Genomic DNA, 72,089 nt, shown 5'->3' with positions numbered 1-72,089 from the left:
ATATAATTTCTCCTGGAATCCCTGATTAAGCATTTACCAAAGGAAAGCACAAAAAATTGCAAAATTCTAAAAAAGAAAAACAAAAAATTACAAAGGGCAAGGGAAAGAGGAAGTACTCTGTTATGGTCAATGACGTCGACGATGACGACGAGCTCAGCGTAGTCCTCACAGTACCTCTTGAAAGGCTATGTAAACAAAAACAAAGATCAAAGAAGAACTAAGGAGTGTTACAGAGAGAAAAGGTAAATCTTGGCATTCGGAGAAGACGAAAGGAAAGCTCACCATCTGTGAGAGATCGAAGGCGGAACATATTAGAGAACGAAAGAAAGTGAAAGCTGAGATTTAGGGTTTTCTTACGGACTTAGCCACAGTGCTAGTAGGAAAGAGCCCAAGATACAAAAGCCGTAGAAATTACCCATTCTTGGGGAGGGAATTTGTAGTACTTAGAATGACCAAAGAATTCTAGTTACTTTGTTTCTGGTTTGCAGGTGGGGAAGAGATTAGAGGGATTTGGTCGACGGTCAAGGGGACTGAGAGTCCGAGAGAGAGATTTGGTTTCGTCGAAGTGAAAGAATTGATTACAGTGTTGACAGATTGATTTTTTTTTGACATAATCTTTTCAGCACCTAACGCCCAGTCCCCGTACCTAGACTGCCAAATGGATATCCAACAAAACCTTATTAGCAAAATCCCCAAATCGATATCTAACAAAACCCAAAACAAACCAAAGTCAAAACCCTAAGATTGACGAAGAAAGAGGTTTACCAATGAACAATAATGAATCGGACTCGCTCCTTCTTCAAATTGAAGAACTTGACCACTAGTGACCAGGGGCTCAAAATCGGAGAGAGGTTGAGAAGACTCTTCTCTATACCAAAACCGGGGAGTGCGTTTGTAGCTTCTATCTCTTTTGGGGGGGAGAAGAACCTCTTCTGGTTTTGAGACATGAATCAATCTAAGTTTCTGTGGAAGTTCACTCTAGGTCGAGAGAGGGGCTGAGTTTCTGTGGAAAGAGAGCTAAGTTTTTGAGTCTTGTGGAAAAAACACAGGGTCTAAGGGCAAAACAGATGGATAAGTAAGTTCTGTCAAAAAATATTTTTGGTCAGATTAAGAGAAATTATTTTCCGGTTTACTCAGACAACATTTGAATGTTGTCCTAATTTTCCACTTTTTCATGAGAATTTATCAGTTCTTTCAAATGACAGATATCTATTGTCCTAATTTTCTAACTTACGAAAAAGATGAAAAAACTGAAATAGTATGGATTCTCATGCTATTCAGACAACAGAATTAATTTATATGTCGTCTAAAGAAGTTTAAAAGATTCAGACAACAGAAAAAAAAAATTCTGTCGTCTGAAGTGTGTTGTCTGAAGGCATTATTGGCATAGTGTTAGCATGACTCTCTCTCTCTCTCTCTCTCTCTCTCTCTCTCTCTCCCCGATCTATTTCCTGCGAAACTCTTGCACTCTATGACGATGTACGGCACGATGCCGACCTCATCATCGCCACAGAGGTCCTCCTCTTCCTCTGTTGAGCAAATCTCTCGCTGCAAGGACCACATCAAGGCCAGCCTCGGCACCCGCTGATCGTAGATGGAGTTGGCTGCTGATGAATTTATGTTGTCAACCTAAAAATCAAAGAGGAAAACTTTATTCCAGTGGGCGAAACGCTAATTCTGGCTTCGTCATCGTGAATTGGGGAAAACCAAGAGAAGGGGGGATTTGGAGGAGAATGTCGGGAAATTGCTTTTATTTTTTTATTTTGTTTTGCCGGTAAAAGGTAGGGAAATTATTTTTAATAAATTTTTTTTATTGACTCAAGTTTTATTTTCTTTTATTGGTGCTTTGGGTTTAGGGTTCAGGCCTCATTTCCTCTTTTGTTTTTTTTGTTTTTTTTAATTATAAAATGGGGCAGAAGAAAAGAAAAAAGTTTTGCTGTCTCCTAATAAAACATTTATTGGAGGGCAATAAACGTTTATTTCCCCCCAATAAATGTTTTGAATTGATGTAATCTCCTGTTTTTTTTTTCCTTAATCAAAGTTTTATTTGTCTAATTTTAAGAAGATTAGTTCACATTCCCGCAACATAAAGGTTTATTGGGAGTAATAAAGGTTTATTTGGGGGCAATAAAGGTTAATTATGGGAGCATTCTGACGACCTCTTTGGGGACCTCTGGCGAGGTTTCATAAATTTTTATTGCCCCCAATAAATGTTTATTGGGAGCAATAAAGGTTTATTTGGGGGCAATAAAGGTTAATTATGGGGGCAATCCGACGACCTCTTTGGGTACCTCCGGCGAGGTTTCATAAACTTTTATTGCCCCCAATAAATGTTTATTGGGAGGCAATAAAGGTTTGTTGGGGGGATAAACCTCTCCGGCGACATATGAAATCTCCGACAACCTCTTTAGGGACCTTCGGCTAGGTTTTCATAGAAGTTTGGCGATCGGCCATCGGTTGACGGGACTCCAGCGAAGTCTCCTATGGCTTCTCTCTCTTCCACTCTCTCTCTCTCTCTCTCTCTATGTAACAAAAGGGTGAGGGTAAAATAGTCTAAAAAAAAACTTAATTAGGTATTAGAGTCTTTATGGGTAAGTGGGAAAAAAAAAATTAGTGGTTGGTATAAGGGGGAAAAAAGTCCCTAGAATTAGGATAAATAGTCAAAACCCCTTATTATTTTAATGATTTGGCAAACATGTCTTCAAGTTAAATGGTTTTAGTTAGAGGAAGATGTGGAGGGACGAAAGTGTAATACGAAGTTAAAGTTAAGTGACTAAAGTCATATTTTTCAAAGATGAATGACGAAAGTCCTGATCGGATAAAAGTTTTTTTATTTTTTGAGAAGGAAAATACATTAAAGATTAAAACCTCTTACATACAACACCATTACCACAAATAACAAGAGTAAAAGAAGGGGAAACCGCAATAGGGAGCTCGTTTCTCCAAATACAAATCTCTGGTGAAAGGCCTTGAGCAGTAAGAGCATTGGCTAGAAAGTTGACCTCGCACAGGATATGAGTGAAGGAAATTGACTTAAAGAAGCAGCAAGGCGCTGAATGTCTTTGACCAGCATCCTAATTCTCCAAAGAGGGTCGCAGATTTTGTTGATACAGTTAATGACTAGCTTGGAATCACCTTCCACCAACAACCAGTTACAAATGCATTGTAGTGCATGGATTAACCCATATTTTAGAGCACTACATTCTGCAACTATAATGGTAGTCTTCCCTAGTCTTTTAACGCCAGCAATAATAGGGTCTCCCAGATGATTTCTAATAACAAAGCCAGCAGCAGCCATGCTAGAATTATTGACGGATCCTTCTAAATTAAGCTTCAACCAATTCTCTAGAGGCGCAATCCACCTAATCAAACCATACTCCATTTTCGAAGAATGGTAGATAAGAGAGTTGTGGTTTTTATAGTTTCTCCAAGCTGCAATAGCAGAATAAAGTACAGAGCATTAAAAAGAAACAGTGTTTCTAAGGACTGTTATTTCTGACATCCCAAAGCTTCCAACAAATCAAAATAGTGATTTCCACCCACATAGTGTCTTTTTTTTTTTTTGGTCAAATAGCTAATTCATTAAAGGGAAACAAATTACAAATGTTGATGTGCATAAAGAAGCAAAAGTCCTAAGCTTGGAGGCCCAATAGACAAAAGCTTAATTAACCTACACCAAACAGAAAAGAGAAACAAACCGAGGCCCAAAAGCCCAACAACAACCAAAACAACCCTAGATCTAAGCCACACAAAAACTGCCACAGAGAGACCAGCCGCCATGGCTGACCACCAAGCTACAGAGAGAGAGGCATCGACCAAAGCTTCACTTTCGGAGGCCAGAGGTATGTTCACCATCATTCTCCATACCCGAGCAGTCTACATAAGAAGGACAGAGGTACCAAAGGACATGGAAACGGCAGTCGTCGTGGTGGAGATCAGCGAGCAACACAACGTCACTGGTCCGGTGACGTCCACACACATCGGTGGAGTACCGGTTCGGCAGCTATCCCAGGTGTAGAGTTAGGTGTCTATACCTTGGTGGAGAACGAGTGTGAGGGGACTGTGGAAAAAAAGGGAAAAAGATGGGATAGAACATGAGAGATGGAGCTGTATGAGGGTGAGAGAAGTGGAAGTAAAATTGGGCAATTGAAGAGGAAGTGGGCTGGGGTAAAGAAAAAGATAATGAAACTGAGACATAAAGCCTCAGATCTGAGACAAAACTCAGAGAAAAACACACCACAGAGGGTGGAGAAGCTGTTGACTGACTCTCAAAACTGCAGAGAGAGTTTTCTCGGTGAAAACTCCCACATAGTGTCTATAGCAGCATTAAATAAAAATTCCAACCAGTCTGTCACCCTAGAGAAAGAACTAGGGCAAAGACTCTGATCTATTCTACTAGTATTCCAAACTCCCACAGTGAAGGAGCAAGAACAAAATAAATGGTCTAAACTCTCTACATCCATTTGGCACAAACTACAGGTTCAATCAAAAGGGGCATTATAACGAGCTAGTCTTTCTTTACATCTTAATCTTTGTCTAGTCAGCAGGCAAGTAAAATTTTTTGCTTCAGGAGGGATGGTTAATTTCCAGATAGCATTCAAGATCTTAGTAAAATTATGAGGAATTGTTTCCTCCCGTTGCACCCAAGTAGCTGATCGGATAGAAAATTGTCCATTTGAGGTTAATCCCCAGACAAATTCATCATTGTCCAAAGATAAAGATATAGGTATGCTAATTATGGCCTCAACAATATCCTGAGATAAAACAGTAGAAAGCTTAGCAACATCCCATTGAACATTTAAAATGTAATCCGAAACTTTCTCATTTAGATTCAGTCTATTTCTAGCATGCATATCAATAATGTCAATAAGAGGGTCGTCAAAGACCCAGTTAAAAGTCCAAAATAAAATCTCATAACCATCTGTTTAGAATGTGTATAAATATAACTCCCACATTGGAAAAATATAACTTTGCTTATGGGTTTATAAGGGTTTGGGCCACTCCATCCATTACCAATTGGTTTTGGATGTAAACCCCAGATTACTTCATCATGGTATCAGAGCGGGTTACCCACGTGTTCTGTTTCAGCGATGGCCACACGTGCTCACCATCACCCAATATAACTTGTCCACATGTATGGCTTGAGAAATCGCTACACGTGAGGGGGCGTGTTGAGAATGTGTATAAATATAACTCCCACATTGGAAAAATATAACTTTGCTTATAGGTTTATAAGGGTTTGGGCCACTCCATCCATTGCCAATTGGTTTTGGATGTGAACCTCAGATTACTTTATCACCATCTCCTACAATCCATCTCATGCCCTTGATGATTAAATCTCTAGCTTCCAAAATTCCTCTCCAAGCTAAGGAGTGGTTGGCCCCGAATGAGTGCTTTCTCAAGTATTTCTGAGTAACAAGCCTAACCCACTAGTTGTTCTGTTTAGCATCCTAGTTTGGCTAACGCAGCTTGTTAATCTACATGATGCAATAACAGAACACATCAACCACAAGATCAAATCATCCAACACACATCAAGAACAAATAAACCAGCTGCACAATATCTACATAATCTGCGAAATAGCTTTCCTAGTAGCATTAGGACTCCACCTGGATCAATGACGCTCTAGATCCCTGCAGAAACAACTTGACCTAGGTTAGACATCTTTGAGCAACTGGAATGAGGATGAATAGCAGCAGAACTGGAGCAAGAAGCCTTCTGTATGTCAACACCAAAAAGCTTCAGAATGGGGCTAAACGATATGCAAAAACTGGTGATGAATACAGGGACTTTGCTACCTATTTATATTGGCCAAAACCATGAGTTGGACTCATCCCATAAGGAGTCCAACACTGCTTCATGTTTATCTAGATAGGAGACTTAGAATTTATCACAAATACTTGATGTAATATAGGTTGATTACTAATGAGTTTCCTACTTCTATTGAGAGATATACACCTCAATAGATAACCAGAATTAGAGTTGTATTCATGTTCTTCTTGTTATTTCCATAGGATTAAATCGATTGGCTTTATCTTAATGTAATGTCAGATGATGTTAAGTCCACATATTCTAACATTCTCCCACTTGGACTAACATTGTCTGCATACAACACAACCGGAACAATAACCCTATAAAGACAACAAACTGAAGTGTGCATTGAAGTACATAAAAACTCATAGCTCATTCAGCTTGGTCGATTTTCAGAAAATAATGCAGAACCTCAAATCAACTTTGATTAAATAACCAGGTTGATTACAGATCACTAATATTATGCACTGCAATCACATAAGCTTAAAGTGATAATAAGACTATAAGAGCACGATTTAGATAAGTATATCTACCTGTAATATATATTGCTCATAGTCCTACATAATGACTTAGATAACACAAAATCTTACAGCAAAAACTGAAACACTAGTGAACTGGTATTTGCTTTTCTGAAAACAGAAACTGCAATCATTCTACAATGCACGACAGCTCACTTGACAACACACACAAATATTTTAAAGTTCAAAACTATAATTAGCAAGACTGCAGAAATCAAAATAATGCTAAAACTAAAAGGAACACATATATGAAATACCTCATTTTATTCATAAACTGTAGTATCAAAAATTACAAGAAAAAATGAAAATGACAATGATTGAAACAAAAATCCTATTACAAAATAAAATTCTAAACAGTAAAATTGGCTCCCACTGAACTCAAGCCTCCAAATCAGATAGAATTCCCATGTTCTTGGTATGCTTCTGAAAACTTGTAATTGACAATGCTTTAGTAAAGGGATCTGCAAGTTGTGATTCAGTGTCAATATTCAAAACACTTATCTCACCATGCTTCACTCTTTCTCTAACACTATAGAATTTTAAGTCTATGTGTTTAGAGTTGTTGGACCTTTTACTGTTTTTACCAAAAAATACTGCAGCTTCATTATCACAAAATATTTTCAATGCATCTGAAACAATTGAATTTAACACTTTAGTATGCATTAAGAAATTTTTGATCCACAAGCCTTCACAGACTCCTTCATAAATGGCTATGAACTCAGCCTGCATAGTGGAGGTTGAAATCAATGACTGTTTCATGGTTTTCCATGCAACAGCCCCTCTTGCAAGCATGAAGACATAACAAGATGTGGACTTTTTAGAATCTGGATAATGACCTGCAAAATCTGAATCAGTATAGCCAACTAGTTCAAGCCTTTTAACTTGTCTGTAAACCAACATGTGAGATTTAGTTTTCTACAAATATCTAAGTACTTTCTTTCCTGCAACCTAGTGTTCATGACTAGGATTAGACTAAAACCTAGATAAAATCCCAACTGCAAATGATAAATCAGGTCTGGTGCAGACATGTGCATACATTAGGCTACCAATCAACCTAGCATAGGGCCATATCAGACATCTTCCCCCCATTTTTAGAATTTTTGTTTTTAGACAGTTTGTCACCTTTAGTCATAAGAGCATCACCTGATGCACAAGACTCCATTCCAAATGTCTTTAATACTTTTGTGATGTAATTTTGTTGAAATAAGCCTAATAAGCCTTGTGCTCTGTCTCTCTTAATCTCAATTCCTAAAACATAGGATGCCTCACCCAAATCTTTCATGTCGAAATTTTTAGACAGAAAATCTTTAGCATCTTTAAGCAATTTAATGTCAGTGCTAGCTAAAAGAATATCATCCACATACAGTATAAGAAAAATAAAATTATTCCCAACTGTCTTAATGTATACACATTCATCTACAATATTTTCTGAAAAGCCAAAAGATGATATCACTGAATCAAGCTTCTTATACCATTGTCTAGAAGCCTGCGTAAGTCCATAAATTGATCTTTTCAGTTTGCATACATGATCTTCTTTTCCTATTTCCACAAAACCTTCAGGTTGTTTCATATATATGACCTTATCTAATTCTCCATTCAAAATAGCTGTTTCACATCCATTTGATGCAGCTCCATGTTATAATGAGCTACTATAGTCATTATAATTCTAAATGAGTCTTTAGTTGAAACTGGAGAGAATGTTTCTGTATAGTCTATGCCTTCCTTTTGTGTGAAACCCTTAGCTACTAGCCTGGCTTTATGCCTTTCTATATTGCCATTTGCATCTCTCTTTGTCTTAAACACCCACTTGCAGCCTATTGGTTTTTGGTTTGCGTTTGGTCTAACTAGTTCCCATACTGAATTTTGCTTCATTGACTCGATCGCAGCCTTCATGGCCTTCTGCCATTCTTCAACTTCATGGCTCTCAACAGCTTGCTTGAAGCTTGAAAGATCATTATCTTCACCTAGGATATCAGTTTCTTGCAGGTATACTACAAAATCACTATCTTCTCCATACACTGGTCTTCTCTCTCTTTGAGATCTCCTAGGCTGAGGTGGAATTTGTTCTTCTGCAGGGTTATTTTCTAAATGGACATCATTCATAGGTTCATCTACATGAGGTTCTAAGGCTACTGGTTCTTCTAAAAATTGATTTTGGCTTTGAGTTCCTGTATCTGCATTATCTATATTATTTGACTGAATTAAAGGCAAGAAATTCTGTAAATTTTCGTTTTCAGTAATTTCTTCTAACTCTAAAGACAAGTCTTCAAAATTAGTATTACTGTAACCTTCATCCAAAAATTTTGCTTGATGAGTTTCAAAAGTTCTGGTAAAATTTTGAGCTGCATAGAACCTGTAGCCTTTAGATTTCTCACAGTAGCCAATAAAATGGCAACTGACTGTTTTGGATTCAAGCTTCTGTGTCAGTGCGCTTGGCAACTTTGCCTCAGCCTTGCATCCTCACATATGGCAGTGATGCAAGCTAGGTTGTCGTCCACACCACAACTCAAATGGTGTCTTGTCTATTGATTTACTAGGTGATCTATTGCAAATATAATTTGTAGTCTGTTAATGCTCAAGTCAGGCGGTAGCCGATTCCTTGCTTAACGCGGGTCCGGTGGGCGGACCGCTACTCTTAGGATTAGGTGATTCCTGTTTGCTGCAACACGATAGACAGGGCATCAGAGGGAGACCGCGTTGGGCGGTCTTCACTTCTCCGATGCCTAAGTCAGTCACTGTATATGCGCAGCATAACAATAAATGAGTAGTAATTGAGTAATTAATGAGGAGAGAGGAGATAACCTTTTATAGTTGAGGAAGAGGTTGATCTTCTTCTTGTTTCCGATGTGGGACTGATGTGCTTCGATTCCCAGCGTCTGGAGCTTCTGATGCTATCTTGACGCGGCGCGTGGCGGCGCGTCAGCGGTGATCTGGGGGCGGTCCAGGGCTTAAGCGGTAGCCTGCCTGGCCGTGCCTTTGCAGGTCATCCCTTTGGTGGGAGTCGGTACCTCTGGCGGTACAATGAGCGTGGCTCATTAAAGCTAATTATGCTCATTCTGGCACATGTAGGTACAAGTCCCCCAAGTCCCCAGTCAAGGAGGGCAATCTTGGTTTGGGAGTTGATCGGCGGTGTGAAGCGTTACTTCTGCTAGACTTGCAACAGCATAATTAGCGTCAGTGCGTTGTCAACCATGGATTTACTGAGCAAACGCTTTATACCCTTTCGGGTGGGCCCCTTCCAGGCCCGCCAGGGAGTCCCCCACTCCCTAGCCAAGACGGACCTCTGGATGGTCGGCAAATTGTTTGTTGAGGGGAAGCTGCGCGGAGCAGAGGGTGTTGGGTAGCGAGCCCAATCTTATACCCAGGTGACGGGAGTCAACGTACCTGATCAGGGTCGTCGTAGACTGTTGACAAGTCCCCGTGTCCCGTAGGGACGATCTGACAGTAACGCAGCGTGGCGGTCGTTGTCAGAGTGAGGCGTAGCCTCGGGATTCGCCGCTGGTGGATACCCCCCGCTGGATGTAGTAGGAAACAGCGTCGCATAGACGTGTTTGGCGGTAGTTAGTGAGCGGAGTTGCGCTCAGCAACGCACATGTTTTGCAAGATGGAAGGGGTGCTGCCGGCGGTGCCACGTATAGCTGAGGCTGCCCCTTGCGAATTGACAAGTGGAAGTTTTCTAGCGAGGATTCGCTCATAGGAGAATTCGACAGGTGTCAAGTGAGAAGTTCGACTGGCGGGGTTTCGCTCCGCGGGCTTCAACACGGAAGATGACAAGTGAGAAGTTCCGCTGGCGGGGTTTCGCTCAACGGGCTTCAACACGGAAGATGACGAGTGAGAAGTTCCGCTGGGGGGTTTCGCTCAGCGGGCTTCAACACGGAAGATGACCAGTGAGAAGTTCCGCTGGCGGGGTTTCACTCAGCGGCATCCGCATATCGGTGCCTTTCTCCCAAAAGTCGTGACTTCTACCAGACGCTTCGTCTGGTGGTGGTTGACACGTGGCAAACCCCTAAAGGGTTAGCGTACGGAGGCATGTCGCCTCCGCCTAGCCGCCTCCTCACCATTAATGTTAGTAATGATGGATTTTGTAACTGAGGCGACGCCTCGGTTAATCCGGAGAGTAACTGTAGTTGCGGGACACGTGTACGGCTGGCGTCTGATGTCGTTTTTCACTGGACGGCGTAGGGCCATTTGACTTTGACATAAAAGGGGGGGAAGTGAGCACTTTTGACATTGCTCCAAACTTTGAACTGTGCTTCGTCGTCTTCAAGCTTTCTGCGTCTGAGATAGGGGGAAGAAGGTTGAGGCGATACTGCCGAGTTTTCGTACGTGGAAAAGTCCGACGTCCTCCGGCTCCAAAGACAAGTGATCACACTGCCGTCAGAGACTCCATCGTTAAGGTTGGTACTCTGACATATCCCTGTTTTATTGGAATTCTGCCATGGTGATTTTCCGGGATTTGGGTGTTGCTGTGATATGTTGTTCGTTGACGTCCTGTGAGGGTGTGAGTGGGTTTTGGGAATGGGTTGCCGTGTTTGACAGATTTAGGGTTTTAGGGATTTTCTAGATGGTCGAATCTGGGTTTGGGTGCGATTGTTCTTGTTTTGGCATTTTCTGGGTTGAGTGTTGTTGATGTTCTTGGGCACTGACTGATATAGGGATAGGTTAGATCTTGTGTAAGCTAACTGATTTGGGTTTTAGGGTTTTGGGATGGCTGACGTCATAGAGATTTCAGGCAGTGAGGATTCCGGATCTGAAGTGTCGTTCAGTGCGGCGGATAGAAATTTTATTGACTCGTTGCGTCCGTCTGCCTGTGCAGGAACCTCACTGCCAGAACCGTTAGAGGTCGAGCCGCTACAGACCATTCCGTGGGACGTAGATATGGGTCGTGCATCGCGTCCGGAGAGTTATAGGGCGGGGGAGGCTCCCGCGGCACACACTTTGCACTAAGAGCAGCTAGAAAGCAATAGTGCCGCCAGCGGTTCCGCTGGCGGGGGAGGTGTAGCTGGATAGGATATCGAGTCGGCGTGGGTGTTCGAGGACGGCACCGCTGTTGACGAGGCAGGAGGTAGGATGACAGCTGTTGACGTCAACCGGCTGAAGCGGGTGTTCCGGTTGCCCGGCGTGGTGAAGCTGCGCCCGCCGACGGTAGAGGAGAAGGCTTCGATCCTGCCAGTGGGCCACGCCGCGGTGCACGGGGCTATATTCCTCGAGGGAGTGACCTTCCCGCTGGTGCCCAACCTACAGATCCTGGTGTGCGAGTTCGGCATCGCTTTTCGGCAAGTGTGCCCCAACATGTGGCGGTTACTGCTGGCGCTGAACTCGTTGTGGCGGTTGTCTGGTTGCAAAGGTCCGACCGTGGCGGAGGTATTACACTTCTACGAACTGGTGTACGTGAAGCGCCAGGGTTGTAGAGGGCAAGTAAATCTCAGTCGTCGCCAAGGAGCGCCCAAGCTGATCGAGAACTTGAGGGACTGAATGTCGTACTGGCGGGGTTCCTTCTGCATTGCCACGGCGGGGTGGGAGTACCAAGCGGGGTCTAACGAGGGGGAGCCGACGTTTAGGATTAAGTCGGAGTTTCAGCCCATCCGAGGTTGTTTGCCGTTTCCGCCGAACAATATTGGCGGGGGGTTTTTTTTTTTGTACCTGTACTGATAATGACCTTTCTTGCGCAGCGGGGTTGCGGTACAGCCTAACTCGTGAGGAAGAGTGCCGCGTAGCACGCATCAGGGGTTGCTGGCGGAATCGCAACTTACTGGACTTTCGTCTCCTGACCGGGTGGGAGTTGTTGGTAGCTCAACAACTGACGCGTGCCGTTGGTAAGTAATCTCCGCTGGATCGCACCCTTTGTGAGGTTGCCTCATGCTAACTGGCCTGCCACTATCTTTGCAGAGACTCCGCCGGGAAACAAGGCTAGCCGTAACGCTATTGCAAAAGCCATGGACCGCGCTGAAATCAATAACTTCCTGGAAGCCATGTATGCTTCAGGGATGGCGGCGCAGAAGGCGGTGGTGGACCCAGAGACGCTGGCGCTGAGCCATTCAGAGGTTCCGGTGGTGCTGCCAATGCCGCACCACTCTCATCTTGGTGGTGACGAGCTTCTTGCAGTTCAGGCGGGGATTGGCACGGTGAGTGAGGCGGCTCCGCGGAAAGAGAGAGCGCCGGCCCTGCGGCGCTGGGTGCTGAAGAAAGCAGTGCGTCCCATCGAGGGTGTTACTATAGTGGGGTTGGAGCCGCCGACGGGGAGTTCGAGGCCTGCCGTTGCTGGAAGCACGCGGGTGCTTCAACGAAAACTCCGTCAGCCGGACTCGGGCGGGGAAGAGGAGGAGGTGGAGGTAACCGGGGCCAGCGAGCAGCCGAAGAAGTCGAGGCAGGCTCCTCCCGAGGCTCTCGCTGACGTTGCGAAAACGGTGGGTACAAGTGGCTTGGACTCATTTGCCGCCTATGCCGAGTTCCTCAACGACGGTGAGCGGGACTTCCTGTATCACCTCTGCGAGCGGCTGGGGTTCGGCTGCTTGGAAGGGATTGTTCGGTCGACCGCCGTCAGCAAGTCGCCCTTCAGCACAGCCTTTGGGCACGTCACCGTTGGGCTCCATGAAATGTTCCAGGCTGCATCAAAACAGCCCCTGGTTGAGCCGGAGCTCAGGGAGGAGGTGGCGGGCCTATAGAGGGAATTGGGGAAGGCTTAGGAAAAGTTGGCTGACGTCGAGCAACGCTTGACAAAGGCCGACTGCGATGCGGCAGACGCCCGTGGCAAGCTGAACGTTGCCATTGAGCGGCACTTGGAGCGGAACGAACAGTTTGCCAAGTTGGAGCAAGACATGTCGCTGCTGCGGGATCGGGTGGCCGCTAAGGATAAGAAGGTTGAGATCCTTCAGTGGGAGTCCGCCGCCAAACAGACCGAGGTTAAGCGGCTAGAGGGTGAAGTCGCACACCTGGAAGCTGAGGGAAGCCGTGCTGTAGCCGCTGCTGTTGAGTCGTACAAGCAGTCAGCGGAGTACAAGAAGGCGCTGACCGAAGCAGCGAAGGCCAGTACACTGGCCAATGTGGAGATGCTGCAGCAGAAGGGCGCCATCGACTGGGCGAAAGCGTCAATGCCGGTTGTACCTACATACGCTAGAACGAGCATAATTAGCTATAATGAGCCACGCTCATTGTACCGCCGGAGGTACCGAATCTCACCAAGGGAATGACCTGCGAAGTCACGGCCAGGCGGGCTACCGGTCGAGCCCCGAACCGCCCCCAGATCACCGCTGGGAATCGAAGCACAGCAGTCCCACATCGGAAACAAGAAGAAGATCAACCTCTTCCTCAACTATAAAAGGTTATCTCCTCTCTCCTCATTAATTACGCAATTACTACTCATTTATTGTTATGCTGCGCATATACAGTGACTGACTTAGGCATCGGAGAAGTGAAGACCGCCCAACGCGGTCTCCCTCTGACGTCCTGTCTATCGTGTTGCAGTAACCGGAATCACCTGATCCTAGGAGTAGCGGTCCGCCCACCGGACCCGCGTTAAGCAAGGAATCGGCTACCGCCGGACTTGAGTATTAACATTGGCGCCGTCTGTGGGAACCCTTGAACAAAAGGTCATCCCGCCACAATCACCATGACTAACGACAGCGGGGGAAACGCTGAAGAGCAGGCAGATCAATCCGCCATTCCCCAACCCACCAACCCAGCGGTAGGCGTAAACCGCGGGTTATTCACCACCCCGGTCAACCCCGACGGTGAAACAAACCCAAGTAGCAGCCGCCCGCCAGGCCAAGACCTCGCCTCCCTGTACGAGCTGGCATTGGCAGATCTTCACAAGGCAAACAGAGAACGTGAACAAGAACGCAAGGAAAAGGCCGAAGCCCAGAGACAGGTGGCCACGCTTGTGTCCCGCTTCGACGAGCTAAAGAAAGCGCTGGAAGCAACTCCCAACCCGGCACGAAGTGAACAGTCACGAAGCACCAGGCATAGCCGACCCGGCACGGGAGCACTGATGCCAGCACCGGTCGTACATATGCATGTCCCGCTGCACCCAGCAGAGCTAGCGGCAATGGGACCACCCCCTGCACCCCAGCCAATGTTGGAACAAGAGGCGGAGTCATCACTACGCACCCACTGCTCGAGACCTAGGGCGAGAACAGAGGGAGACCTGCCCGCTCTAGGGCGAGGATCAGCTCAGCGGAGTGGTCGCCTGGACCCCGCCGGCGACGCAACCGGTCAAATATTGGAGAGGATGCAGCAGTTGGAACAAAGGTTAATTCGGGCGGAGTCGGGCACCCCGGCACCAGCTTCAAACCCGCTTTTCGCCGCCAGGCCAGGACCATTTACGGTTGCAATTTTGCTGGCCGTCAGACCGGCGTATGCAAAGACCCCTAAAATGTCACATTACAGCGGTAAGACTGATCCCTTCGTCCATATGGACACCTTCAAGAAGGTCACCGACAACAAGGGATTCGATGACGCCACCCTGTGCCACTTGTTCAGTGAAACGCTGGACAATGAGGCAATGAATTGGTTCTTCGAGTGCTCGCCGGGATCCATTGACTCATTTCAGGCATTATCGCATGCTTTCCTTTCTCGGTTCATCCTACTGTCCGCCGGGCACCACAACACAAGCCAACTGTTCAACGTCAAACAGGGTACGGAGGAGACACTGAAGGCATTCGTCACAAGATGGCGAGCGGCAGCATCTCAGTGCCGTGACCTCGATAAAACAATGGCTTCGGCGGCTTTTAAGCAGGGACTCCTCAAAGGGCCATTTCTCTATCACCTCAACTACAATCATCCAAATGCGGTATATGACCACCTCATGACTGAGGCGGTCATTCATGCCCAAGCAGAATTCATCACATATGGGGAGGCCCCACCGCCACCAGCGGCATTGACAAAGTCGACACAACCCTCCTTCAGCCAGCAGGGGACCGCTAATAAAACCTCCACACAGCCAGCTGACAAGAAGAGGGAATGGCAGTAGGGTCAGTACCAAAACAAGCGGCAAAAGGATCAGCACTACAAGGGAAACCGCCCATTTCATGGGGACAACCGCAACAAACATGCGGAGTCTTCCCAACGGTATGCAGTATTTACAGTCCTCACGGCTTCACATGAAGAAATATACAATCAATGCAAGGATCAGATCCCACCGCCGCCCCGGGAAAATACCCAAAAACAGGAAAACCAAGGAACACCGGCAGATGGTGCAAATACCACTAGGACAGCGGTCACAATACCAACAGCTGCAACGCCCTCAAAAAGGCCATTGAGACCTTTTACCGGGACGGCAAGCTCGAGCAGTTCAAGGTACGCCAACCGCCACCCGTGATCTCCGATATTGAGCCCATGGGCCGCATCAACACAATCGACGGAGGTTCTCCAATCACCAGCATGTCTCACAGAGCTAGAAAGCGTTATGCGCGAGCTAATCACCCAAAGGAAGTCTGCAACATCCGCTACGAAAGATCCGCCAAAATCCCAAGATCTGGTTGGGAACCCATTACCTTCTTGGAGGAGGAGGAACACGGAGTACATCTGCCCCACGACGATCCTTTCTTGATTGACGCTATTCTGGGCAAAATGTCAGTAGGAAGAGTCCTGGTTGATAGCGGCTCCGCTGTCAACGTTATATTCGGTGGTTGTTATAACAACCTTAAGAGGAACATAAAATTGCTCCAAGACCATGAACCACTGCTCAGCTTCTCCGGCGACGTTACACAACCGCTGGGTTCTGATTATATGCTGCTCGTTATGGGCAGTAGTCCATGTATGGCTGAGATACATACGGAGTTCATAGTTGTCGATTGTTCGAGTTCATACAACGCCATCATTGGTCGGCCAGCGCTCAACAAACTCAAGTGCATCATCGCCGGGTACATGTTGCTCATGAAATTCCCCACACCCAACGGCACAGGATGTGTCAAGGGAAGTCAGCAATTGGCACGCGAGTGTTACTCTACTACAATGGCACAATCGGCCCGCCGCCACGAGATCCTAGCAGTAGGCAGCCGGGCACCGCCACCAAACATCTTTGAGGACCCCAGGGAGGATGAAAAGAAGTACGTAAGGAAGGAGCCGGTCAACCCAGAAACATCACTGAGGGTTGTCAGCATCTCGGACGAGCACCCTGAGCGGACGGTCCGCATAGGGGCTCAATTGGACCCAGAGTTGGCGGCGGAGCTCACCCAGTTCCTACGTGACAACGCTACGGTCTTTGCCTGGTCATATGCAGACATGCTAGGTATCTCCCCTGAAATCATCTCACACAAGTTGAGCATCAAGCCATCCTTCTACCCTATCAAACAGAAACACAGAGCCTTCGACGAAGAAAAGTACCGCGCTATCAGAGAAGAGGTTGCCAAGCTCTAGGGCATTGGGTTCATCCGCCAAGTCATCTATCCATAGTGGATTTCCAACCTGGTTATGGTCAAAAAGGCTAGCGGTAAGTGGAGGATGTGCGTCGACTTCAAAAACCTTAACAAGGCATGCCGGAAAGATAGCTTCCCATTACCTCGCATCAATCAACTCGTCGACGCAACCGCTGGACACGAGCTTCTCAGCATGATGGATGCTTTTTCCGGTTATAACCAGATCAGGATGCATCCCGCCGACCAGGAATGCACCACCTTCACCACCGACAAAGGCCTGTATTGTTACAATGTGATGCCTTTCGGTTTGAAGAACGCTGGGGCAACTTATCAGCGGCTGATGAACGCCATGTTCGCGGAACATCTGGGCAAGATAATCGAAGTCTACGTAGACGACATGTTGGTCAAAAGTAGAAAGGCCAGCGGACATGTGGCAAATCTGAAAATCATAATAACCATTCTCTTGGCCTACGGCATGCGCCTCAACCCAGAGAAATGTTTCTTTGGCGTCACCGCCAGCAAATTTCTGGGATATATTGTCAGTGAACGGGGCATCGAGGCCAACACTGACAAGGTACAGGCTATCCTCAACCTGAAGGACCTAGAGTGGAAGGTGCACGTCCAATGCCTCCAAGGCCAGCTAACCGCCCTGTCTCGATTCATCTCCAGATTGACCGACAGGTGTGCCCCATTTTTCAAAGTCCTCAAAACAACCCACAAGAAGGTCATCGACTGGAACCCAGAGTGCCAGGCGGCGTTCCAAGGCCTGAAGGAGTACCTGGCGGCAGTTCCGCTCCTCTCCATTCCTGTCCAAGGAGAAACATTGTACATTTACCTAGCGGTATCTCAGTCAGCGGTGAGCTGCGCCATCCTCCGGCGGGAAGGCCAGGACGAGCTCCCAGTTTTCTATGCCGGTAGGGGCATGAACGGAGCGGAGACGCGGTATCCTCCATTGGAGCAGCTTACTCTCGCACTCATCATTGCCGCCAGACGCCTCCGCCAGTACTTCCAAGCCCATACAATCCATGTGTTAACCAATCAACCGCTGAGACAAGTAATGCAAAACCCTGAACATTCGGGCCGCCTCAGCAAGTGGGCCATTGAGCTCAGCGAGTTTGACATTGATTACAAACCACGAACCGCCATGAAAGGCCAGGCGGTGGCGGACTTCATCGCTAAGCTCACCGAGCGTTAGCCAGAAACCAAGATCGGTATACCGCTCGGAACAGAAATTGCTACGGCTGTAGAACCGACACCCCAACAGTCGAGGTGGAACCTACACGTGGATGGGTCCGCCTCCGCCAAGGCCAGCGGTGCCGGAATCATCTTGACAGGACCGCGGGGGCTTAACTTCGAGTACGCGTTGAAATTCAACTTCAAAGCTTCTAACAACATGGCGGAATATGAGGCACTCATTGCCGGCCTACTCCTAGCCATTGATTCAGGGGCCGACAGTGTCAACATCTTCAGCTACTCTCAGCTGATCGTTAACCAGGTCAACGACAGTTTTCAGGCCAAGGATCAGCAGTTAGCAGCATACTTAGGGTACACCAAGACGTTACTCAAGAAATTCAAGTTCCACACCATCACACAAATCCCCAGGGAAAAGAACGCCAAGGCTGATTCGCTGGCAAGACTGGCAACCGCCCAACCACACCAGAGCCCAGCAGACACAAGGGTGGAGTCCCTGGACAGGCCAAGTATCACCAAAACCTTGGCAGAGATCTTTAGCATCGAGGTCAATCCTAGTTGGATGGATGAGATTATCCAATACAAACGCAACGAGACATTGCCGGAAGACAAAATCAAGGCGTGACAGCTCCAGCGGAGAGCAACCCAGTACAACATGCAGAGTGGCAAACTTTACCGCCAGGGATTCACTCACCCCAACCTTCGTTGTCTAACCCCAGAAGAGGGACAGGTCGTGCTGGCAACAATACATGGCGGGGAATGCGGAAATCACTCAGGCGCCAGATCCTTGGCTAATCGCACAATGCGACAAGGCTACTTTTGGCCTACGCTTGGTGATGACGCCCGGCGGATATCAAGATCCTGTCACAAATGCCAACAATTTGCTGATCTTCCACACGCTCCGGCGAAACCTCTGTCGGTTATCATCAGCCCCTGGATTCACTCAACGTGGGGCCTGGATTTGATGGGAAAATTCCAAACCACCAAAGGTCAATTCAAATATATCATTGTCGCCATTGACTACAGCAGCAAATGGATATAGGCGGAGCCACTGACGGCGATAACTACCGCCAAGGTAATCCACTTCCTCTGGAAGAACATCTACTACCGCTATGGTGTCCCGCACGCAATCATCACAGACAACGGCACACAGTTCAACAATAAGGAACTCATCTCTTTCACCGCCAATCTGGGCACCAAGATGCGTTTTGCATCGGTCGCCCATCCCCAAACCAACGGCCAGGTCGAGACGGCAAACAAGATAATCAAGAAACTATTGCAGAAGCGGCTCGATGAGGCAAAGGGTTTGTGGGCAGAGAAGCTCCCGGAGGTTCTATGGGCCATCAGAACAACCCCAACCTCCGCCACAGGTGAAACCCCCTTTTGCATGATGTTTGGGACCGAGGCTGTCCTGCCTGTCGAGGTAACCCAACCAACTGCTAGGGTCGAAGGTTACTGCCCCGAGACCAACTGCGACGGTGTTAGCCTCGACAAGGATTTACTAGAGGAAAAACGAGACGCAGCCCATTTGCGCAATCTCCAGAATAAGCGGTGAGTATCACGTTTCTACAACGCCAGGGTTAAGGCCCGCAACCTCCAACTGGGGGACTGGGTGATGAAAGAAGCTATACCCCCACCGACGAAACTCCGCCCAACTTGGGAAGGTCCATACAAAATTGTAGACGTCGTTTGCCCGGGAACCTTCTACTTAATGGACAATTATGGCGTCACAACGACCCACCCTTGGAATACCGAACACTTTCGGTATTACTACAAATAGTCATACCGCTACCCAAGAGTATCTTGACTTAGCTAAATTTTTGTTCAATATTTAGCTAAGGGAAGCTACCCAACGGGTACAACCCCGCTTTTGTAAACGCTGTTCAGACAGCTATCAATGAAACGAGGAATTATTCAAACCATTGTTACCAAGTCTAGCACTGAGGGCAACTGGCAACGCCAGTCAGCGGACTACGTCTGCTACATTGTGCACTTGGACCAATTTTAATTCCTTTAATATTTCATTCATGACCAAAAGCAGGAATCAAGACTTCTAGCGGCACACACATTATCACAAACAGAAACAAACACTTGGAATTTGGGTGCCAACAAATTTCATTCATCTCAAAACATAATTACATCATTATGCCTCAGCGGCCATACAAAAAATTTTTTCCTACTATTTAGGGGTTGACAGGATTGGCGGGATCAGCAGGGTTGGTTGGGTCGACCCCGCTACCTTCTGCAGTTCCACCGGCGGCCTGCGGAGGATGGGAGCTGCTCGTCTGATCATACCCTTGGGCCGTGGGGCTGGGAGTCTCTATCGTGCCATCCGCCCGGGTGTGGGCCGCCAAGAACCCGGCGCGGGACGCCTCGGACTGCGTAGGTGTCCGCTCGGGGGCACCTTCTTCTGGAGGCTCGCCACTCTCCCTGCTACCCGAGAGGACTCCGGGACCAGATGCGGCAGGGGGAGCGGTACTTGTTGTCGGCGGCGCTTCTTTCCTTGGCTGCACGACTGGCATTGCCGCTTTCGCCCAGTCAATGGCTCCCTTCTGCCGCAACATCTCCACACTGGCCAGGGCACCGGCCTTGGCTGCGTCCTTCAGCGCCTTCTTGTGGACTGCCGACTGCTTATACGATTCAATAGCGGCAGCCGCAGCACGGCTTCCCTCAGCCTCCAGGCGAGCGACCTCACCCTCCAGCCGCTTGATCTCAGCTTGTTTAGCGGCGGACTCCCGCTGAAGGATCTCAATTTTCTTCTCCTTCGCGGTCACCCGGTCCCGTACCAGAGACATATCCTGCTCCAGCTTGGCGTACCGCTCATACTGGTCCAGGTGCCGCTCAATGGCAACGTTCAGCTTGCCCCTGGCATCCGCAGCATCGCAGTCGGCCTTTGCCAGACGTTGCTCGACGTCAACCAACTTCTCCTGCGTCTTCCCCAAGTCCCTCTGGAGGCCCGCCACTTCCTCCCTCAGCTCCCGCTCAACCAGAGGCTGCTTGGACGCCGCCTGGAACATCTCGTGAAGCCCAACGGCGACGTTCCCAAAGGCTGTGCTGAAGGGCGACTCGCTGACAGCAATCGACCGAACAATCCCCTCCAGACCGCCGAACCCTAGCCGCTCGCAGAGGTGATACAGGAAGTCCCACTCACCATCATTAAGGAACTCGGCGTAGGCAACGAATGAGTCCAGGCCGCTCGCACCCACCTCTTCCGCCACATCCGCAACAGCCCCGGGCGGAGCCTGCCTCGACTTCTTGGGTTGCTCTCGGCCCCTGTTACCTCCACTTCCTCCTCATCGCCAGAGTCCGGCTGGCGGCGTTTTCGCTGGAGCACCCGCGTGCTCCCAGCAACGGTTGGCCTCGAACCCCCCGCCAGCGGCGCCAACCCCGCTATGGTAACACCCTCGGTGGGGCGCACCGCTTTCTTCACCACGCCGCGCTGAAGGGCCGGCGCCCTCTCTTTCCTCGTCGCTGCTTCACTCGCCCCGCCGGTCTCCGCCTGGATGGCGGGCAGCCCATCACCACCAAGATGGGAGTGGTGTGGCATTGGCAGCACCACGGGAACCTCTGACTAGCTCAGCGCCAGTGTCTCCGGATCCACCACCGTCTTTTGTGCCTCCATCCCGGAAGCATACATGGCATCCAGGAAGTTATCAATTTCAGCGCGGTCCATGGCTTTAGAAAAGGCGTCGCGGCTAGCCTTGTTTCCCGGCGGAGTCTCTGCAAAAGTTAGTAGCAGGTCAGTTAGCATGGGACAATCCCACCAAAGGTATGATACAGCTAAGATTACTTACCAACGGCGCATGTCAACTGTTGGGCTACCAGCAACTCCCACCCGCTAAGTAGACGGAAGTCCAGCAAGTTGCGGTTCTGCCAGCAACCTCTGATGCGCGCTACCCGGCACTCTTCTTCACGAGTAAGGTTGTACCGCAACCCCGCTGCACAAACAAGTCATCATCATCAGTAAGCACAAAAAAAAAAACACACACACAAACCACGCCAGTCGTATTCAGTGGAAACAACAAACAACCTCGGATGGGCTGGAACACTGACTTTATTCTAAACGACGGCTCCCCCTCGTTAGCCCCCGCCTGGTACTCCCATCCCGCTGTGGCAACGCAAAACGAGCCCCGCCAGTACGACATGGAGTCTCGCAGGTTTTCAATCAGCTTAGGCGCTCCTTGCCGACGGCTGAGGTTCACTTGCCCTCTACAACCCTGGCGCTTCACGTACACCAGTTCATAGAAGTGCAGCACCTCCGCCACGGTCGGTCCTTCGCAACCAGACAACCGCCACAGCGAGTTGAGTGACAGCAGTAACCGCCACATGTTGGGGCACACTTGCCCAAAGTCGATGCCAAACTCGCACAGCAGAATCTGAAGGTTGGGCACCAGCGGGAGAGTCACTCCCTCGCGGAATATGGCCTCGTGCACCGCGGCATGACCCGGGCAACCGGAACACCCCGGGCACCGCGGCTTTCTCCTCTACCGATGGTGGACGTAGCTTCACTGCCCCGGGCAACCGGAACACCCGCTTCAGTCGGTTGACTGCAACCGCTGTCATCCTACCTCCCGCCTCGTCAACGGGAGTGCCGTCCTCGAACACCCACGCAGACTCGGTATCCTCCCCCGTGTTACCTCCCCCGCCAGCGGAACCGCTGGCGGCACTATTACTTTCTAGCCGCTCCTCATGCAAGGTATGTGCAGCGGCAGCCTCCCCCGCCCTAGAACTCTCCGGACGCGACGCACTACCCATATCTACGTCCCACAGAATGGTCTGTAGCGGCTCGACTTCTAGCGGTTCTGGCAGTGAGGTTCCTGCACGGGCAGACGGACACAACGAGTCAAAAAAATTTCTATCCGCCGCGCTGAACGACACTTCAGATCCGGAATCCTCATTGCTCGAGATCTCTATGACGTCAGCCATCCCAAAAAAAACCCTAAAACCCAAATCAGTTAGCTCACACAGGATCTAACCTATCCCTATAACAGTTAGTGCCCAAGAACATCAACAACACCCAACCCAGAAAATGCCAAAACAAGAACGAACGCAGACTAAAACCCAGATTCGACCATCTAGAAAAGCCCTAACAACCCCAATTGTCAATTACAACCACCCTTCCCCAAACCCACTCACACCCTCACAGTACGTCGACAGAGCATATCACGGAAAAACACAGAAATCCAACAACGCAGACACCCAATCAAACAGGAAAAAGGCTAGATTACCAACCTTGACAGTGGATCCTCTGACAGCAGTGTGCACACTACTCTTCGCAGCCGGAGATCGTCTGTTCGTCCACGCGCAAGAACTCGCCGATATCGCCTCGCCTTTCTCCTCCGATTTCAAACACAGAGCACTTGAAGATGATGACGGCACAGTTCGAAGTTTAGAGCAGTGCCAAATATGCGACCTTCCCCCCCTTTTATGTCAACGTCAAACAATCCCACGCCGTCCGTTTAAAAAACGACATCGACTGCCAGCCGTACGCGTGTCCAACAGCTGCAGTTACTCTCTGGATTAACCGAGGCATTGCCTCGGTTACGAAATCCATCATTACTCAACATTAATGGCGAGGAGACGGCTCGACGAAGGGGACACGCCTTCGCACGCTAACCCTTTGGGGGCTTGCCACGTGTCCACCACCATCAGACGAAGCGTCCGACCGAAGCCACAACTTTTGGTTAGAAGGCTCCAAGTATCGAAGTCCGCTGAGCGAAACCCCGCTAGCGGAACTTCTCTCGTCATCTTCCAAGTATCAAAGTCCGCTGAGCGAAACCCCGCTAGCGGAACTTCTCTCTTGTCATCTTCCAAGTATCGAAGTCCGCTGAGCGAAACCCCGCTAGCGGAACTCCTCTCTTGTCATCTGCCAAGTATCGAAGTCCGCTGAGCGAAACCCCGCTAGCGGAACTTCACTTGTCATCTTCCAAGTATCGAAGTCCGCTGAGCGAAACCCCGCTAGCGGAACTTCTCTCTTGTCATCTGCCAAGTATCGAAGTCCGCTGAGCGAAACCCCGCTAGCGGAACTTCTCTCTTGTCATCTGCCAAGTATCGAAGTCCGCTGAGCGAAACCCCGCTAGCGGAACTTCTCTCTTGTCATCTGCCAAGTATCGAAGTCCGCTGAGCGAAACCCCGCTAGCGGAACTTCTCACTTGTCATCTTCCAAGTATCGAAGTCCGCTGAGCGAAACCCCGCTAGCGGAACTTCTCTCTTGTCATCTGCCAAGTATCGAAGTCCGCTGAGCGAAACCCCGCTAGCGGAACTTCTCACTCAACAATTGGCAAGGGGCAGCCTAGGCTATACATGGCACCGCCGGCGGGGCCCTCTCCATCTTGTAAACCCCGTGTATTGCTGAGCGCAGTTCCGCTCAGTAACCACTACCGAACACGTCTACCCGACGCTGTTTTCTTGCTGCATCCAGCGGGGGGGTATCCGCCAACGGCGGATCCCCAGGCTATGCCTCCTTTCTGCCAGCGACCGCCACGCGGCGTTGCGGTCAGACCGTCCCTACGGGACACGGGGACTTGTCAACAGTCTACGACGACCCTAATCAGGTACGTTGACCCCCGCCACTCGGGTATTAAGATTGGGCTCGCTACCCAACACCTTCTGCTCTGCGCAGCTTCCCCTCATCAAACAATTTGCCGACCATCCGGAGGTCCGTCTTGGCTAGGGAGTGGGGGACTCCCTGGCGGGCCTGGCAGGGGCCCACCCGAAAGGGTATAAAGCGTTTGCTCAGTAAACCCATGGTTGACGACGCACTGACGCTAATTATGCTGTTGCAAGTCTACCGAAAGTAACGCTTCACACCGCCGATCAACTCCCCAACCAAGATTGCCCTCCTTGACTGGGGACTTGGGGGACTTGTACATACATACGCTAGAACGAGCATAATTAGCTATAATGTGCCACGCTCATTGTACCGCCGGAGGTACCGAATCTCACCAAGGGAATGACCTGCGAAGTCACGGCCAGGCGGGCTACCGCTCGAGCCCCGGACCGCCCCCAGATCACCGCTGACGCGCTGCCACGTGCCGCGTCCAGATAGTATCAGAAGCCCCTGACGCTGGGAATCGAAGCACAGCAGTCCCACATCGGAAACAAGAAGAAGATCAACCCCTTCCTCGCCTATAAAAGGTCCTCTCCTCTCTCCTCATTAATTACGCAATTACTACTCATTTATTGTTATGCTGCGCATACAGTGACTGACTTAGGCATCGGAGAAGTGAAGACCGCCCAACGCGGTCTCCCTCTGACGTCCTGTATATCGTGTTGCAGTAACCGGAATCACCTAATCCTAGGAGTAGCGGTCCGCCCACCAGACCCGCGTTAAGCAAGGAATCGGCTACCGCCGGACTTAAGCATTAACACCGGTCGTGCAGCCCACTAAGGAAGCTCTGCCGACAACAAGTACCGCTCAGCCTGCCGTCCCTGGTCATGTTGGAGCCTACTCGTGTAGCGGGGAGAGTGGCGAGCTTCCAGAGGGCAACTCTCAACGGACGCCTACCCAGTCGGCCCACACCCGGGCGGATGGCACAATAGAGACCCCCAGTCCGACAGCCCGAGGGTCAGACCAGACGAGCCGCTCTCATCCGCCGCAAGCCGCCAGTGGAAATGCCGAAGGTAGCGGAGCCGACCTCGCCAACCCTGCCAACCCCGCCAACCCCTGAATAAGAGTAGGAAAGTTTGTTTTTTTTTTTTTTTGTGTAGCCGCTGAGGCATAAATACTTGATGTAATTCAGTTGGGATATGAATGAAATTTTGGAACCCAAGCTCCTATACTTGTTTTTCTTTTTGTTTGTGATAATGTGTGTGTCGCTAGAGGTCTTGATGCTTTTGGCCATGAATGAAACATTAAAGGAATTAAAATTGGTCCAAGTGCACAATGTAGCCGACGTAGTCCGCTGACTGGCGTTGCCAGTTGCCCTCAGTGCTAGACTTGGTAATAATGGTTTGAATAATTCCTCGTTTCATTGATAGCTGTCTGAACAGCGTTTACAAAAGCGGGGTCGTACCCGTTGGGTAGCTTCCCTTAGCTAAATATTGAACAAAAATTTAGCTAAGTCAAGATGCTCTTGGGTAGCGGTATGACTATTTGTAGTAATACCGAAGGTGTTCGGTATTCCAAGGGTGGGTCGTTGTGACGCCATCCTTGTCCATTAAGTAGAAGGTGCCTGGGCTAACGACCTCTACAATTTTGTATGGACCTTCCCAAGTTGGGTGGAGTTTTGTTGGCGGTGGTATGACTTCTTTCATTACCCAGTCCCCCAGTTGGAGGTTACGGGCTTTGACCCTGGCGTTGTAGAAACGTGATACCCGCCGCTTATTCTGGAGATTGCGTAAATGGGCTGCGTCTCGTTTTTCCTCTAGTAGATCTCTGTCGAGGTTAACGCCGTCGCTGTTGGTCTCGGGGCAGCAGCCTTCGACCCTAGCAGTTGGTTGGGTTACCTCGATAGGCAGGACAACCTCAGTTCCGAACATCATACGAAAGGGGGTTTCACCTGTGGCGAAGGTTGGGGTTGTTCTGATGGCCCATAGAACCTCCGGGAGCTTCTTCGCCCACAAACCCTTTGCTCATCGAGCGTCTTCTGTAACAGTTTCTTGATTATCTTGTTTGCCGCTTCGACCTGGCCGTTGGTTTGGGGATGGGCGACCGATGCAAAACGCATCTTGGTGCCCAGATTGGCGATGAAAGAGATGAGTTCCTTATTGTTGAACTGTGTGCCGTTGTCTGTGATGATTCCATATGGGACACCGTAGTGGCAGTAGATGTTCTTCCAAAGGAAGTGAATTACCTTGGCGGTAGTTATTGCCGTCAGGGGCTCTGCTTCTATTCATTTGCTGCTGTAGTCGATGGCGACAATGATGTATTTGAATTGACCTTTGGCGGTTTGGAATTTTCCCATCAAGTCCAAGCCCCACGTTGAGTGAATCCAAGGGCTGACGATAACCGACAGAGGTCCCGCCGGAGCATGTGGAAGATCAGCATATTGTTGGCATTTGTGACAAGATCTTGATATCCGTCGGGCATCATCACCAAGCGTAGGCCAAAAGTAGCCTTGCCGCATTGTGCGATTAGCCAAGGATCTGGCGCCTAAATGATTTCCGCATTCCTCGCCATGTATTGTTGCCAGCACGACCTTTCCCTCCTCTGGGGTTAGACAGCGGAGGTTGGGGTGAGTGAATCCTTGGCGGTAAAGTTTGCCGCTCTGCATGTTGTAACGGGTTGCTCTCCGCTGGAGCTGTCGCGCCTTGATCTTGTCCTCTGGCAATGTCTCGTTGCGCTTGTACTGGATAATCTCGTCCATCCAACTAGGATTGGCCTCAATGTTAAAGATCTCCGCCAGAGTTTTTGTGATACTTGGCCTGTCCAGAGACTCCACCCTTGTGTCCGCTGGGCTCTGGTGTGGTTGGGCGGTTGCCAATCTTGCCAGTGAATCAGCCTTGGCGTTCTTTTCCCTGGGGATTTGTGTGATGGTATGGAACTTGAAATTTTTGAGCAGCGTTTTGGCGTACCCTAAGTATGCCGCTAACTGCTGGTCCTTGGCCTGAAAGCTGTCGTTGACCTGGTTAACGACCAACTGAGAGTCGCTGAAGATGTTGACACTGTCTGCCCCTGAATTAATGGCGAGGAGAAGGCCGGCAATGAGTGCCTCATATTTCGCCATATTGTTGGAAGCTTTGAAGTTGAATTTCAACGCGTACTCGACGCTAAGCTCCCCTGGTCCCGTTAAGATGATTCAGGCGCCGCTGGCCTTGGCGGAAGTGGAACCATCCACGTGTAAGTTCCAGTCTGATTGGGGAGCCGGCTCTACGGCCGTAGCTATTTCCGTTCAGGGCGGTACATCGATCTTGGTTTCGGGCTGACGCTTGGTGAGCTCAGCAATGAAGTCTGCCACCGCCTGGCCCTTCATGGCGGTTCGTGGCTTGTAGTCTATGTCAAACTCGCTGAGCTCAATGGCCCACTTGCTGAGGCGCCCCAAATGTTCAGGGTTTTGCATTACTTGTCTCAGCGGTTGATTGGTTAACACATGGATTGTATGGGCTTGGAAGTACTGGAGGAGGTGCTTGGTAGCAACGATGAGTGCGAGAGCAAGTTGCTCCAATGGAGGATACCGTGTTTCTGCTCCATTCATGCCCCGACAGGCATAGAAAACTGAGAGCTCGTCCTGGCCCTCCCGCCGGACGATGGCGCAGCTCACAGCTAATTGAGATACCGCTAGATAAATGTACAACGTTTCTCCTTCGAAAGGAATGAAGAGGAGTGGAACTGCCGCCAGGTATTCCTTCAGGCCCTGGAACGCCGCCTGGCACTCTGGGTTCCAATCGATGACCTTCTTGTGGGTTGTTTTAAGGACTTTGAAAAATAGGGCACACCTGTCGGTCAGTCTGGAGATGAATCGAGACAGGGCGGTTAGCTTGCCCAGGAGGCATTGAACGTGCACCTTCTATTCTAGGTCCTTCAGGCTGAGGATGGCTTGTACCTTGTCAGGGTTGGCCTCGATGCCCCGATCACTGACAATATACCCCAGAAATTTGCTGGAGGTGACGCCGAAGAAACATTTCTCCGGGTTGAGGCGCATGCCGTAGGCCAAGAGGATGGTTATTATGATTTTCAGGTTTGCCACATGTCCGCTGGCCTTTATACTCTTGACCAACATGTCATCTACGTAGACCTCGATTATCTTGCCCAGATGTTCCGCGAACATGGCGTTCATCAGCCGCTGATAAGTTGCCCCTGCGTTCTTCAAACCGAAAGGCATCATATTGTAACAATACAGGCCTTTGTCGGTGGTGAACGTGGTGCATTCCTGGTCGTCGGGATGCATCCTGATCTAGTTATAGCTGAAAAAAGCATCCATCATGCTGAAAAGCTCGTGTCCAGCGGTTGCGTCGACCAGTTGATCGATGCGAGGTAGTGGGAAACTATCCTTTGGGCGTGCCTTGTTAAGGTTTTTGAAGTCGACGCACATCCTCCACTTGCCGCTGGCCTTTTTGACCATAACCAGGTTGGAAATCCATTGGGGATAGATGACCTGGCGGATGAACCCAATGCTCTGGAGCTTGTCGACCTCCTCCCTTATAGCGCGGTACTTCTCTTCGTCGAAGGCTCTGCGTTTCTGTTTGATAAGGTAGAAGGATGGTTTGATGCTCAACTTGTGTGAGATGATTTCAGGGGAGATACCTAGCATGTCTGCATATGACCAGGCAAAGGCCGTAGCGTTGTCACGCAGGAACTGAGTGAGTTTCGCCGCCAGCTCTGGGTCTAATTGAGCGCCTATGTGGACTGTCAGCTCAGGGTGCTCGTCCGAGATGCTTACAACTCTCAGTGATGTTTCTGGGTTGACCGGCTCCTTCCTTACGTACTTCTTTTCGTCCTCCCTGGGGTCCTCAAAAATGTTTGGTGGCGGTGCTGGACTACCTACCGCCAGGATCTCATGGCGGCGGGTTGATTGTGTTATGGTAGTAGAATAACACTCGCGTGCCAACTATTGACTTCCCTTGACACATCCTGTGCCGTTGGGTGTGGGGAACTTCATGAGCAGCATGTACCCGACGATTATGCACTTGAGTTTGTTGAGCGCTGGCCGACCAATGATGGCGTTATATGAGCTGAAACAATCGACAACTATGAACTCCGTATGTATTTCAGCCATATATGGACTAGTACCAATAACTAGCCGCATATAGTCAGAGCCCAGCGGTTGCGTGACGTCACTGGAGAAGCTGAGCAGTGGCACATGATCTTGGAGCAATTTTCTGTTCCGCTTAAGGTTGTTGTAATAACCACTGAATATAACATTGACAGCGGACCCACTATCAACTAGGATTCTTCCTACTGACATTTTGCCTAGAATAGCATCGATCAAGAAGGGATCGTCATGGGGCAGATGCACTCCGCGTTCCTCCTCCTCTGAGAAGGTAATAGGCTCCCACCTAGATCGTGGGATCTTGGCGGATCTCTCGTAGCGGATGTTGCAGATTTCCTTTGGGTGATTAGCTCGTGCATAACTCTTTCTAGCTCTGTGAGACATGTTGGTAACTTGAATTGCTCCAGCTTGCCATCACGGTACAAGGTCTCAATGGCTGTCTTGAGGGCGTTGCAGCTGTTGGTATTATGACCGCTGTCCTCGTGGTATTTGCACCACCTGCATGTGTTTCTTGGCTTCCCCCTTTTGGGTATTTTCCCTGGGGCGGCGGTGGGATCTGATCCTTGCATTGATTCTATATTTCTTCATACGAAGCCGTGAGGACTGTAAATACTGCATACCGCTAGGAAGATTCCGTATGTTTGTTGCGGTTGTCCCCATGGGATGGGCGGTTTCCCTTGTAGTGTTGGTCCTTTTGCCGCTTGTTTTGGTACTGACCCTGCTGCCACTCCCTCTTCTTGTCAGTTGGCGGTGTGGAGGTTTTATTAGCGGTCCCCTGCTGACTGGAGGAGGGTTGTGTCGACTTTGCTAGCACCGCTGGTGGCGGTGGGGTCTCCCCATATGTGATGAACTCTACTTGGGCATGAATGACCGCCACACTCATGAGGTGGTCGTATACCGCATTTGGATGATTGTAATTGAGGTGATAGAGAAATGGCCCTTTTAGGAGTCCCTGCTTAAAAGCCGCCGAAGCCATTGTTTTATCAAGATCACGGCACTGAGATGCTGCCGCTCGCCACCTTGTGACAAATGCCTTCAGTGTCTCCTCTGTACCCTGCTTGACGTTGAACAGTTGGCTTGTGTTGTGGTGCCCAGCGGACAGTAGGATGAACCGAGAAAGGAAAGCGTGCGATAATGCCTGGAATGAGTCAATGGATCCCGACGGGCATTCGAAGAACCAATTCATTGCCTCATTGTCCAGCGTTTCACTGAACAAGTGGCACAGGGTGGCGTCATCGAATCCCTTGTTGTTGGTGACTTTCTTGAAGGTGTCCATATAGACGAAGGGATCAGTCTTACCGCTGTAATGTGACATTTTTGGGGTCTTTGCATACGCCGGTCTGACGGCCAGCAAAATTGCAGCGGTAAATGGTCTTGGTCTGGACGAAAAAGTGGATTTGAAGCTGGTGCTGGGGTGCCTGATTCCGCCCGGGCTAACCTTTGTTCCAACTGCTGCATCCTTTCCAGTATTTGAGCGGTTGCATCGCTGGCGGGGTCTAGCCGGGTACTCCGCTGAACTGATCCTCGCCTGGGAGTGGGTGGGTTTCCCTCTGTTCTTGCCCGAGGTCTCGAGCGGTGGGTGTGTAGTGATGATTCTGCCTCCTGTTCCAACATTAGCTGGGGTATAGGGGGTGGTCCCATTCCCGCTAGCTCTGGTGGGTGCAGCGGGACCTGAAGATGCACGACTGGTGCTGGTACCAATGCTCCGGTATCAGGTCGGCTGTGCCTGGTACTTCAAGACTGCTCGCTTCGCGCCGGGTTGGCGGTGGCCTCCAGCGTTTTCTTTAACTCATCAAAGCGGGACACAAGCGTGGCCACCTGCCTTTGGGCCTCGGCCTTTTCCTTGCGTTCTTGTTCACGCTCTCTGTTCGCTTTGTGAAGATCCGCCAGTGCCAGCTCATATAGGGAGGCGAGGTCTTGGCCTGGCGGGCGGCTGCTACTTGGGTTTGTCTCACCGCCGGGGTTGACCGGGGTGGTGAATAACGCGCGGTTGATGCCTACCGCTGGGTTGGTGGGTTGGGGAATGGCGGATTGATCTGCCGGCTCTTCAGCATTCCCCCCGCTATCGTTAGTCATGGTGATTGTGGCAGGATGACCTTTTGTTCAAGGGTTCCCACAGACGGCGCCAATGTTAATGCTCAAGTCCGGCGGTAGACGATTCCTTGCTTAACGCGGGTCCTGTGGGCGGACCGCTACTCCTAGGATTAGGTGATTCCTGTTTGCTGCAACACGATAGATAGGGCGTCAGAGGGAGACCGCGTTGGGCGGTCTTCACTTCTCCGATGCCTAAGTCAGTCACTGTATATGCGCAGCATAACAATAAATGAGTAGTAATTGCGTAATTAATGAGGAGAGAGGAGATAACCTTTTATAGTTGAGGAAGAGGTTGATCTTCTTCTTGTTTCCGATGTGGGACTGATGTGCTTCGATTCCCAGCGTCTGGAGCTTCTGATGCTATCTTGACGCGGTGCGTGGCGGCGCGTCAGCGGTGATCTGGGGGCGGTCCAGGGCTTAAGCGGCAGCCTGCCTGGCCGTGCCTTCACAGGTCATCCCTTTGGTGGGAGTCGGTACCTCTGGCGGTACAATGAGCGTGGCTCATTATAGCTAATTATGCTCGTTCTGGCACATGTAGGTATACAGTATTAAGAGCTTCACCCCATAAAAATATAGGTAGACCTGTAGTGCACATCATACTTCTCACCATGTTTAACAAAGTCCTATTTTTCCTTTCTGCTACTCTATTTTGGATAGGATTATAGGGAGTTGTGTACTGAGCCTTAATGCCATTTTCCTGTAAATAAAGTGCAAAAGGACCCTTTTGCTGGCCTGCTTCAGTGTGTTTACCTTAGAACTCTCCTCCCCTATCAGATCTCACTAACTTTATTTTCTTTTCTAGCTGCAATTCAACTTCAGTTTTATAAATTTTGAATGCATCTAGAGCTTGTGATTTTTCTGACAGTAAACAGAAAAATCGTCTATAAATGTGATGAAGTAAAAATTTCCACAGATAGTTTTGTGTTTAAATGGACACATATGTCTGTATGTATTAGTTTTAATAGGTTTTGACTTCTTAAGGCCTTTTTCTTTCTGAAGTTTGTCAATTTCCCTTTAAAACACTCAATGCTGTCATTCAAATCTGTATAATCCAATACATGTAAAATTTTATTTTTCTCGAGTGTTTTCAGTCTTTCTTTGGATATATGGCCTAATCTTCTATGCCATATATTTGCAGACTTATTATTGAACAATGTTCTCTTTGTACCTGTGACAGCGTTATTCTTTATAGTGTTTTGATTATTTTCAATCAACATAATCTCCTATTGAGCAACAGAACAATTTAATTTCAAATAATCATGCATGAACACACCACAGCCAAGATAGTTTGAACCCTGAAATAACTTTATTCCACTGAAATCAATAATGAGTTTGCAACCAATCTTAACTAAAAGACCTACTGAAATCAAATTCCTTTTCAAGGAAGGAGTATAATAAACACTATCTAGAAAAATAAAATTTCCTAAGCCTAAATCAATCTTCAGGGTCCCAATGGCCTTAACTGCTACTCTCGAACCATTTCCCACACAGACTTGGACCTCACTTTTCTTTGGTGTCCTCCTGTTTGTTAAACCCTACAAGGAATTTGTAATGTGTATAGGTGAGCCTGAGTCTAACCAATAAGAGTGAGATGCTATATTAACAAAATTAACTTCTAGAGAAAAGACAGAATTTGGAAAAGACTCACCCTTCTTTATCATCCAAGCCTTGAAACCACTGCAATCTCTCGTCATGTGCACTATTTTCTTGCAAAAATAGCACTTGAACTTAAAGGTTTCTCAGCTTTATGTTCTACAGGTTTACCATGTACTTTAGTGGTGGTAGTGTTCTTGGCCTTAAGTTGGTTCCTTTTCTTCTATTTAGGCTTCTAACTAGATTTGCTGCAGTAGCTGGTCTGCCTTCTTTTCTGATCCTCTCTTCCTGTACTACACATATAGAAATTAACTTGTTCAGGTCCCAGTTAGACTCTTGGGCATGGTAGGAGGTTCTCAGGTTACTGTAGGTGTTAGGTAGTGACTGAAGTGCCACATGCACAACCTGAGAGTCTTTAACTCCCATGTCTAAATCCCTCAGCCTCAAGTTGAGGTCAATAAGCTCCATATTGTGCTCCCTCACACTTCCTTTTCCTGAAAACTCCAGCTCATTAAATCTTTTGGATAGCCTAGCAGCCTCAGCTTTGTCACTCTCCTGATACTTATCTCCTATGGCTTCTAGGAAATCCATGGCAAGCTTTGGCTCTATGATTGATCCCCTAACAGTGTCAGACATGGAGGTTCTTATTAGATTTTTAGCTTTCCTGTTGCAGCTATACAACTCCTTATAATATTTCCTATCTTCTTCTGTGCTCTCAGTGTCTAGCTCTAATGGTTGTTCCTCAATCAAGCAAAGATCCATATTTTGATGCATAGACAGATAAAATTCAACTTGGTTTCTCCACTTCTTATAATTCCAGCCATTAAGCAACTAAATTTGGCCTATAGTGACCACATTTAGACCTAAAAACACAGAAAAATAAAGAAAAATAAGATTCTGCAGAAACTTTTATCTGTGTGTTAATTTTTAAAACAAAATCATGTATTTGAATAACACAAAACAAGATGAAGTGAAAGGCATAAAATTCACAAGCAGTCATTTAGTTTTTAAAATTCATGCAGATTCATGATTAGTTTTTCCATTAAACCCATAACTGAAATAATATCAAGCAACACATTTGTGGTATAAAACTCAACATTCTAAAGTTCTTAATCACCATACTGCATTTTACAAAAATCAGTCATTCCTTGAACCAGTCAAAATCTTTGGACAAGAAAAGCTTCAAGGTATCTAAATAGATGATTGTATTTACATATGATACTGTTCTGTATTCAAAATTACACAGTGAACTACTTCTTTGGAAGACAAAATATAAGTGCAATTTTAAATGCAGAAACACAAGTTCCAGTTTTGTTAAAACTTAAAATCCTTGAAGAGTGATAGTGAAAACTTGCTTTGTGCAAAATGACCAATACAATCTTTCAAGAATACCAAAACTAGAATTAATAACCATATGCTCAATTTCTGTATGAACTTATTAATTTATGCCATGAAAATAACAATACTGCAGATTTTATGTTGGGAGACATATTTCTAATTGTTAACTAAAAACCTTTTTTTTTTTTTTTTTGAAGCGAAATAAAGGCTAACTCATTGCCCTTATTCGAAATTTTATTGATAATAAAAAGAAGATACAAAGGAGGGGGACTAGGCTGAAACCACTCCCTAATGGCAAGAGAAACAATAAAAAGCGGGGGACTAGGCCAAAACCGCTTCTAATACAGCAATCTAAAACTAACAAAAGAAATAAACAATACAAACTGGAACTCCAAGTAAGAGCCCAAACTGAACAAAATGAAAGTGTACTAGTTAAATTTGTAGCTAGTGCGCAAAGAAACATCATGACCAAATGGAGAAGCGAGAAAAGATGGTAGCGAGAGCCACCAAACTGAACCCTCATGCATAGCGCCATAATTAGACAATTTGGCTGCTACTCCATTGTCTTCTCTATAAATGTGTGAAACATAAAAATTCAGTGGCCGAGCTTGATGTAAACAATTGAGCCAATGGCCCTGAAGACGCTAGGGGATGAGCTTTGGGGATTTAAAATAAGTGAGCACTAGCAAAGAATCTATTTCTAGCCAAATATGAGTCCAACGACGAACACATGCCACTTGAATGGCCTCAATTACGGCCAGAACTTCAGCATCCACTGCACTAGGAACCTCAACTCTTGCGGCAAAAGCACCCACAAATTGCCCTCCTGAATCCGGGAAGATACCACCATAACCTGCTGTATTGGGGTCTCTAAATGACTCATCTGTATTCATTTTCAGCCATGACTCAGGAGGGGGCCACCAAGTAACCGGCTTAAAGCCACGGGCATGGCATTGAAGCGACGACAATCCCAGCAATTTGAAAATAGGGAGAGCACTATCAGATGAAGGATAGGGCTTAAAAACAAGCTGAGTTGACTCCCTAACCATTAAAAGAAAGCGATGTTTAAATCTCTCAGCGTGGAAATCAGTGCATAAATTGCGAAGCCTGTTTCTTTCATTCCAGGTGTGCCATATTAAGATGCAAACCACCATTCTCCAAAGCAACTTGGATGCTGGGGTAGGGGTAAGATTACGTAGTAAATCCATAGATAGAAGGGAGTGTACATCTATTATGTATGCAGGCCAGATGCGAAACAAAGCAAAAACCCAGGCCCAAATATCATGCAAAACAACGCACTGCCAAACTAAATGATGAAAAGATTCAGAATAGACCCGACAAAATGAACACTGTGAGGAGAGATGCACTCCAATTTTCTGAAGATAATCATCAGTCTTGAATCTTCCATGGAAGGCTTGCCAATCAACCAAGCTTTTTCTGGGTTGAATGGCCTTATTCCAAAGAAGCTTGCCCCACTCAACAACCATGCCTGGAACAGCTAATGATTTGTAAGCATCCTTAGAAGCTAAAGCACCTGACGTGGTAGCAGTCCAAATCACTGCATCTGGCAATGGATCCAATGGAATGACAGTGTCCCGAATTAGGACCGCAGCCTCCGGAAATAATGCAGAAAAAATAGCTGGCAGCACCCATTCTTTATCAATGATGAATTTACTAACTTTGTCATGAAGAAAATGTCAGGACCCACCCCGGAATTAGCCTCCTAACTCCAAGATGGACCTGTGGGGCCCACTTTTCGGGAAAATTCGACAGAACCTCCCCTAAAAGTGGACAACCCTAAACCTGCTGAAAACACTTCTAAGTATAATAAATTTCTATGCTTGAAGCCGCCCTGCTTCCTATTAACAATCCGCAAATTTCCAAGTATAAACATCGAACTACACAAACATAACCACTTATATAAATTACAACCCAGCAAATCAAATCTTTCAACTTCCTCCAATATTATACAACTCCCATACACTCATAATTATACAAATGTATAAATCCACCCTTTTAAAGTAATCAGAGCAATCTAAACAACACACTCGAAATATAATACATAAAGTAGGTTAACAAATAACCTACTGAGGATAGATGGCAAAGGTGGTGCTAGCCTCCACTCCTAAGCCGGTCAGCAACGTTGCGGTCTGGGCAATTGAAACCAAAGGGCCCAGGGGGAAAAGTACATAAAAACGTTAGCGTGAGTGGACAAAATAAATAAGTATAAAGGAAGAAAAGTTTATTCTTTCCCACAAATTTCAATTATAAAATCTCGATGCACGCAATGTTTATAAAACGTATTTCTTTAAATTCAAAAACTCGTGAAAAACATACCAGCCCCGCTGGTTAAAAGAAATCGGACTAGCCCCGCTAGTCAAGTAATGATAAAATATGGGGAAGAAATTTCACCATACAAAAGAAGGGAGCCTCCCAGGCTCGGGTCGGAGTGTCCCACACTCTGGAGCATCCCATGCTCTGCTCTTACTCACCCACAAACACATAGTAAGCAGGGAGGAGTACTAATAGGCTAGCTAGCAATAAAATATAGCGACCCAGGTATGGTGGGTAAAAACTATTAAAATCCAATAAATACTTAAGGCTTCCCCATGTCCCACGAATAAAGAAAACACGGGTACGATTCCCAACCGTACCCGGAAATTCTCGTAAAGTCGTATAAATTAACAGCGTGTCCCACACGCTAAAGGAATAAGTAGATTGTCAATGAGGCATTCCCAATGCCCAAAATCGAAAATCTATAAAAAAACATGGAGATTTACTCCAACAAAATTCAATTTGCAAATAAAGTCTCAAATCGACGAATATAAATATAATATAAATAGTATAAATCTGGAAATCACATCGAAAACAATTCGTCGAAAATCAACATCAATTATAAATTCGAATCCGAGCATAACAACTTAATAACCGAAATTCACAACCGGTATAAATCATAAATACTTCATAAAAATCATTATTGGAAGCAAATCCACGAGATAAATCGCAATCAAATTCCGAATTCAATTCACATGCTCGGAAAGTAATATGTCAATTAAATAGAACATGCTTTAATAAATAAATGCATGCATCACTTATTTGAAAACAAAAGTCCACTCACAATGTACGGCTAAGCCTGCCGTCGATCTGAACCCTCCTTGAGGGAATCCTCCTCACGTCCTGTACAATATAACGTTCGTAAACCCATAATTACTGGATGGAAAACTAAATTACGATAAATAAAACAAAACCCTGACATTATCATTATTTGCCCAAAACCTCCCAATCTTCTTCACTAATGTTATTCCCTTAATGTATGGGCTTTAAGGCCGAATCAAGGAAATCCGATGGATGGATTCCTCGCAATTCAATTAATAATTCCACCATTGAACAACATCAAAATCCATATTCATTCCATCTCCAATTCTATCCCAAATCTGCAATTATGATACTAGATGTATAATTGACTAATTATCTCAACAACAAAAGTCAAAGTCCAGCCAAAAACAGTCTCACGGGCCACCAACAGTGGCGGCACGTGGCACCCACGCGCCGGTACTAACCTCCACCACCGGCTACCAAATTCCATGTATAGCTACAACTCAACCCACTGATTAATTTTCTCAACTACAACACATCCCAATTTTACCTGGAAATGGTCGAATTCGGCCGGCAAAGATAACCCAGAAACTCAAGAACCCTAGGTTATCGATTCGGCCTTTACACAGCAAATCTTGGTTCGAGGCTAGGGGCGAAATGATCTCTGTCGAAAACCGAGCCTTCGACGCAGTTTGGTGACCGGAGATGGCCGGAATCGCCGAAAATCGACAATAATGGCGAACTGCTACAGTAACCTTCCCCACTCAAAATCGAGCTCCTTCGGCCAAATCTCCACAAAATACCACCACAGATGCGTCAAGGGGGAGGAGACGAGCTTGGGGATAGCCGGATTTCGTCGTGGGTCGGCCGGAGGGGGAAGAAATCGAAGGGAGAAGATCGGGCCGGAAGGAAGGGTCGAGGAAGGAGAAGAGAGAGTTACCGGGGGGCTAGGTAGATTTTCCGAAAATGGAAATCTACCAACAGTAACTTCCATATATATATTTATTACCATGAACAGTAACTTCTACATTTTGGCCATAACTCTCACATACTAAGTCCAATTTTTACGCACCACATATGCACGCGCTCGGTTTAAAGTCCTCTACAACTTTCATGAACAACATTTCCTCAAATTTTGACCCGAATGAAAAGTCAACTTTTAGGGCCACTAAAATATCGATAAAAAGTAAAAATTGAAAGTATTCGACAATTACCATCCAAATAGTGAATAAATCGTTAATTCTAGGTTCAGGACGTAACAATCTCCCCCCCTTAAGAAAATTTCGACCTCGAAATTAACATACTTGCTAGCAAATAGGTGAGGATACTGCCGTCTCATTTGCTCTTCTGGTTCCCAAGTAGCTTCTTCTACCATATGATTACTCCAAAGCACCTTGACCAAGGGTATAGTTTTGTTCCTGAGTATCTGCTCCCTCCTATCAAGTATTTGAACCGGTTTTTCTTCATATGTCAAATCTTCCCTCAATCGGATAGGTTGCTCTTGTAGAACATGAGAGGGATCAGCAACATACATGCGAAGCATGGAGACATGGAAAACATCACGTACTCTGGATAATCTTGGAGGTAGTGCTAAACGATAAGCAACTGCACCAATCCGCTCCGTGATCTCATACGGTCCGATGTATCTAGGGCTAAGCTTCCCGCGTTTCCCAAATCTTACAATACCCTTCCATGGAGATAGCTTCAAGAATACCCAGTCACCTACTTGAAACTCCAAATCTTTCCTTCTGTTATCTGCATAGCTCTTTTGTCTACTCTGAGCCGCTTTAAGTTTTTCCTTGATCACTTTGACCTTTTCAGTCGTAATTTGTACCAATTCTGGACCAATAAGTTTCCTTTCTCCTACCTCATTCCAACATAGAGGGGTACGACATTGCTTGCCATAAAGGGCTTCATAAGGAGCCATGCCAATGCTGGAGTGATAACTGTTATTATACGCAAACTCTATCAATGCGACATGATTATCCCAATTCCCCTTGAATTGCAAAACACAAGCTCTCAACATGTCTTCCAGTGTTTGAATGGTCCTTTCCGTCTGTCCATCTGTTTGCGGGTGAAATGCGGTACTAAACTGAGACTGGGTGCCCAAAGCCTCCATCAGCTCACGCCAAAACTTTGAAGTAAAGCAGGGATCTCGGTCAGAAGTAATAGAGACGGGTGTGCCATGGAGTTTCACTTTCTCATTCATGTATAACTCTGCATATTTATCCATTTTATAAGTCTTGCTGACAGGTAAGAAATGTGCGGATTCAGTAAGCCGGTCCACAATTACCCAAATGTTATCATGACCATTACGAGTATGTGGTAATCCTGATACGAAGTCCATAGTAATATGCTCCCACTTCCATTCTGGTATCGGTAATGGCTGTAATAAACCTGAAGGCTTTTGTCTTTCTGCTTTCACTTGTTGACACACTAGGCATCTTCTTACATAAGCTGCAATTTCCTTCTTCATGTTAGGCCACCAGTAGTATTCCTTAAGAGTCCGATACATTTTGGTTCCGCCAGGATGCATGGCATAAGCAGAACTATGAGCCTCCTCTAGTATTTCCTGTTTAAGATCATCCTGATCGGGTACACAGATTCTATTCCCAAACATCAAAGCTCCATCCCCTCTGACAATGAAGTCTTCTCTAGCTCCATTCTCCACTGCCTCTCTCAATTCTTGTAGAGCTTCATCATGCAGTTGCGCCTCTCGTACTTTGTCAATAAGGATTGGCCTCACATGGAAACTGGTTATTAGGGCTGCAGATTCATTAGTCACTTCCAAATTAACTCCTGTAGCTCACAATTCATAAAGAAGTGGAACCCGGATTGTTCTCAAATGCGACAAGGAAGGGGAGGGTAACAGAGAAGGATAGGATTTCCTACTAAGAGCGTCAGCTACCACATTAGCCCTTCCCGGATGATACTCGATCGTACAATCATAATCTTTAATCAACTCCAACCATCTTCTTTGTCTCAGATTTATCTCTTTTTGTGTAAGTAAATATTGAAGACTCTTGTGGTCCGTAAAGATTTGACATCGAGCTCCATATAAATAGTGTCTCCAAAGTTTAAGTGCAAGTATTACCGCAGCTAATTCAAGGTCATGTGTCGGGTAATTTACCTCATGCGGCTTCAATTGTCTAGAGGCATAGGCAATCACTTTTCCATGTTGCATCAGAACACAACCCGAGCCTTGCCTTGAGGCGTCACTGTATACCACATACTCCCCACTATCATCAGGCAAAGCTAGGATCGGAGCACTAGTTAAACGCCTCTTGAGCTCTTGAAAACTTTGCTCACACTCTTCTGACCAAACAAACTTCACACCCTTCCTAGTTAACCTAGTGAGAGGAGTTGCAATCCTTGAGAAATCTTGTACGAATCGCCGGTAATAACCTGCCAAACCCAAGAAACTACGAATCTCTGTCACGGTAGTAGGTCTTTCCCAATTTAACACCACTTCTATCTTCTAAAGGTCCACACTAATACCTTCTGCAGAAACAATATGACCCAGGAATCCAATATTGTTAAGCCAAAATTCACATTTATTGAACTTCGCATACAACTGGGCCTCCCTCAAAGTTCGCAACACAATTCTTAGATGTTTGGCATGTTGACTATCGTCCTTAGAGTACACCAAGATATCATCGATGAACACAATCACGAAACGATCAAGGTAAGGACGGAATACTCGATTCATGAGGTCCATAAAAGCTGCAGGAGCATTAGTTAACCCAAACGGCATTACTCTGAATTCATAGTGGCCATATCGTGATCGAAAAGCAGTCTTGGGTATATCAGACTCTCGTATCCGCAACTAATGATAACCCGATCTCAAATCGATTTTAGAAAAGACCTTGGCTCCCCTCAACTGATCAAAGAGATAGTCTATACGAGGCAATGGGTATTTATTCTTCACGGTAACCCTATTCAACTTCTGATAATCAATGCAGAACCTTAAAGAGCCATCCTTCTTCTTAACAAATAAAACCGGGGCACCCCAAGGGGACACACTAGATTGGATGAATCCTTTATCTACTAGTTCTTGTAACTGAGTCTTCAACTCTTTTAATTCAGCTGGGGCCATCCGGTATGGTGCCAAAGATATGGGTGTGGTGCCAGGGAGCAAATCAATACTAAAATCTATCTCCCTAACAGGGGGTAAACCAGGTAATTCGTCAAGAAATACATCTGGAAATTTCCTAACCACCGGTATCTCTCTAATACTCAACTCCTCCTTATTGGTATCCACCACATGTGCCAAATAAGCCTGGCTCCCCTTATTCAACAGCTTCTCAGCGGTCAAAGCGGAAATCATACAAGAAGTTAGAACATTCCGATCACCCTGAAAGGTAATTATTGGCTTCCCTGGACTTTGAAAAACCACAATCTTACGAAAGCAATCAATATTGGCCTGGTGAGTCGCTAAAAACTCCATCCCCAAGATTACATCAAATTCAACAAGATCTAAAGGAATTAAATCAACTTCCAAATTAACACCCTCAATCAAAACACCACAACCTCTAAAAACCCACTCTATCTTAAGCGATGCTCCCACAGGCAATAATACATACCATTCACCAATAAGGAGCGATGATGGCACATTCGCAAAACATGCAAATCTAAAAGAATGCGAAGCACCAGGATCAATTAAAGTATAAGCAGGCTGACCAAAAATAGACAATGTACCAATAATAACATCAGGTGAGTCGCGACCCTCCTGCTGAGTCATGGCATGCAATCTAGCATGAGTGGTGGGACGTCCTCTCTGACCCTTACCCCGCTGCGGGCTACCACTAGCTGCTGAACTGATACGGGTACCGCTAGTAGAAGCAACGGTACCACCAGTAGATGTACCGGCAGATGACTGACCAGCGGTCTGAAAAGGGGTAGATGCAACTCTCTGGGTCAATAGAGGGCAATCCCTCCTAAAGTGGTCCCGCTGTCCACACTCAAAGCACCCAACTGGCTGGTATTGCCCAAATTGGGCTGGCTGACTAACTGGAGTCCTGTGCTGACTACTAAAACTAGCCCTGCTCTACCCAAATTGGCGTCCACTAGACTGTCCCCGAGTGAATCTCCTGATACGCCCCCCGCGTCTAAAAAGAGATCCAATACTAGATCCACTACTCTGTCCACTGCCTACTAAAGATCCGGACCCAGAGCTAGAAGCAGCCTTCTTGGATGGACCCTGATTGGGGCCACCCAAATCTCGAGGTCGGACACCAGATAGAAACATGGTCTCTAGTCGCAGAGCAGCATTAACTGCCTCAGGATAAGTATTAAATAGCACTCCTGTCAACTGCACATGATAATTACCCCCCAATCCATCAATAAACCTGTAGATCCGCTCGCTCTCAGTGGCAACCAGATCAGGCACAAACTGAGCTAACTGGGTGAACCGCTGCTCAAACTCCGTAACAGTCATGTCCCATTTCTCTAAATGTAGGAACTCATACTTCATCCTGTCATGGATAGCTGTACCATAATACCGCCCAGTAAAATGTTCCTTGAACTGTTCCCAAGTGATTGGACCATCATTCCCTAATTCCCTGCTAGTAAAAGCCCACCAATCAAAAGCCACACCATCAAGAAAGTCCACTGCTAAACCCACTTTTCAGTCCTCTGGGCAATGAATCTGAGTAAAGACCCTCTCCATTTTGTTCAGCCAATTTTGAGCATCCATAGCATCAGGAGCATGGGAGAAGCTATAAGCTCCATGCCTTTTCGCTCGCTCCATGGTAAAATCAGTTCTGGAGCCCGGAAGCGCTGCAGTCAACTGCTGAACAATACGTCCCAAAGCTTCCGCTATTCCTCCAGGAGCATTCTCATCTCCTGGAATGGGAGGGGTCTCCCCACGAGTCCGGGGTCTAGGAGGCATAGCACCTGAGATTGAAAAAGAATTAGATGACTCACATCAAAGGTACTAAGACAACTACCTTATACACTTGAAGAACATACTAGCATCGAAGAGCACACGATCGGGATCCGCCGCGGTCGGGCCATCACTCGGAAGATACTAGACGTCCTCAAATGTATAAAGTAATATAATTGACAGGAACGAAAAACCTAATGCTCTGATACCAACTATCAGGACCCATCCCGGAATTACCCTCCTAACTCCAAGATGGACCTGCGGGGACTTTTCGGGAAAATTCGACAGAACCTCCCCTAAAAGTGGACAACCCTAAACCTGCTGAAAACACTTCTAAGTATAATAAATTTCTATGCTTGAAGCCACCCTGCTTCCTATCAACAATCCGCAAATTTCCAAGTATAAACATCGAACTACACAAACATAACCACTTATATAAATTACAACCCAGCAAATCAAATCTTTCAACTTCCTCCAATATTATACAACTCCCATACACTCGTGAAAAACATACCAGCCCCGCTGGTTAAAAGAAATCGGACTAGCCCCGCTAGTCAAGTAATGATAAAATATGGGGAAGAAATTTCACCATACAAAAGAAGGGAGCCTCCCAGGCTCGGGTCGGAGTGTCCCACACTCTGGAGCATCCCACACTCTGGAGCATCCCATGCTCTGCTCTTACTCACCCACAAACACATAGTAAGCAGAGAGGAGTACTAATAGGCTAGCTAGCAATAAAATATAGCGACACAGGTATGGTGGGTAAAAACTATTAAAATCCAATAAATACTTAAGGCTTCCCCATGTCCCACGAATAAAGAAAACACGGGTACGATTCCCAACCGTACCCGGAAATTCTCATAAAGTCGTATAAATTAACAGCGTGTCCCACACGCTAAAGGAATAAGTAGATTGTCAATGAGGCATTCCCAATGCCCAAAATCGAAAATCGATAAATAAACATGGAGATTTACGCCAACAAAATTCAATTTGCAAATAAAGTCTCAAATCGACGAATATAAATATAATATAAATAGTATAAATCTGAAAATCACATCGAAAACAATTCGTCGAAAATCAACATCAATTATAAATTCGAATCCGAGCATAACAACTTAATAACCGAAATTCACAACCGGTATAAATCATAAATACTTCATAAAAATCATTATTGGAAGCAAACCTACGAGATAAATCGCAATCAAATTCCGAATTCAATTCACATGCTCGGAAAGTAATATGTCAATTAAATAGAACATGCTTTAATAAATAAATGCATGCATCACTTATTTGAAAACAAAAGTCCACTCACAATGTACGGCTAAGCCTGCCGTCGATCTGAACCCTCATTGAGGGAATCCTCCTCACGTCCTGTACAATATAACGTTCGTAAACCCATAATTACTGGATGGAAAACTAAATTACGATAAATAAACAAAACCCTGACATTATCATTATTTGCCCAAAACCTCCCAATCTTCTTCACTAATGTTATTCCCTTAATGTATGGGCTTTAAGGCCGAATCAAGGAAATCCGATGGATGGATTCCTCGCAATTCAATTAATAATTCCACCATTGAACAACATCAAAATCCATATTCATTCCATCTCCAATTCTATCCCAAATCTGCAATTATGATACTAGATGTATAATTGACTAATTATCTCAACAACAGAAGTCAAAGTCCGGCCAAAAACAGTCTCACGCGCCACCAACAGTGGCGGCACGTGGCACCCACGCGCCGGTACCAACATCCACCAACGGCTACCAAATTCCATGTATAGCTACAACTCAACCCACTGATTAATTTTCTCAACTATAACACATCCCAATTTTACCTGGAAATGGTCGAATTCGGCCGGCGAAGATAACCCAGAAATTCAAGAACCCTAGGTTATCGATTCGGCCTCTACACAGCAAATCTTGGTTCGAGGCTAGGGGCGAAATGATCTCCGTCGAAAACCGAGCCTTCAACGCCGGTTTGGTGACCGGAGATGGCCGGAATCGCCGGAAATCGACAATAATGGCGAACTGCTACAGTAACCTTCCCCACTCAAAATCGAGCTCCTTCGGCCAAATCTCCACAAAATACCACCACAGATGCGTCAAGGGGGAGGAGACGAGCTTGGGGATAGCCGGATTTCGTCATGGGTCGGCCGGAGGGGGAAGAAATCGAAGGGAGAAGATCTGGCCTGAAGGGAGGAAGGGTCGGGGAAGGAGAAGAGAGACTTACCGGGGGCTAGGTAGATTTTCCGAAAATGGAAATCTACCAACAGTAACTTCCATATATATATTTATTACCATGAACAGTAACTTCTACATTTTGGCCATAACTCTCACATACTAAGTCCAATTTTTACGCACCACATATGCACGCGCTCGGTTTAAAGTCCTCTACAACTTTCATGCACAACATTTCCTCAAATTTTGACCCGAACGAAACGTCAACTTTTAGGGCTACTAAAATATCGATAAAAAGTAAAAATTGAGAGTATTCAACAGTTACCATCCAAATAGTGAATAAATCGTTAATTCTTGGTTCGGGACGTAATAGAAAAGGTAGAACACTCGACTCCAGATTGTACATATCACATAATGGAACTCCCAACCAATTATCTTTCCAAAAGGACACACTCTCACCATCACCAATTAGCCACCAAACATTAGATAGGAATAGAGGCCATCACTTCTTCAACCCAGTCCAGACGGAAGACTTTTTATAATAAGACCAAGGTTCCAACCCCAATTTCAAGAACCGGCTTTTAAGAAACAATGCCGAGGGTGACAAACAAGTAGCAACCGCCCAACAACGCTTCAGTAAAAGAGACTTATTTAGATGAAAGAGATTCTTCAACCCCAAACCCCCTTGGGATTTAGGGACCAAGCAATAAGAATAGATCCTTTCTTTAACGGATCTCCAAACCAGAAGAAATTCCTCATCCAACTTTGGACTTTGCGCAATAGCGAGCGAGGCCACTCATAAACCTGGAAGCTATAAATCAACAAACTCTGGATAGTAGCTGTAATAAGTTGAAGCCTTGAAGCCTGAGAAAGCCGCAAACCTTTCCATGCAGAAAGTTTGCATCTTACTTTATCAGTAATAGATCTGAAATAATGAGCTTTTGGACAACCTTGAAAAATTGGCACGCCAAGATAAGTAAAAGGGAGAGGACCCTCTCGAATCCCAAGAATACGCTGAATAATAACCTCTCTAGGCCTCGCAAATTTTCCCAGGAACACAGAAGATTTAGCTTTATTAATTACCTGCCCAGAATTTCGAGCATATTCCTCCAAGAAATGCATTAAGGCTCGAATACTTCGAGAATCACCTTGCATAAAAATCATGACATCATCCGCAAAAAGTACATGAGAGGGGGAGATAGTTTTCCTGGGCAAGCAAGTCTATTAATTCTTCCTCCATTAACTAGATCGGACAACCTCGACTAAGAACTTCCTCTGCAATGCAGAACAGCAACGGTGACAAAGGGTCGGCTTGTCTTACACCCCTAGAGCAAGTGAAAAAACCACAGGATTGACCATTCACTGAGACAGAAAGGTGTGCAGAGTGTAAAATGCTATCCACCCAATTTATGAAAGTAGAGGAGAAACCAAAAGCTCTGAGGACTCTAAGTAAGAAGTTCCAATCCAGCGTGTCAAACGCCTTACTGATGTCTAGCTTCAGAGGCATTTTTCCACCTTTGCACCTGTTGTCCAATAGATTAATACATTCTGAGGTTAAGATAATGGGATCAACTATAGACCGCCCTTTGACAAAGGCACTCTAGTTCGGAGAGATGATTATAGCAGCTACTGGACTTAGATGAGTAGCAACTATCTTAGAGATTATTTTAAAAGCAAATTAGCTAGAGCAATTGGATGGAAGTCAGAGATTTTATCCGCCTCTTGTGTCTTTGGAATTAATTTAATCAGACTGGAATTAAAATGTGGAAGTACAAAACCTGTTGTAAAGAAGCTCTGAACAGCAGAAATCACGTCTGAAGCCACAATATTCCAACATCGCTTAAAGAAACATCCGCTATAGCCATTTGGCCCTGGAGCACTGAACTCATCCATTGAGAAAACTGCCTCATGAATGTCAATTGAAGTGGGAACTAAAGTAAGGGACTTATTCTCCAAGTTTGTCACCAACCCAGGGATCACTCTCTCCACCAAGCCCGAATTTACAAGATTGTCATCTTTAGTAAAGGCCCCTTCAAAGTGTCTGACAATGTGATTTGCTATCTGATCATGGTCTATCAGAATTCTATTTCTAGCCCTCAAAGAAGAAAGGGATTTATGTAGCTTTCGGATTTTTACCATGTTGTGTAAAAAGGATGTGTTCCTGTCCCCCTCAGTCAACCATCTTATTCGCGCTTTGTCATGAAGCAATGAGTCCTGCATTGTAAGCGTACTCTGATAATGTTGATAGGCCAAAAGCTCCCATTGCAATCTTTCTTCAGAAGGACCCTGAGTTGAAATTTCAGTTTGAACAAGATCCAATGCCGATTCTGCTGCATAAACCATGTGATGCACATTACCAAATGAGTTGATATTCCACTCTTTCAACCGATCCTTTAGAGCTCTTAACTTCGCTAACAAACAATACTCAATCAAAATCATCATATCATACTATCACAGTAATCATATAATTCACAATTTCACACTTTACATCACATGATCACAGTAAGGCATTCAACCATATATGCAGGATTCCTTCAATATGCATGATCAAGCATTCCAAATATGATTATGACAACCCTTTCCATATGCTAAACAATAATCCGTATGACAACTCTTTCCGTATGCAGAAATTGAAATACAAGTTCTGGGATTCCCAATGAACATACCTTGGCCTCTGCTACAACGCTGCAACAATTATTTTATAGCGGAAGCAAAAGAAAACAAGTAGCAAATTTCAACCCTTCCTCATGATCCAATCAATTCTAAAGAGGGGTCTTGAATCCCCATAACTGAGAATTTATCTCAGTGAGCCCTAACTCAATCCGATCCCTAAAGCACAAGTGTCTAACGGTAATATTCTTTAAATAATATATAAATTTTGGACTCGGGTTTGGGCCTATTTAATGAATTGGATTAGTACTAAAAACCGGGTTAAAAAACACTTAAGGCCTGCTTTACAATAAATAGAAAATATATTTTATTTTCCAGAAAATAATTTTTCACAGTATGGTTTTCTAAAAACAAAACAAAAACGCATGATATGTATTTTATGAAATTTCTAAGCTCTGATACCATTTGTTAATCTACATGATGCAATAACAGAACACATCAACTACAAGATCAAATCATCCAACACACATCAAGAACAAATAAACCAGCTGCACAATATCTACATAATCTGCAGAATAGCTTTCCTAGTAGCATTCAGACTGGGTAGGCACGGGGGTTCGTTGGGAGTCGTCCGCTAGACCATGATCACTCTTGCCACTACCAGAACGCGTAACTCCGGTCTGAGCAGCGGCAGACCCATCCACTGGCACAGACGGTCGGCTCGACATGCTAGCAGACTGGGACGCTTTGACCCAATCAATGGTGCCCTTCTTATTCAGCAGGTCCAAATTGGCAGCGGCACCAGCCTTCGTCGCCTCAGTCAGGGCTTGCTTATATACCACAGATTGCTTGAAGGATTCCACGGCGGCAGCCTCGGCACGGTCCTTCTCACCTCCCAGCCGGGCAACCTCACCCTCCAACTTCTTCAGCTCCGCAGTTTTGGAGGCAGACTCCCGATGCAGAATCTCAACCTTTTTAGCCTTGGCCGCTACCTGGTCCTTCAGCAGAGCTACATCTTGCTCCAGCTGGAAAACCCGCTCATTCCGCTCAAGGTCCCCCTCGACGGCGACGCTCAACTTACCGCGGGCATCCAGGGCGTCACACTCTGCCTTAGTGAGTCGCCACTCGGTCTCGGCCAACTTGTCTTGCTCCTCCTTCAGCTTCCTCTAGAGACCGTTAATTTCCTCCCTCAGTTGCCTGTCAATCCGAGGTTGGCTCGATGCCACTAGGAACAGCTCGTGCAGCCCAATGGACAGATGTCCAAAGGCCGAACTGAATGGCGACTACTAAACGGCCGTCGAGCGAACTGTCCCATCAAGCCCACTGAACCCAAGCCTTTCGCATAGATGGAACAGGAATTCCCTCTCAGGATCAGTTAGAAACTTCGCATACTCAGAGAATGAATCTAGACCGCCCTGCAGCACCTCTCCACCGACAACCACAGTCACTAGCTGAGAGGCCTGCTTAGCCTTCTTCTGTTGGCGGGCCCCGATGGTCTCAGCATCGTCTGCCTCGTCCTCCTCTTCATTATTGTTCTGTCGGGGCTTCCTCTGGAGAACCGCCCGTGTGGCACCAGTGGCAACAGGCCTCGGTGGTGCCTGCGGCTCCAAGCAGGCAATGGTAACTGCCTCTTTCCGCGGCACCGTTTTCTCTTTCTGAGGCCCTCGCCTCTGGGTGGCAACTTTCTTGGTCCTGGAGGGAGAGACAGCGGCTTGGCTCCCGCCGACATCCCCTTGCTCTGCGCCACCCCCAATCGGTCCTTCCGTCTGGCCAGCAGGAGGGAGGTGTGAATGATGGGGCATTGGCAGCACCACCAAATTCTCTGATGCACTCACCGCCAGGGTCTGTGGGACGACAATGGTCTGCTGAGCGGCCAACCTGGCAAAGTACATGCCTTCCAAAAAATCCTCAAGTTTGGCGCTGTCCATAACTATGTCGAACGCCTCCTGACTGGCTTTGTTACCCTACGGTGAATCTAAACAACCATAACACTAGTCAGTACAGAACACAAAAAAAAAAAAAAAAAAAAAAAAAAAAAAAAAGGTCGGCAGGATGTACTTACCAACTGTGCGTGTCAGCCTCAGGTCGACCAACAACTCCCACCCTGTGAGAAGGCGAAGGTCGAGCAGGTTGCGGTTCTGTCAACAGCCCTTTATCCTCGCCACGCGGTACTCCTCACGCATCAAATTGAAATGCAGACCCGCTACACAGAAAACGAAGCAATGATTAGGAAAGATAAATTACAGGCATATCATGCAAACAAAATCCGCCAACTTCGGTCAGCGGCAGCTAGCAACAACCTCGGATTGGCTGAAACTCCGACTTAATCCTATACGTCGGCGCCCCATCGTTTGCTCCAGCGTCATACTCCCACCCTGAGGTCGCAACGCAAAAGGTCGCCTGCCAGGGAGACATCGAATCTTTCAAATTCTCTATCAACTTGGGTGCCCCCTCTCGGCGGGTGAGGTTCACCTGTCCGCTACACCCTTGTCGCCTCACGTAGACAAGTTCATAGACATGGAATACCTCAGCCACGGTCGGCCCTTCGCACCCAGATAGACGCCAAAGCGAGTTCAACGCAAGCAGCAACCGCCACATGTTGGGGCAAATATGCCCGAAGGCGAGGTCAAACTCGCACACTTGGATCTGGAGGTTGGGGAGTAGAGGAAAGGTGACACCTTGGCGGAGATGGCCTCGTGAACGGCAGCATACCCCGCTGGCATAATGGAAGCCTTCTCATTAGCGGTTGGAGGGAGCAACTTCACCACGCCGGAAAGGCGAAATACTCGCTTCACACGGTTGACTGCGGCAGCATTCATCGGTCCTCCCGCCTCGTCAACTGCCTTACCGTCACGTAGGACCCAGGCGGACTCTATCTCTTACCCCTCAATGGAACCGCTAGCGGCGCTGTTACTAGCTAGCCTTTCCTCACGACGTTTGCGGGTGGCGTCCTCCTCCCTTTCTCTAGAACTCTTGGGGCACCCGGCACGACCCATTGCCACTTCCCAGGGTATGGTCTGTAGTGGCTTGATATCAAGCGGATCGGACAGTGAGGTTCCTGCAGGGGCGGACGGACGCAACGAGTCAATAAAATCCTATCCACCACACTGAGTGACACGTCAGACCCGGAATCCTCACTGCTCGAGATCTCTACGACACTAGCCATCACAAACCCTAAAACCCAGGTCAGTTAGTTCCAAAACGATCTAAACTAACCCTATGACAATTTTCAATCAAGAACAACAAAACCCAAAAAACCCAGAAGTACCAAAACAAGAACACAATGCTTATACACTCAAAACCCATATTCGATCATCTAGTAAACCTGAGAACCTCAACTCTCTGTCAAACACCTAAACCCATCCCTAAACATCATTCTAGACCCTCGGAACACACCGATCCAGGGCAGAAACCACTCTAAACACCAAAAACAGAAACTGACGGAAAACAATGAAATAGAGACTCAGATCACCAACATGAGAAATGCTAGCTCTGATGTGTGTGGCGAAGTCTTTCTTCACTTCAGTGGACCTTTTCTTCGACAGACAATAACCTCGCTCGAGTTACAGAACGAAAACCTTGAAATTTCAGGCAGCAAAACCAAGCTTGAACATGACAAATCAGGATTTGAAGGGCAGAAGATGTCAAACCCATTGTGGTTTCCCTATCTTTTATGTCAACATCAAACAAATCTAAGCCGTCTATGGAAAACGACATCACACGACAGCCGAACACGTGCCCCACGATCACACTTACTCTCCGGTTACAAAATCCATAATTATTCACATTAATGGCTAAGATACGGGCGTGCTAAGGAGTAGTTATCCCACATGCTAACCCTGTACATGACGACCATGTGTCGGGCGCCTTCAGACGAAGCGTCTATCCGAATTAACCGTCAAAAGGGCAAGTATACCAATCGTCGAGTCTCCGCTAAACACAACTCCACTAGCGAAACTTCTACCTTATCTCTTGCAAGCGAGATAGCTAAGTGCAACTTCACTAGCGGAACTTCTCTCTTTCCTCTTGCAAGCGAGACAATCTCCGCTTAGCGCAACTCCGCTAGCGGAACTTCACCCTTTCCTCTTGCAAGCAAGACAGTCTCCGCTAGCGCAACTCCGCTAGCAGAACTTCTCCATTTCCTCTTGCAAGCAAGACAGTCTCCGCTAAGCGCAACTCCGCTAGCGGAACTTCTCACTTCATCTTGCAAGCGAGATAGTCTCCGCTAGCGGGACTTCTCACTTTTCATCTTACACGTGACAGGCTCCGCTAGGTGCAACATTGCTAGCGGAATTATCTCCATCTTGTAAAGGAAATTCCTCACCGCTTACTTTCAACTGAGAAAGTTCAGCCAACGGTGGTTCTGAGGCAATGCCTCATAACAGACAACGACCGCCACGTGGCGTCGTACTCAAGATATGTTCCTCTGAGACAAGGGGACTCGTCAACAGTCTTCGACTGCCGTTATCAGGCACGTTTCGGGTTTCAAAGCTTGGGCTCGCTACCCAACACCCTCTGCTCAGTGCAAATCCCCCTCAACAAACAATATGCCAGCCAAAAGGAGGTCTATCTTAGCCGGGGAGTGGGGGACTCCTTGGGGGGCCTAGCAGGGGCCTACCCTAAAAGGGTATCCAGCGTTTGCTCAAAACAAATCCATGGTTGACAACGCACTGACGCTAATTATGCTTTTGCAAGTCTAGCGGAAGTAACGCTTTAAAACTGCTAGGCAACTCCCCAACCAAGATTGCCCTCCTTGACTGGGGACATGGGGGACTTGTACTTATATGAGCATTTGCCAAGCATAATTAGCTACAATGAGCCACGCTCATGCTACCGCCAGCGGTACCAACTCCTACCAGCGGAGTGACCTACGGAAACACAGTCAAGCAGGCTACCGCCTGAGCCCAGGCTCACCCCCAAATCACAGCCGATGCGCCGGCATGCACCGCCACCCGCCTCGTCAAGATAGCATTAGAAGCTCCAGAAGCTGGGAATTGAAGCATATCAGTCCCACATTGAAAATATGGAAGAGATCAGCCTCTTCCCCACCTATAAAAGGTTCTCTCCTCTCTCCTCATTAATTACGCATTTACTACTTACCTACTGTTATTCTGTCAACACGAATACATTGACTAACTTAGGCATCAGAGAAGAGAAGACCGCCCAACGCGGTCTCCCTCTGACGCCCTTTGTATTCTAATTTACAGGTAGCGGAAGTATCGATCACACCACAAGTAGCCGCCCGCCCATCAGACCAGCGTTAACCGAAGGTTTAGCCACCGCTAGATCTTAGACATTAACAGTAGTAAATGCGTAATTAATGAGGAGAGAGGAGTGGACCTTTTATAGGTGAAGAAGGGGCTGACCTCTTCTTTGTTTTCGATGTGGGACTGACATGTTTCAGTTCCCAGCTTCTGATGCTTTAGCGAAGCGATCTTGACATGGCGCGTGGGCGGTGATCTGGGGGTGAGCCGAGGCTCCGCTAATAGCCTGTAATGCTATGTTTCCGTAGGTCACACCCTTGGTGGTTATTGATACTGCTAGCAGTAGCATGAGTGTAGCTCATTATAGCTAATTATGCTTAGAAAATGCTCATGCAAGTACAAGTCCCCCAAGTCCCCATTCAAGGGGGCCAATCTTGGTTGGGGAGTTGCCTAGCGGTTCGAAGCGTTACTTCTGCCAGACTTGCAACAGCATAATTAGCGTTAGTGCGTTGTCAACCATGGATTTACTGAACAAACGCTTTTTACCTTTTAGGGTGGGCCCCTGCTGGGCCCCCCCCCCCCACTCCCCTGCTAAGATGGGCCTCCGTTTGGCCGACATATTGTTTGATGAGGGGGATCTGCACTGAGCAAAAGGTGTTAGGTAGCGAGCCCAATCTTTGATACCCGAGTGTCGGGGGTCAACGGGCCTGATCAGGGCCTTCAAAGACTATTGACATGTCCCCTACGTGCCGGATGGACGTAGCTTGACTGCAATGCCACCTGGCGGTCGTCGTCAGAATGTGGCATAGCCTCAGGAATCGCAGTTGGCAGAAGTCCCTCTACTGATAGAAAGCGGTAAGAAGCGTCGCGGGGACCTTCTGGCTTGAAGCTCAGCGAGCGGTGTTATGCTCAGCAGAGAATGTTTTGCCTGCAAGATGAAGTAAGAAGTTCGGCTAGCGGTGTTGCGCTTAGCAGAGACTGTCCAACTTGCAAGATGAAAAAGGGAGAAGTTCCGCTAGCGGTGTTGTGCTCAGCGGAGACTGTCTCCCTTGCAAGATGAAAAGTGAGAATTTCCGCTAGCGGTGTTGCGCTCAGCAGATACTGTCTCGTTCCAAGATGATAAGTGAGAAGTTCCGCTAGCGGTGTTGCGCTTAGCGGAGACTGTCTCGCTTGCAAGATGAAATGAGAAGTTCTGCTAGCGGTGTTGTGCTCATCGGATACTATCTCGCTTGCAAGGTGAAATGAGAAGTTCGGCTAACGGAGACTGTCTCGACGATTGGTATGCTTGCCCCTTTTTGAAGGTTACTTCGGATAGACGCTTCGTCTAACATCTCCCGACACGTGGCCATCATGTATTGGTTTGGCGTGCGGGTGTATGCTGCTTCCGCACGCCCGTCTCTTCGCCATTAATGCGAGTAATTATCGACTTTGTAATCGAGGCGATGCCTCGGTTAATCCGGATACTGATTGCAATCGTGGGGCACGTGTATGGTGCTGGTGTGATGTCATTTTTTAGCGGACGGTCCCGATCTGATTGACGTTGACATAAAAGAAAGGGAAATCGAGTGGGTTTTGACATTTTGTGGACTTCAAAACCTAACTCATCGTCTTCAAGCCTTGTTTTCCGGGAGCTGAGGAGTGCCTTCTGTAAATCGAGTGAGAGCGTTATTCTATGAAGGAAAGAGATTCTTGGAAGTGAAGATACACATCCCAAGCGCCCTAGATCTCCCATATTTGCAGGTTGGTGATCTGAGCCATTTGTTTATTTGTTTACTCCTCGTTTCTGTCATTTGATAGTTTTTGTTGTGCGAAGTAGCTGCTATTGTTATAGTGTGTCTAAGGGTCTAGAAATGTTTTCTGGGGATGGGTTTAAGTGTTTGTGGCAGAGCGTTGGGTTTGTGGATTTGTGATGGTCAAATCTAGGTTTTTGGTATCATGTTCTTGTTTTGCTATTTTATAGGTTTCTGAGTATGGTTGTTCTTGGTGTTCTTGGCTAAACTCTGATGTAGGGATAGTTTAGATCCTTTTGTAACTAACTGACCTAGGTTTTAGGGTTTGTGATGGCTAGCGTCGTAGAGATCTCGAGCAGTGAGGATTCTAGGTCTGACGTGTCCCTGAGCGTTGCGGATAGGATTTTTATTGATTCATTGCGTTGGTCTGGTCCTGCAGGAACCTCACTGCCGAAACCTCTAGACATCGAACCTTTACAAACTATACCCTGGGACGTAGCAATGGCTCGAGGTAGGCGTCCAGAGAGTTCGACGGGAGAGAGGAGAGGTTGGCTAGCAATAGCACCGCTAGCGGTTCTGCTGGCGGGGGAGAGGCTCGCAAGGAAGAGATAGAGTCAGCCTGGGTCCTTCATGACGGTACTCCAGTTGACTAAGTGGGAGGTCCGATGACTACGGCTGCCGTGAATCGGCTAAAGTGAGTGTTCCGCCTTCCTGGCGTAGTGAAGTTGCGTCCGCCGACAAGAGATGAGAGAGCGTCGATTTTGCCAGCAGGGCATGCCACCATCCACGGGGCCATCTTCCGCCAAGGAGTCACGCTTCTGCTGCTGCCAAATCTTTACATCTTGGTTTGTGAGTTTGACCTTGCCTTTGGGCAAATTTTCCCTAATATGTGGAGATTGTTGATGGCGCTCAACTCGCTCTGGCGTCTGTCCGGTTGCAAAGGTCCGACTGTGGCGGAGGTGCACCACTTCTATGAGCTAGCCTACATGAGGCGCCATGGATGCAGCGGACAGGTGAACCTCACTCGTGGCCAGGGGGCGCCTAAGTTAATCAAAAATTGAAGGATTTGATGTCTCCCTTGCGGTCGACCTTCTGTGTTACGACCACGGGGTGGGAGTGTGATGCCTGGGTAATTGATGGGGCGCCGACGTTTAGGATTATGTCGGAGTTCCAACCAATCTGAGGTTGTCGCTAGTCCCCGCTGACCAAATTTGGCAGTTTTGCTTTGTGATATGCCCTTGTTTTTTTTCTAATCATCGATTGTGTCTCTATGCAGCGGGCTTGCGCTTTAATTTGACGCGCAAGGAGCAGTGCCGTGTAGCGAGGATAAAAGGGTGCTGGCAGAACCGTAACCTTCTTGACCTACACCTGCTCACAAATTGGGAGTTGCTAGTCGACCTGGGATTAACTCGCGCCCTTGGTAAGTATCTTCCGCTAACCAGTGCATTTTTATTTTTGTGCCATACTCTAACTGGTGTTGTATTTGATTGTTCAAATTCTGTTCCTGGTAACAAAGCAAGTCGATCTCTCGGAATTACAGGATTTCTTGGAGGGCACGTATGCCCCTAGGTTGGCGGCTCAGCACACCGTCGTCGATCCCCAGACCCTAGCAGTGAGCCAGTCAGAGACTCCGATGGTGATGCCAATGCCTCATCACTCACACATCGCTCCTGCTAGCCTGATCGTGGTGTCGGTCAAGGGTTGTACCGAGCAAGGGGCTGCTGGTAGGAGCCATGTCACTACTGTCCCCACGAAGACCAAGGAGAGGGTTGCCGCCCAGCGGCGAAGGCCCGAGACAGAGAAAACGGTGTCGAGGAAAGAGCTCGTTACCATTGCGAGGCTTGAGCCGTCAAGGCCTGTCGTCGTGGGTATTGCTCAAGGTGGCGGTCTTCGGAAGATGCGTCTGAATCACGTCGATGAAAGTGAGGAGACAGTCAACGCCGTGCTAATCGAGGCGCGCCAGCAGAGGCAGAAGAAGGCCAAGCAGACTCCACTACCAGTGACTGTTGTTGCCACCGGGGAGGGGCCAAAGGGGGGATTGGACTCTTTCGCCACCTACGCGGAGTTCTTGACTGATCCAAAGCGAGAGTTCCTCTTCCATCTCTGCGAGAGGCTCGGGTTTGGAGGGCTGGATGGGACTATTCGCTCGACGACCGTTCAGTAATCGCCATTCAGTTCAGCATTTGGGCATCTGTCCATTGGGCTGCACGAGCTGTTCCTTGCGGCATCGAACCAGCCTCAGGTTGAGCGGCAGCTGAGGGAGGAGATTGAAGGTCTCCAGAGGGAGTTGGGGGAGGCACAAGACTAGCTGGCAGAGACCGAGCGGCACCTGACCAAGGCAGAGTGTAACTCGTTGGATGCCGCAGCAAGTTGAGTGTTGCCATTGAGTGGGACCTTGAGCGGAACGACCACGTATCCCGGCTGGAGCAAGACATTGCTATGCTGCAGGAGCAGCTGGCGGCCAAGGTTAAGCGGGTTGATATCCTTCAGCGGGAGTCTACCACCCAGTCTGTGGAGTTAAAAAAGTGGGAGGGCGAGGTTGCCCGGCTGGAAGCTGAGAGGAGTTGCGTAGAGGCCGCCGTCGTGGAGTATTTCAAACAGTCCCCGGTATACAAGCAAGCCCTGACGGAGGCGGCATTCCAAAGCTTGAATGAGTACTTGGCAGTGATCACACTTCTTTCCATTCCGGTATAGGGTGAGATACTATACATCTACCTAGCGGTATCCCTATCAGCGGTAAGCTGTGCCATCGTACGATGAGAGGGTCAGGAGGAGCTCCCAGTGTTCTACGTCGGCAGAGGCATGAACGGGGAACAGACAAGGTATACCCCCCTGGAGCAGCTCGCTCTAGCACACATTGTCGCCGCTAGGCACCTCCGCCAATACTTCCAGGCCACACAATCCATGTCTTAACGAACCAACCGCTGAAGCAAATAATGTAGAACCGCGAGCACTCCAGGCGTCTCAATAAGTGCCATCGAGCTCAACGAGTTCGATATTGAATACAAGCCAAGAACCTCCATGCAAGGCCAGGCGGTGGCAGATTTCATCGCTAAGCTCACCGAGTGTCAGGAGGAGCACAACTTAGGGACATAAAAGGCTAGCACAGAAATGGTAACCGCTGAGGAACCATCCCCCCAGTAGCAGTCAGAATGGAACCTCCACGTGGACAGCTCCGCTTGCGCCAAAGCCTGCGGCGCCGGAGTCATCTTGACTGGACCAGGGGGACTAAACGTGGAATACGCATTAAAGTTCAATTTCAAAGCCTCAAACAACATGGCGGAGTATGAAGCGCTCATTGCCAGCTTACTCCTCGCCATCGACTCAGGGGCTGACAGTGTCAACATATTCAGCGACTCCCAGCTAGTCGTTAACCAGGTCAACGATAGCTTCCAGACCAGCAGTTAGTGGCATACTTGGGGTACGTCAAGACACTCCTCAAAAAATTCAAATTTCATACCATCACATAGATCCCTAGGGAAAAGAACATCAAGGTTGATTCACTGGCCAGACTAGCAAGCTCAACTACACCAAAGTCCAGCGGATACAAGGGTGGAATGCCTTGACAAGCCAAGCATCACCAAAACACTAGCGGAGATCTTCAACATTGAGATCAATCCCAGCTGGATGGATGAAATCATAGAATACATGTGCAATGGAACGCTATCTACAGTCAAGATCAAAGCAAGGCAAGTTAAGCGGAGGGCAACTCGCTATAACATCCAAAGTGGCAAGCTTTACCGCCAGGGGTTCACCCATCCCAACCTCCGGTGTCTAACCCCAGAGAAGGGAAAAGTCATTCTTGCCATGATACACGCTGGGGAATGTGGAAACCACTCAGGCGCCAGATCTCTAGCCAATCGCACAATGCGACATGGCTACTTTTGGCCCACACTCAGCGACGATGCCAGAAGGGTGTCAAGGTCTTGCCACAAATGTCAACAATACGCTGACCTCCCCCATCCCCCGTGGAACCCCTGTCAATTATCATCGGCTCATGGATCCACTCCACATGGGGCCTGGACTTGCTTGGAAAATTCCCAACCACCAAGGGCCAATTCAAATACATCATTGTCGCCATCAACTACAACAGAAAGTGGATTGAGGTGGAATCGCTAACAGCAATAACTACCGCCAAGGTAAATCATTTCCTCTAGAAGAACATCTACTGCCGCTACGGCGTCCCCCGCACAATCATCACAGACAACGGCACCCAATTCAACAACAAGTAACTCATATCTTTCACCGCTAACTTGGGCACTAAGATGAGTTTGCATATGTCGTTCACCCACAAACCAACGGCCAAGTCGAAGCAGCAAACAAGATAATCAAGAAGCTGCTAAAAACGAAACTCTACAACGCCAAGGGTTTATGGGCGGACAAGTTGCTGGAAATTCTGTGGGCCATCAAGACTACCCCAACTTCCGCCACCAGTGAAACACCATTCTGTATGATGTTCGGCACTGAGGCTATCCTACGCATCGAAGTCACCCAACCTACCGCTAGGGTCGAGGGCTACTGCTCCGAGACCAACGGCGAAGGCGTCAACCTCAACAAGGACCTTCTCAAGCAGAAACGCCACAAGACCCATTTGCACAACTTGCAAAACAAGCAACGGGTATCGTGTTTCTACAATGCCAAAGTCAAGGCCCGAAACCTCCAACTTGGGGACTGGGCAATGAAGGAAGGCATTCCACCGCCAACGACACTCCGCCCAACTTGGGAAGGCCATACAAAATTGTGGAGGTCATTGGCCCCGACACCTTCTACTTAATGGACAAGGATGGCGTCACAACGACCCACCCTTGGAATACCGAACACCTTCAGTATTACTACAAATAGTCATGCCGCTACCCAAGAGCATCTTAACTTAGCTGAATTTTTGTTCAATATTTAGCTAAGGGAAGCTACCCAATGGGTACAGCCCCTCTTTTGTAAACGCTGATCTATCAGCTATCAATGAAACAAGGAATTATTCAAACCATTGTCACCTTGTCCAGGACAAAGTTAACTGGCGACGCCAACAACATTTGGAGGACCACGTCCGCTACATCGTGCACTTGGAACAATTTTAATTCCTTTAATGTTTCGTTGATCGACAAAAGCATAAGTCAAAACTCTAGCGACATATCAACATGTAAACAACGTTAACATATCTTCAGCGGTCATCCAACACTTAGTCAAAATATATGAAAGCAATAATTTCACTTCATTAAAAGACAAACAAATATGTTACAACTTATGGAAGGCATCAGTGGCCAAACAAAAAGCACTAAGTCTCCTAAGACTCTCCTTGCGGGGCTGCATCACGGGCACCGTCCACATGAGTCGGTTGAGCGATCGAACTACTTGTCTGATCGGAGCCATGAGCGATGGCACTTGGTGTAATCATTGTTCCATCCTCACGGGTATTGGCCGCCATGAACCGGACGTGATATGCATCGAAAGCCGTGGGCATGGGAGATTGCTGGGGTCCTTCGCTTGACTGATGGAGGGACTCACCACTTTCAGATCGTGCACCTTCGGGCTGTGATGACTCAGGATCACCTTCAGAGGCCAGCGGCTGACTCCCCTCCGCTTGTAGCTGCGCAACCTTCTCCTAGTCAATCACCCCCTTGGCATTAAGCTTCTTGAAGTTGGCAGTGGCACCTGCTATGCCAGCCTGCGTCAGCGCATCCTTATACTCCTTTGACCACTTGAAGGCTTCAATGACAGTAGCAACCAACTTCTCTCTCTCCGCCTCCCAGCCCTCAGCTCGACGCAGTAAGCGCTTTATCTACTCCGAGCGAGCGGCAGACTCCCACTGAGCGTTATCCAGCCTTTACCTTAGCTGACAACTGCTCCTAGACGCGAGCAATTTCCTCCTGCAACTTCGCCACCTCAGCATTGTGCTGAACGTCCCGGCTAATGGCAACATCCAACTTTTCCCAGGCATCCACCAAGTTCACCTCCGCCTTCGCGAGTTGCTGTTCACATTCTTGTAGCCGTTTCTTGACAGCCTCCAACTCTGCCTTCAGACTGTCAACCTCCGCGCAAAGCTCTTGCTCAATGGAGGATGGCTTGGAAACCGCCAGAAAAAGTTCATTCAGCCCAATGGCAAGATGGCCAAAGGCCGAGCTAAATGGTGACCGCTGCAGTGAGGTGTCTCTCATGGTGCCATCCATGCCACCAAATCCCAACTGCTCGCATATACCGAAGATCAGTGCTCGCTTTTTGCTCATGAGAAATTCAGCATACAAGGCAAAGGAGTCGAGATCGTCTGTTGACACCTCCCCGCCGACGTTGGCATCCACAGTCTTCCCATCCTTCCGCGCCCTTTTTTGTTATTGGCGCACGGACAGCGGCACATTGTTCCCCGCCGCCTCCACTTCCTCATTTTCAGGCTACCACCTTTTCTTCCCCTGGGGGTAATCAGGACCATAACAGGGTCACTTACTCCTACTGACGCATCCGGCTCCAGGCCTGCTATGGTAACTGCCTCGCCACAGCCATAATTCCACCGCGGCATGGGTTTGTCCTTCTGTGACACGCGGCACTCACCGGCGGGCCTCTCCACGGCCTTCTCGTGGCGCTAACCCTCGGCCACCGGACGCTTTGCTTGGGCGACGGCCGATCGTACTTCTAACTCCCCGGCGAGAGGAAGATGGAAATGGAGAGGCATCTCCAGCATAACCTCTTGATCGGAGCGTCAGACCTCCTTCGTCTTCAGGTCGACAGTGGTCATCTTCGCCTTTAGCGCCTCCGCGAACATACCCTCCAGGTAGTTGTCTAAACCAGCGTTATCCATCAATTTTTTGAACGTCAGTCGACTCAGTTTATTGCCAGGCACCGGATCTACAGACACCACGACAAGTTAATCCAACATGCAAAAAGGTGAAACAGCGACATGTATTCAACAATAATTACCGGGAATGTGAGTTAGGTTCAACTCCGCTAACAACTCCCAACAGGTTAGTAGTCGCAAGTCGAGAAGGTTTCGATTTTTCCAACAACCCTTGATCCTCACCACACGACACTCTTCCTCCGGCGTCAACACAAAGTGCAACCCCGCTACAAACACCACGAAAGGGCAAGGCGTTAGGTCTGAATATATTGAAACAATAAAGAGGGAAAAACCAAGGCAGGCAACGGCAATCTCGGATAGGTTGAAACTTTGACTTAATCCTATACGTCAGTCCCCCCGGGTTCAATCCCGCATCGTATTCCCAGCCATCTGTCGTGACGCAATAGGTTGCCCGCCAGAAGGACATGGAGTCCGGCAGATTCTCACCTAACCGAGGAACCCCAGCACGCCGACTCAGGTTCACCTAGCCACTGCACCCTTTCCTTCTCACATACGCCAACTCGCAGAAGTCCAACACCTCGGCCACTATCTGACCTTCACATCCGGACATCTTCCACAGCGCGTTCAACGCTATCAACAACTTCCACATATTGAGGCATATTTGCCCAAAGGCGAGGTCAAACTCGCACAATATTATTTGGAGATTCGGCAAAAGTGGAAACCGAACCCCCGACGGAACACAGCGTCGTGAACGGCCGCGTACCCAGCAGGAAGTGACGACGCGGGCTCATTCCTCAGCGACACCCTTAGCTTCGCTACCCCTGGAAGTTTAAACACTCGCTTTATCCTATTTATCATCACTTGGGACATTAGCCCAACAGCTTTGTCGACTGGTGTCCCGTCCGATAGCATCCATGTCGACACAACAGCATTTTCATTAGCGGCGTGGTCACCCTCCTTATGGGAACCGCTGGCCACACCATGGCTAGCCAACGACGCCTCTTGCCACTGGCTAGCAACGATATCCTCCCCAGCCGACGCAGCAGACTCTGGTCGTCCTCCAGCCATTGTAGGATATATGGTTTGCAGCGGTTTGATGTCTAGCGGGTTGGATAGTGAGGTTCCTACAGGGGCAGATGAACGCAACGAGTCAATAAAAACCCTATCTGAACAGTTGAGCGACACGTCAAACCCGGAATCCTCACTGCTCGAGATCTCTACGACGTTAGCCATCGTAAACACCCTAAAACCCAAATCAGTTAGTTCTAAAGGGATCTAAACTTCGCCTATGTCAGTTTTTACCCAGGAACACCAAGCACAGAAATTCAAAGCAAACCCAGAAAGTACCAAAACAAGAAACCACATATCCCAAAAAAAATAAAAAACCCAGATTCGACCATCTAGAAAAATCAAAACCATTGGCACTCTGCAAAGAAAGGGCCAACACACACCCACAAGCGTTTCTAGACCCTTACAACACATTATCTTGACGAAGAGCAAGAACACAATCAGACATAAAAAGCTTCAGAGGCCCGAAACGACAAAGCCAAGGCAAGAATCCGAGAAACCAACCTAAAATATTTGAAAGCCTGCGCCCGGAGAACTCCTGCTTCAGATGCTAGGATAGTACTCTCACCTGACAACCCAATATGCAACTACAACACTCACTCCTTCAGACTCTCGCTGGGTAAGGCTTGAAGAAGACAACTCAGGTTTGAAGTTTTCGCAAAAGTGTCAAATCTCGCTAAGTTCCCCCTCTTTTATGTCAACATCAAACACGTCTATACCGTCCGCTTAAAAATGACATCAAACAGTAGCCGTACACGTGCCCCGCGATCGCACTTACTCTCCTGATTATCGGAGCCGTCACCTCGGTTACAAAATCAATAATTACCTGCATTAATGGCGAAGAGACGAGCATGCTGAGGCAGCGTGAACCCGCACGCCAACCCAGTCCATGACCGCCACGTGTAAGCATCTGTCAGACGAAGCGTTTATCCGAAGCAACCGTCTATAAAACAGGTATACTGACAATCAAGCGAGACAATCTCCGCTAAGCGCTACACCACTAGCGGAACTTCTCCCTTCATCTTACAAGCAAGACAGTCTCAGCTAAGCGCTACACCACTAGCGGAACTTCTCCCTTCATCTTGCAAGCGAGGCAGTCTCCGCTAAGCGAAACACCGCTAGCAGACTTCTTTCTCGCAAGCATCAAAGTCTCCACAACACTTCCTACCGCCTAATATCAGTGGAGGGATTCCCGAGGCAAAGCCTCACATGGACAACGACCGCCACGTGGCGTTGTAAGTCAAGCCATGGTCCTCCGGGACAAGTAAAGGGACACGTCAACAGTCTTCAACAACCCTAATCAAGCACGTTGACACCCACCACTTGGGTATCAAAGATTGGGCTCACTACCCAACAACCTCTGCTCAGCACAGTTCCCCTCAATAAACAATTTACCGACCAAACGAAGGTCTATCTTAGCCGGGGAGTGGGGGACTCCCTGGGGGGCATAAAGTGTTTGCTTAGTAAGTCCATGGTTGACAACGCATTTACGCTAATTATGCTCTTGCAAGTCTAGCGGAAACAACGCTTCAAACCACTAGGCAACTCCCCAACTAAGATTGCCCTCCTTGACAGGGGACTTTGGGGACTTGTACTTACATGAGCATTTGCAAGCATAATTAGCTATAATGAGCCACACTCATGCTACCGCCAACGGTACCAACTACCGCCAACAGTGTGACCTACGGAAACACAGCCAAGCAGGCTACCGCCTGAGCCCCAGCTCACCCCCAGATCACTGCCGACACGCAGCCACGTACCGCGCCAAGGTAGCATCAGAAGCTCCAGAAGCTGGGAACTGAAGCATATCAGTCCCACATCGAAAACATGGAAGAGCTCGGCCTCTTCCCCACCTATAAAAGGTTCTCTCCTCTCTCATCATTAATTACTCATTTACTACTTACCTATTGTTATTTTGTCAATACAAATGCATTGACTAACTTAGGCATCGGAGAAGAGAAGACCGCCTAACGTGGTCTCCTTCTGACGCCCCTTTGTATTTCACTTGACAGGTAGCGGAAGTATCTATTATATCAAAAGTAGCAGTCCCCCCATCGGATCAGCGTTAACCAAAGGTTTAGTCACCGCTAAATCTTAGACATTAAGAGAAGCTTTACACCAGGACCTAAACAAGAAAATGATTTATTTTATAGGAATGTTCATTATATAAATTCTACTTAACATAATTGTCCATGAAGAATATGTAAATACAATATAATTTACCTAGATTTCCAGCTGTAGTCAACATGTTTTGAAAATGTGGAGAATCAACTTTGTTAAAAGGGACAGCATCATATATGTGGTATTTGGACACCATTGTTGCCAATAGTTCTTACCACCTTTTAGTAATGATTTAATTGTGCTTTGTTTTGTTCGACTATCTTTTGATGGCATTGCTACTGGAGGCTTAGGAAATGAGTACCGATAGGTTTTTGATCGATCAACTTGTTGCTATTGTTGACTGCTACTACCGCTTCTCGATTGTTTTGGAAATTGAAATCTTGCACTTCTACTAAACTGAGAGTTCTTATCATGATCTACGGTTGATCATCTTACTGCAGCACGATAATCTTGTCGTTTTGCAGGGTGCATGTCTGGTGGATACTGAAATCCATCATCATCATCATTGTCGTCGTCGTCATTGTATAGACTTGTTTGATTGCCAAGATAATCATTGCAGAGTTCTTCTCTAATATCATCTTGAACAGCTGCCTTTTCTTGCTTAATAGATTCTTTTCTCTTTATCCATGCTATCACCTCTGTTTTGATCTCGGTGGCACCTTATCACATTTCTTTACACTCTTGTGAGGATCATAATCCGATAAATGACTCTTCAATCTTGCAATTCCTCCACTTTTAAAAGTGGAAAAACAAAATATACATGTTGTACCATATCGATTTCCTTCGACGGGAGCTGCGTACTTCCATGCTGGATCATTTCCACCCCTACCACTGCTTGCCATTTTTAATCTAGCATATAAAAATGTACTAAAACAAGTAAATATTTATTGTAACTTGCAGATTAGATCTAAAACATAACATGTAATATTAAGAAGAACTATTTATACCAGAAATGTAGAACTTCTTTTCTTTAAAATGACTGCAAGACTGCTTCGATGCGTAAATTGAAGTATATGATAAACTCTTATATAGATTCCTCACTTCTTCAAGATGCATAGTCACTCTGTTTTTCATTAATATATTGTTTCTTCTACAAACTCACTCAGCCAGTCAGCCTCTTTTGAAATAATTGAACTTGGTCTCTTTTCAAATAATTGAACTTGGCCACTTTTGAATAATTGAGCGGCCTGCTCTAAGTCTCTTTATGCATGTTATTCACCTATTCCATTTGATAGTTACTTTAGCATTTGAACTTTTAGCTTCTTTATACTATTCAACTACAGATTATACACTCACAGACTACACAGTAGCTTCGTTATTCCTCACCTTTTTCAAGATGCATAGCCAATATTTAATACTCCGTACTCTGCACTCTCTTCTCATCATGTCATCCATATATGGTTCCTTAACCTCCTTCTGCAATGTCATTTGGCCTCATTTGAATAATTGAACCTTTATGGCTTTATCTTCTTTCTATTATTCAACTACAGAGTTACAAACTATATACAGAGTTACAGACATAGTCACAGACTACACAGTACCAAATCTCTCCTCACACAAATTTGCATTTAGACTTTTAGAGAATTACTTCTCACCCAAAATCGCCTTGAGGGTATTTCTCCTCACCTAGATTCTCCTTGAGGGGATTTTCTACTCACTTAGATTTACCTTGAGGGGATTTCTCCTCACTCAGATTTGCCTTTAGGAGATCTCTCTTCACACATATTTTCATTTACAGAATTACTGAGTTTTTTTTTTTTTTTACCTCAAATTTTACAGATATTTCTTCACTTTATCGGGGATATATCGCAAATATCTAATATACCAGGGATATTTGACGATGTTGGAGAAATTTCGCAGAAACTGTAAAAGATAAGATATTTACCCCCCTAGATATATCGGTCCGTCGAAAAAATGAGATATCGGAAATATAGCATATATTTAAAACCTTGCTCACGCCTTCCTGGCACTCCGTGCTTTCACGCTCACGCCTTCACGGCACCCCCGAGCTTCACGCTCATGCCTTCATGGCACCCCTGAGCTTCCTGCTCACGCCTTCCTGGCACCTCCGAGCTTCCTGCTCACGCCTTCCTGGCACCACTAAGCTTCCCCCTCACGCCTTCTCGGCACCCCCGAGATTCCCGCTCACGCCTTCCCGACACCCCCGAGCTCCCCGCTCTGATAGCAGAAGAAGAAGAAAGAGAAAGTAACAGTAGAAGTAGAGGAAAATGATATAAAGGAATCCAATGTATTTCTGATTATATTGAAGACTCAAGGATTACAAATATTTATAGTAGTGAGTTAAGTACACAGATGAACAACACGTGTAAAGCAATGGCAATTGTCAACACATAACAAACTATGCATGCTTAACAAACTAATTAACCGACTAAGGACTAATTAGCTAACTAACTAATTATGGTTCAACTAATTAACTAATTAACATAAACTAATTAGCAATAAACGTCATATAGTGCTAACACCTCTCCTCAGCTTGATGGGGAGTGAGCAACATCAAGCTGGAACACAGATAAGAATGTTGAGGAGCACAAAGGCCTTTAGTAAACAAATCAGCAATTTGCTCTTTGGATGTGACAAACTGAAGCTTGAGAAAACCAGCTTTGACATGATTTCTGGTGAAGTGAACATCAACTTCAATATGCTTGAGTTTAGAATGATATACTGGATTGGTGGCCAAGGCAAGGGCAGATATATTGTCACAATGAAGGACTAGGACATCAGCAAGAACAGCATGAAGATCATGAAACCAGATGCAGAATGTTGGAGACATCATTGAGTGTGAAAATATGTGCAAATTTGTGACATGTTCCCTACTCCCAAGTATAGGAGGTCAAGTTTTAGTAAAGGGAAAAAGTAAAGAGTATCGTACCCAAGGGATTGAGTAACTCTACCCTACCTAGATCACCGCAAAAATAAACCTAGAAAACACATGCAAAGTCTACTTTTTACAAGTTCAATAGTTTTGGACCTTTGGAAGCCTAACTACCAAAAGTGATATTAACAATGGATAGTAGTGAATCGGCTTTTGAATTAATTTTAACTATATTAAAATTAAAGTGCAAATAAAGCAAAATAAACTAACAAAGTGTAAGAGATTTGATCAAATGAGATAAAAGGGGTTGTAAAGCATCACACCTAACCTCCTTTGTGCAAATTCTAAGTAACCAAATCTAACATGCTCATGCCAAGATGGAATCCCCCTTGATTCTCTTGATTATCGAGTAACCAAGAAACAATTATACTAGAGAATGTATTGAAGCTACCTCTTGATTATCGGACATAACTCTCCTACAATCCTTTTAGTTTCTACCCATTCCTTGATTATCGGACACAAGTAGACCTATGTAAATGCAAGCTAATAAGATCCCTTGATTATCGGACACCTAAGCCACATCCACATGATAAGCTCAATTGTAAGGACCCAAGCAACCTTATTTGATTATCACAAGATTACCATTTCTACATTTGCAACATGCTTTAGTTTACTAAGTTTGTCAAGCCTAGCATACTTCCATGAAATTATCAACATTTACCAACCTTAGGTGACAAATCTAAGAAGCATAAATGATGAACAATTAAACTAGCAAAGTAAAAATTCATGGCATGATCCATAATAAATTTAACTACATAGTTTGTACACAAATTCGGCTAGGGTTAAACCCTAGCCCCAAATTTATTCTACTCACAACTCATAATTCCATAAATTAAAGCCATAAACTTGTAAAGCATCAAGTTAAGAGAGAAAATAGTAGATAAAGGAAGGAATACCCACATGTTTGGTTCCAAAAAGAACCAAACCGTACCTCTAAGAACACTTTCTACCCTCCAAGATGCAAAATAAGGTGAGAAATGTTTCCTAGCATGGTATTTTTGGTTTCTAATAAGAGAAAGGAACCAAAAACACCATGCAACTCCACAAAGTCTCGTAGAAGTATGATGAGCAAGACTCGAATATGTGAAACTAGAGTTGTGATTGATCAAAAGTGTATAGATACTTCGGTTTTGGTAAGGAAAAACCAAGAACCCAAGAAGCTATACACCTATCTCTACACAAAACTAAGAAACTATGAACTAAAGCTATGAAACTAAGAGAAATGTGTGAAGAGATGTGTGAGAAAGTGAAAGGAGAACATGAAAACGTCCACCATGAGGGGAGGGTGTTTTTATAGGCCAAGAGTGATAAATAGAGGGTGGAGATCAAAGGAAATGAAGGGCTAGATGTAAAGAACAAATGTCAGGACCCACCCCGGAATTACCCTCCTAACTCCTAGGTGGACCTGCGGGACCCACTTTTCGAGAAAATTCGACAGAACCTCCCCTAAAAATGGGCAACCCTAAACCTGCTGAAAACACTCCTCAAATACTCTAAATGCTATGCTTGAAGCCACCCTGCTTCCTAGCAACATTCCATAATTTTCCAAGTATAAACATCAAACTCCACAATCTTAACATCTTAAACAAATACAACCCAGCAACTCAATCGTTCAACAATCTCCCAAAATAAACCACTCTTACACACATAATTATACAAATGTATAAATCCACTCTCAACAAGTATTCAGAGCAATCTAAGGAACAGACTCGGAATATAAAACAATAAGTAGGTTAATCAATAACCTACTGAGAATGGATGACAAATGTGGTACTAGCCTCCGCTCCTATGCCGGTCCGCAACACTGTGATCTGGGCAATTTAAACCAAAGGGCCCAGGGGGAAAGTACATAAAAACGTTAGAGTGAGTGGACAAAATAAATAAGTATAAATGAAGATAAATTTATACTTTCCCACAAGTTTACAATATAAAGTCTCGATGCATGCAACGTTTATAAAACGTATTTCTTTAAACCCAAAACTCGTACAAACCATTCCAGCCCCGCTGGATAAAATAAATCGGACTAGCCCCGCTAGTCAAATCATATTAAAATATGGGGAAGAACTTTCACCATACGAAAGAAGGGAGCCTTATTGGCTCGGGTCGGAGTGTCCCACACTCTTGAGCATCCCATGCTCTCTTCTACTCACCTACGAACACATAGTAAGTAGGGAGGAGTAATAATAGGCTAGCCAGTAATATAATATATAAATAACGACCCTAGGTATGGCGGTTTAAAAACCGTTAAATCCTTAAAGCTTCCCCAAGTCCCACGTATAAAGGACATACGGGTACGATTCCCAACCGTACTCTGATTTTCGTAAAAAGCCGTATAAATTAACAGCGTGTCCCACACGCTAAAGAAATAAATAAATCAACAACGAGGCATTCCCAATGCCAAAATCGTAATCAATAAATAATCATAGAGATTTATTTCAAACGAACTCCATTTATAAATAAAGTCTCAAATAAAAATTCGAATCCGAGCATAAATACTTTATAACCAAATTCTCAACCGATATAAATCATAATCACTTCATGGAAAATAATATTTAGAAGTAACTCCATAAGATAAATCATAATTATCTTTATATGCTCGGAAAAATACGTTAATAAAATAAAACAGGCTTTAATAAATAAATGCATGCATCACTTATTTAAAACAAACGTCCACTCACAAAGTACGGCTAAGCTTGCCGTCGATCCAAACCCTCCTCGAGGAAATCCTCCTCACGTCCTGTACAATATAACGTTCGTAACTTTAATTTCGGGATGGAAAACTAAATTGGATTAATTAAAATCAACCCTAATATCACTTTAATTGCCCAATTTCTCCCAATCTTCTTCAATAATATTATCTCCTTAACATAAAGGCTCAAAGGCCAAACCGAGGAAATCCGATGGATGGATTCCTCGTAATTCGATTTACAATTTCACCAATTTTCTTGATCAACCATCAAAATTTATATTCAATTCACTTTCAAATCGATTTCCAAACTTCGATTAATTAACTAGATGTAAAATTGATCCAATACATGTTCAACAGTCAAAATTCCCGGCCAAAACCCTGTCTCACGCGCCACCTACAGTGGCGGTGCGTGGGTTTCACGTGCCGGTGGCCAACCTCCACCTCCGGCCACCAAATTCCAGGTACAACACCTACTCAACACACTGATTCCACTTCATAACTACAACAATTCCAAATAACAACTAGAAACAGTCGAAATCAATCAATGAACACAAACCCAGAAAAATCAAGAACCCTAATTCGATCCGGCCTCTACACTTCAAATCGTGTTACAAGGCCATAGGGGAAATGATCAGTGGTAAAAACCAAACCTTCGATGAAGAGATGGGGACCGGAGGTGGCCGGAATCGCCGGAAATCGGCAAAAGTCCAAAACTGCAGCCGGAGGAGGTTTTGCTTCGATCCGTGGTTTTCCGGCCAAATCGTGGAAAACCAAGGATGCAGGGGTGCTCAGAGGGAGGAGGCGATCCTGGGATGACCGGTGGCACGCCTTGGGGTGGCCGGAATCGCCGGCAATCGGAAGAGGAAGGAAAATCGCCGAACCGGAGGAAGAGAGAGCTCGGGGGGAGGAGAGAGAAAGGGGAAGGGTGGGTTTCCGGAAATGGAAACCTACCCTAGGTAACTTTCTATTTTAATCAAAAATTACCGTGAACAGTAATTTTACTATTTCAGCCATAACTCTTGCATACGAAGTCCGATTTTTACGAACCACATATGCACGCGCTCGGTTTAACGTCCCCTACAACTTTCGTGAAGAACATTTTCTCAAATTTTGACCCGAATAAAAAGTCAACTTTTAGGGCCACTAAAATATCCATAACGGTTCAAAATTGAAAATATTTAACAATTACCGTCCAACACGAAAGTAAATCGTAATTCCTAGGTTCGGGACGTAACAATCTTCCCCCCTTAAATAAATTTCGACCTCGAAATTACATA

At 46.7% G+C, this 72,089-nt stretch overlaps 1 pseudogene; it reads right to left on the bottom strand.

Annotated features, from left to right (window-relative positions):
* Positions 1-35,195: 35,195 nt before the first annotated feature.
* Positions 35,196-48,155, bottom strand: LOC121052333 (annotated as a pseudogene).
* Between the last annotated feature and the right edge of the window lie 23,934 nt (positions 48,156-72,089).

Source organism: Rosa chinensis, chromosome 3 (genome assembly GCF_002994745.2).
Source record: "Rosa chinensis cultivar Old Blush chromosome 3, RchiOBHm-V2, whole genome shotgun sequence".
NCBI lineage: Eukaryota > Viridiplantae > Streptophyta > Magnoliopsida > Rosales > Rosaceae > Rosa > Rosa chinensis.
The sequence above is the reverse complement of the archived record's forward strand: the minus strand, read 5'-3'. Positions and strand labels throughout refer to the sequence as shown.